Genomic DNA, 72,089 nt, shown 5'->3' on the forward strand with positions numbered 1-72,089 from the left:
TGCTTTTTATTCATTAATATTTTTGGATCCTTCTCCTTTGGGAGAGCAGCTTGGCATAGACGTTAACAGAAAAAACTACGGAATTACATTGTGTAGGTTTAAATCTCTATTCTATTGCTTACAACTTTAGCTGTTATTTAACCTCTCTGTACCTTCCAGAGAAGGCATTCAAGTATAAAGTATGGTATAAAAAATTTATGACATGTGTTCCTCCAATTCAATTTGCACAGTTCTAATTATAGGAAGTTCATTACTCAGGTAGTTTGCTTCTTTGCTGCAGAGCAGCTTGTGTTACAAAGTTCAGTATACAATATTCAGCTAAAAGTCTAGCTTCCTGTGACTTCAAAGCACTGATCCTAGAATGGCCATTTCAGCATTTGGGAATACAAACTTCCCCTGCTACATAAGCTCCAAAAAAACTTTTCTTTTGTAACTTCTGTTGCCTGCCTTCCAGTTTTGAGCCTAAGTGTTATGCCCTCCTTATCTCATAAATGTTTTGGGATTAAGAAGATGTTGAATATTAGTATATCCCAGGCATTGTACCTGTACAATGCACACATTGGAGCAGAAATCAACTCAATGCTCATATTGAACGAGCTGCCAACACCCTCTCTCTGTGCTAAAAAGTAAACTATTTAGACAGGCAGCTCATTTGGGGCTGCTTTCCCTCCCATGGATACTTTGCTGCACATACTCCCTTTCCACATCTTCTCTTTCTTAATCACTCAGTAATGTTTCTGTAATAATTAGAGATATTCCAACTCTAAAATCTCATTATTCTAAATAATACACAAATTTTATCCTCAGTCTGCTTAATAGTTCAATCAACAATTTTTTTTGTCTCTCTATATATAATTGCAAAAATAAATTATAATTGCCCCACTCCTGAAGCTTTGGCCATTCTATTTTTTATGTCTGACTCACTACAAAAATGTCTTTTGGCAGCATTCACAGAAACTTGTCAATGAGACTCACTCAACAGAATTCTAGTGTGGGCCACAACAGACTTCTTGACCAGCTAGTTCACTGCCTCTGCATAGCAGAGGGACCTCTGCTTGGGAAAAGCACAAGGACTCTGAAAGTGAGATTGTCTGGCTTCAAATCCAGCTCCAGTTTGGAAGAAATGGGGAACCTATTTAAGTTCTCTGGCCTTCATTTCTTTAGTAAAAATAGAGATAATAATACTACCTAACTCAAAGATCTGTTGGGAGGATTAAATGAATTACTACATACAAAGCCATTAAAACTTCTGGGTACATGCCAAGGGCTCAATAAATGCTGGCACCATATGAAGAAGCCACTGTCCTAGCTGTTGTTGTAAGAGAGAAAAGAAAGTTAAGACGTGACTTCCCTGCATGAAATGTGACTGCTTTTGAGGAAAAGATGAAAAATTGAGGAAAAAAAACCACAGGTAATACTTAAAGAATGTGTTAATAAGAACAGACTACTTTTGTTTTTTGGTTTTATTGTTTGTTTGTTTTTAAAGATTGTAAGGTTAATAGTCCATTTTATTCTTGTAAAGAATTTGTCACAATCTCTCAGCCAGTCTAATCTGCCACTCCTGTGTAACGCCCTGTAATCCCAAATCTGGCCAGTTCCATTCCAAGACATGTTATCTGGTCCCTGGACTCTCTTTATTTCTTTCTTTTTTTCTTTTTATTGTTGTTATTTTTTTTAAATATAATTTATTATCAAGTTAGCTAACATAGAGTGTATACAGTGTGCTCTTGGTTTCAGGGGTAGATTCCCATGATTCATCACTTACATACAACACCCAGTTCTCATCCCAACAAATGCCCTCCTCAATGCCCATCACCCATTTCCCCCTCTCTCCCCTCATCAACCCTCAGTTTGTTCTCTGTATTCAAGAGTCTCTTATAGGTTTGCTTCCCTCTCTCTTTGAAACTATTTTTTTCCCCTTCCCCCCCTCCATGGTCTTCTGTTAAGTTTCTCAAGTTCCACATATGGGTGAAAACATACGATATCTGTCTTTTTTCTGACTGATTTATTTCACTTAACATAAATGCCCTCCAGTCCCATCCACGTTGTTGCAAATGGAATGATTTTATTCTTTCTCATTGCTAAGTAGTATTCCATTGTATATATAAACCACATCTTCTTTATCCATTCTTCTGTTGGTGGACATTTGGGCTCTTTCCATGATTTGGCTAATGTTTAAAGCACTGCTATAAACATTGGGGTACATGTGCCCCTATGAATCAGCACTCGTGTATCCTTTGGATAAATTCCTAACAGTGCTATTGCTGGGTTGTAGGGTAGTTCTATTTTTAATTTTCTGAGGAAACTTCACACTGTTTTCCAGAGCAGCTGTACCAGTTTGCATTCTCAACAACAGTGCAAGAAGAGTTCCCATTTCCCCACATCCTTGCCATCATCTGTTGTTTCCTGAGTTGTTAATTTTAGCCACTCTGACTGGTGAAACTTGAAGTTATCTTCAAACTCCCCTCTTCCTAACCTTCTATATCTAATCAAATACCAAATTCTGCCATTCTTATCCCAATCATTGTTTTAAATCCCTCCCCTTCTTGACATCCTCCTTGCCATAGCATCCTGTGCTCCTCATTGTTGTCTGAAGTGTAATCCTAAAAATCATCATCACCATCATCATCATAGTCTCCTTTTTTTAAATAATAATCTCCTTTTAAAAAGCTTCTAATGACTCCTTAGAGATAAATTATTTGGTTTGGCTAACAAATTATCTGACTATCCAACTCCAACCTGCATCAGTACCATCTCTTGCCAGTCACCTTACAGCAACCTCAACACAATTACACTGAACCTCTCCCTGTGCCCTAAGGAGATCAGACCCTTGAGTGATTTTCTGCCATTATATATGTCATCCCTGTTCCCAACCATGGCAACATCTACTCATCTCTGTTAGCCTCAGCCCAGTCGACTTCTTTAAAATGAGGCTTTCCAGACCTGCCATGTGCCTAATAACACTTCCCATCTTCTCACTAAACTTGAGTCTTATTTTTTTGCATAATTAATGAAATATCATATGCAAATTACCTGGTATTAGGTTTGTCATAAAACAGGTGCAACATAAAAGGTAGCATTTATCATTATTAATGATTCCTGTTGTACAGAAACCAAATGTGAACCACCTAGATGCCCTAGACCTGACCACCCAGAGCTAGTACAATAAACAATTGTTGAAGGAAGGAGGGAAGGAAGGAAGGAAGAAGCAAGCTGGGGCATCTCACTATAAAAAATTTTAAAAATGAACATTAAATATTTTTTTCATATCTTGTATAAGGGAAGGGAGGAAATATTTATACCAAAAACTTTGGTGAATATAGTTACTACAGTTAAACATCAAAGTTAGATGTGAGCTTCCAGAAAGAAAACAATGGGGAAAGGATAAATGGTTCCCATGATCTGGTTTTTTTTAGAAAGTACACCACTTAATCAAGAGAGACAAACATTCCTGGAGGAGTTTTCTATATGAATATTACATAAGTAACACTGAAAAATATGGATATTTCCTTCTGCAGTTTAAAAAAGAAGCAAAAAATTACCCCTTTTGAATTTTCTAAATATCAATCCTCAAAAAAATAAAATCCAAGAGCAGTGACAAATTCTAGGCAGAAGCAGTTAGTGAAAGACAGGAACTTCCACAGAGTTGGAAGGAAAGGATGAGCATGGTTGGCCTGAAGGAAGGACAATCAATGTCCTGAGTGAGAGCAGGGTAGTGGATGCTGCAGGAGTGGTGTCAGAATAGGAAGGTGTCCTCATCAAGGTCCACTCCCCCCCACCACCAAGTTGGAATCATGCTAACAGCTAGATAATACATAGAGTAAGGAGGGGAGGCATTTTCAACAAAGGGCCTTAAACAATAATGAGAAGTTATATGTAAGTCAAACAGATTTGGGACTCTCTTCAGTGACCTCATTTGGTATCACAAGAACTAAAGATTAGAATGAGCTACAGGCAGCGCCTGGCTGGCTCAGTATAGCATAGGACTCTTGATCTTGGGGTTGTAAGTTCAAGCCTCATGTTGGGTGTAGAGATTACTTTAAAAAATAGAATGAGCTATAGGCATAGAAATTGGTTAAACATGTGTTTCTGGGTGGCCTCAGTGATAAGATAATCCATCTCTGTCAAAATAATACCTGGGAAAGTGGATAGGTATTATCAGGCCTGATTCACCAGATAACAGCTACCTGGCCAGCCTCATTTCTGAACACTCCCAGCCTCACCTGATGCTCCAGCAATACAGTCATCTTTCTCATCTCTATGCTTCATATGTACATTTCTTTCCTTTTGAAATGATCCTCCCTTCTCCCCTTTTAGCTCCTACTCAACTCTTCACCCTCAGCTCTGGATGTCACATTCAGGTAGCCTCTCCTCCTTCTCTCACCCCAGAGGTCTCCTGCCCCCATAACCATCTGTATATGCCTCCTTGTTTCTGTCTTTCTCATAAGCTTCTCTAGGACAGGAACCAAGACTTACTAAACTTGGTTTCCCTAACACATTGCTTGATACAGAATAGTCAACCATTAAATGCCAAAGGGAAGAAGAAAGAGAGTTTGAGAATCACCTCAGGTGATTCAGTCTCAAAGAGTTTCAGAGCGTGATAGGGCTGCTGAGAATAATAGTATGACCATGGAAGGAATAGTTATGAGAAAGAATAACAACAATGCTGGCACTTGACTTGGCAAGGTGGGTATCATTAAAACAGCTCATGAAGATGAGAGGGAAATATCAGCATTAATACTACAGATCTGAAAATCATCTGCCATGAAGCAGCAGCTGAAACACTGAGAGAAGATGAATTGTACTTTCAATTTCACCCTAGTGAGCAATTATCCTTTGACTATGATCTTCCCATCTTTTTTCCCTTCATTTGGGGACCAATACCACAGAATCAAGGTTAAAGTCAGGATTCTTAGCTTTATTTGAGTAAGGCTCAAGCCTCCTCATGTTACTCACCAATTCAGTCCCCTCTGCTCCAGGAAATTCACATACCATGCTCTGAGTCCCTGTTACAATTGCCCCCTCGGTGGTATTACTCAAGGTTCAGCAGAATCCTTAAGGGATCTTTTCCTTAACTTCAAGGTCCATCTGCCTCATCCTTGGCTAACTCCCTCAAGGCCCAAACTCAAAAGTACAAAAAGCTCCTCTAAACCTAAGAGCCCCATCCTTTGCTGCATGAGTACACGTTTTTTCTACTCAATCAGAATGCAGAACTCCTTGAGGACAAAAGGAGTTTTCTTCTTTTGTCCCCACTGACTCTAGGCAAAAACATTCAGACAATTAATATTTAGGATTGGTGGGAGGGTAATAGCTTGTTATTGAACTCCTGGGGCAGCTTCCAGATCATTGTTTCTCTGCCAATATCAATAATCTCTCCTATTCTAAAGCCCAACATTATCCACTTCTTTCTCTCCATCCTGAAAGTTTCAGGATGGTGATTGTACCTTCTCCCTTATGATTCTAGGTCTGATCACATAATTCTCTGTATATTTCTTTTTACTGAAGTATAATTACTATACAATGTTATACTAGTTTTAGGTGTAAAACATATCAATTTGACAATTCTATACATTACTAAATGCTCACCATGGTAAGTGCAGTCACCATCTGTCACCATACATTATCACAATATTATTGACTATATTCCCTATGCTGTACTTTCATTGCCATAACTTATTTATTTTATAACTGGAAGTTTGTACCTCTTAATTCTCTTTATATATTTCATCCATCCCTCCACCCATCCCCTCTGGCAATCATCAGTTTGTTGTCTGTATTTAAGAGTCTTTTTGTTTATTCATTTGTTTTGGTTTTTAGATTACACATATAAGTGACATTATATGGTATCTGCCTTTTTCTGACTTATTTCACATAGTATAATACTCATAGGCCCATCGATGTTGTAGCAAATGGCAAAATCTCATTCTTTTTTCTGTCTTAGTAATATTCCATTGTATATACATAGCACATCTTCTTTATCCATTCATCTATTGATGGACATTTGCACTGCTTACATATCTTGGCTATTGTAAATAATGCTGCAATAAACACAGGGATGCATATGTCTTTTCAAAGTAGTGTTTTTATTTTTCTTGGATAAAAACCTAGTGGTGGAATTACTGGATCATATGGTATTTCTATATTTAATTTTTTGAGGCAATTCTATACTATTTTCTACAGTGGTTGTACCAGTTTGCATTCACATCAATAGTGCATTGATGGGACTGGATGATGGGGTTCATCTCTCCCAATGAACCTGCTTATCTCTGTCAGCAGTCATTCCCACTGTAGCTCTTAGAGTTTTTTCCTTCTGCGAACAATGAGAGTGGCAGCATGAAGTTTTCAATGGTATTAAGCAGATGAAAAGAAATTATCTAGGAAAGTCCCAGCTCATAATGTGTTCTCCTTAAGGTAAACTTCTCCTTCCCTCCCTTTTCCCTCTGAGAATGAGGAACAAATGCTTCCTGAAGCAGCCATTTTAACTTTGAGTATCTTTGACTATTCTCTGTCTGGATTCTCTGTCTGAATCAAAATCTGTCTCCCAGGGCTCCTGCCTGGTGGTTCCTGCTCAGCTGCCTGGAGCATTAAGAATAGGAGTAACCCCCTTCCCCAGGGTAGCCTGTCAGCAATCTTCAGACAACTCACATAACCCTGGAGTTGTTTCTCCTCCAGACTGACCACCTTGACTCCTCTTGCTGTCTCAAACATATGATGTAGTAGCCATGTTAGTCTCCTAACATACTCCAGTGTACTACACAATACACAGTAAATTCTGCCAGAACACCAGCCTGTTCAAAATTCCCCAGACCACAATGAGGACATTTTCTGGGGTTAACAATTTTCCTTGCTCCAAACTGGTTGAAAAATAAGTCTTTACTTACAAATCAAACTCTACAAGGGAGGGAACGAAAAAAAAGAAAGAAACTAGCTCCTAGGACTGTAAGAAATAGCAATACCAAGTGAATGGGGATCTTTCTTTTTTTTTCAAGAGTCTTGAATCCTGAGGGCTTGTCTTGTTCTTTTAACTAGAAAGTTTGAGTCTTGATCCATTAATCCAGAGCTAATAAATGTCTGGTGGCAATTTGCCAGTTTGAACTCACTACTGCGAGCTTATTCATTATTAGGAAGTAGCGATCTCTGTGGGGAAATGCTTGCAAACAGGATTAACAGAGCAAGGGGAGGGCAAAGCCTTTGGTGAAAAATGTGCCCATTGCTAATCAATGGCCAACAGCTTCTTGCTGCAATGAGTTGCAAAAAGCAATCGTAACTCAGTGATCTTCACGTTTATCATTTGCCAGAGCAGGGAGTAGACTTTGTTACACTGGCTGAGTCAGGATTTGTAGAACTTTTCCACCAAAGTGCCTGATAACAGTAGCCAATAACCTCATGTCCCTAGGGGGTCCAAAAACAGAACCAAAAAGCCCAAAATGTAGTTGAAGTCTCCTGTTTACTCTTTAACATTCATGTAAATTTAGCATCTTATTCTACACTATTCCGACATTGATCTTCATATAAAAAGAATAGATTTCCCCATATCTCCATGTTATTCTCTGAGCCTGCAGCTCATGAACCATGCCCTCAAGGGGTTCATGTGCTCCAATTCAAGAGAGGAAGCTGGACCCCACTCCAAGAAAGCAACCACACACCCCCAGAAGCCTAAGCAAGATAGGCTTGGAAGTCTCATGGCCACTTCAGTGGTCAGTCCTTACCCAGACCTATAGGTTTCTTCATTCCAAAAGGAACTACACCAGAGAGGGTACCACCCTGTAAGACCTCAGTATTGAAGACAAACAGCTCCGCATTTATGTAACATGTGATGGGAGGCTACCTAACCTCCCCAAACTCGTTTACTCACTAGAGGAATAAATATAGCAGTATCTACTGCTTAGGCTGTGCTGAGGACCAAATCAGATCATGTGTATAAAGTGTTTACCACAGTAAGTGCAACAAGAATGTTTGTAATCATTATATTGGGTGGTATTACCAGACACCTAAGGGTTCCACAAAACCCTGCCTTCATGTCCTAAAGAGAACCCTGGAAGTAGATACTTAAATACCAAGAATCAAGTTTTGGTTCTGCCATTAGATAGCGATGCAGTCATAAAATGAATGATTTGAACGGACCCCAGGCTTCCTCATCTATGAAAATGGGAACGATACCTGTTAATAGGTTATTCACTGTCATTGTGAAGATTACGTGAAATGGTATCTACATGAGAGTATTTGGTAAAATTAACACAAATACAAGCTAAAATCCACTTTCCTCTTCTTCAAAGATATGCAGCTTTTCAGTGTTAACTATTTAAGAGTTTTTGGTACACAGGAGAAACAAGGAAAAGATGTGAATAAAGCTGTAATCTGAGCAATGGAGATGACTTCTGCCAACTGCTAACTTCTTCTCCCTCCAGAGCAACATACAACAATCATAATAATGACAATGTTGAGCCCACCACATGCCAAACATTATGTTAAATGCTTTATCTACAACCTCTCATTTAATCTACGTAAACTGTATACAATTATTATGCCCCGTTTACAACTAAAGAACTGAAATGGAGAGCAGATAAGAAACATGCCCAGATTGGTAAGGCTGGGATTAGAACCAAATCTTGGTAACTCCAAGCCTAAGCTTCTAACCATTATGCTCTGCTATCCCACACTTCAAAGGGGCAAAGACCTGCTTATTTACTAATCCAAAATGAAAGGAACATATTCTGGAATTTTCTCTTGAGTTCCTTTAAAATCTCTGGCTAATCCTATCTGCACTTGGCCAGCATAGGCTGAGGCTGTGATTTCAGACTTACTAACTAATGATGTCAGAGAAGGGGTAAGACAGAATTTCCATGCCTTCCCCTTTCTTCTTAGGCGCCAGCAGGTCTAAGATGCTGTCAGGTTAGAGTTACCTTGTCCAGGATCTGAATTCCAGCTCTACTGATGATCAGCTACATGACCCTAGGCAAGTTACTTCCCTAAGAGTACAATAAACTTTTATCATATGTAAAATAAATAAAAAAAATTATAGTCTCTACCTTGTAAAAATGGCCAGGAGGAATAGCTGAGGTTATATGAAGTGCCTAATACAGAGAAGGTGACTCATAAATAGTAGCTATTATTATTCATTATTATTTTTATAATGAGGCAAAACCTTTCATAAAGTAAACCAAGTTAAGTTTTTAGATGTCACATTATATGAAATTTAAAATCTTGAATACGCTTTCTGTCTTTCCAAAGCATTAAGCAAATGTGAGCAGCTGTCCAATAATTTATGTCAGTTCACACACAATGGTCTCAATCTAAAAGATTTTACATCTTCTTTCCAATCAAAACCTTCCCTGAAATGGTTAAATTCTGATAGGGAAAAGAAAACCATGTGGGTTAGCAGAGTAATCTCCTGGGAGCATTAAAATGATTCTTGAATAATTTTCAAACCTAATTGTATTTGCACTTCCCACTGTTTTAAAGCCAAATCAAAATTCATTGGCAAACAACAGAATCTTGCCAGGATCTTATGATTTATCATGTGAAATTTCATCATTCTCAGCAAGTAGCAAAGTAATATGGGTTCAAAATTCCTGATGATTTGTTTGTTCACTCTAAGAAAGAGGGACCAAGGAGAGTCAATCATTAGGACTCCTGGACTTGAAGTGGTAAGCCCCTAATAGGAAGGCATAGGAAGAACTGCCAGAAAACTCCAGAAGAAAAGAAAGGTGGTATACACTAACATTAAGTGCAGGACAATCTTTCAATTCCTGTTCCTACAGGAGGCAGTAATCATGACTGAATAAATCTTAAAAATTAAGAAAAAGGATTAAATTGAGGAAGACCTGTGAAGTGGCCCCAGAGGCTTCTAAACTGTTCTTGCCACTTCCCATACAACCTTGCCATTATTGCCAATAGCTTCTAGGCAGAGTGTGAAGGGTGGGCAAGAGGCTAGAAGGAAGATTGGAAGGGGGACTCAGATGGCTACACTGATCTCAGCAACAGATACCATACCCAGTGTTCCCACATGACTGAGACCTCAGCCTCCCCTGACAGAGAAGATTTTTCTTGACTAAATGAGACAGTCAGCCAATTTACCTAAAACAAGGACTAGTGTAGCACTTTTCAAAGACCCACAACCACTTACCAAAGCCACCTGCTCCTAGACAAGCAGTATAGGTAGAGAAGCAAAGAGCTCAGACTCCAGAGCCCAACCACTTCTCTACTGGCTTCTCTAAGACAAGTTACTTAACCTGTCTGAGCCTTAGTGTCTCCATCTGAAAAATGGAACAAAGAATAATAGTACCCACCTCACGAGGGTTATGGTGACAAATAAATAACTAGATGTTTAGAATAGAATAATGCCTGACACAGAGTAGGTGCTTAATACCTTTTATTATTCTAAACAAGCTATCCCTTTGGTATCTAATTACACAGCTTACTTACAGCTCACTAATTGTTTTTCAGGTTCTCATTAAAATCTCATGACAACCCACGGAGGTCTGGCAGATACCATTATACCCATTATATAGATGGAGAACCCATGGCGCAGAGAACTTATGTGGTTTACCCAAGGCCATGAACCTAATAATCATCAGAGGGGAGACTTGAGCTCAAGGGTTTGGGTTTCAAGTTTAGAGACTTTCCTTTTATGCAAACAGCTTAAGTAAATCACACAGCTTACTTAAAATTTTGGCTAGAAAATTACCCTAAAATGAACACTTTCATTTTAACCCTGTGCCACTTAGATATTTTAGCTGGTGATTATTCATTCCACGAATGGGCTCACATATTTACACTGTGGTCTTAACTCTCAGCTGATGGGGAACCCTGTCAAGGGGCAGGCTGTCACAAGAGTCAGATCCTGTCCATTTTCCATTTGCTTTCTTGAATTTGAAGTGCTCCATCATCATGTGGGATAGGACCAAAGCCAGTAGGCAAAAAACAGCTATGGGAAAACTGGAGTTATCACTTTTAAACAAATGACCATTCTGACCAGAACCACCACACCTGAAGATTTACACAAACCATTCCTGAACTTTCATGTGTCAACACAAGCAGCCCTGTAATAAGCTCTCTCTGCCGAATAAAATTCTCTCTGCACCACCAATTAGATTACACATGCCCAAAAGGCAGACTAATCACAACTTTTCAAGTGGCCAATGATAGTACAATCTTGCAGCTAAACAATCAGTTACTCTCAGCCAGTTGGGGAATGTTACCCGAGCAGGTTCGGATTGCTCAGATTTGCAAATACAACAGGTGAAAATAGAACTGGTAACAGCTGGTGAGTGATTATTCACAGAAACTCCTGATCTAGACAGAAGTAAGTCATATAAAAGAGAAGAACAGAAAAGGAGATGCCAAAAAAGCATTTGGTCCTCGAGTTCTCTGAAGAGGAGCAGATGGGCATAATCAATTACCTAAATAATTCAGAAGAGAGAAAAGGCTGCTTTCACCTGAATTATCCAGATAATTTTTAAAGATATAGTCTTGGTAAGAGTTTTCTTTTCATCCAGATGAACTGCTTATAATTCCCTGGTTCATCAAATAATTTACTTCTTCATGAGCAGACCTGCCATACACAACTACTATAACCATAGAGATAACTGCTCCTGGTGATGTCCTTTCTCTTATATTTGCACTTCAGGAAAGAATTGGTTTCAAGCCGAGTCCTTTTTTCTCCTTTGTGTACTGGTAAGCTTTTCCTCTGGAAATAAACTGGGCTGGCTGTCCCTTTGATCCCATTGTGCGATTCTATCTCGTTCATCAAGCTTTGGCACCTGACCTGTTACAAGGGTATAGAAAATAGTACAATTTGAGCATTTCAAAGTGCCGGTTTTCTATTTTAAAAAGGGGGATATTTGACAGCCACCTTCAGATCCACTTGCTTATCTGGGTTACGTCTTAACAAATTTTTGTGAAAGCATACCATTTATTCACCAAAATTGGAAAAAAAATGAACAATGGTGAGTTCATATCCCAGTGAATATGGCTTAAAACATCCAAATCTATAGCAAAAACTGACAGAAGGAGTATCATCATATCAGTGTTACATCAGAAAATGGCCCAGGCCTGAGCTTCCACACCCTGTCACAAAAAGGACCACAACAGCTGGGGAGAGACCTTAGTTTTATTTTCCAGAAGATTGTAGCTACTTTCCTACCAGTCCGCTGTGTGGGTAGATTAGAAACGACACAGACATTTCCCTGGCCAGAAACCTCTTGGCTCCAACTTCATCAGGGACGATTGATCAGCTTTTACTGATTACAGGAAATGGCTGTTAACTGGGTGGATAAATAACACATCTGGAGGCAGAGGTCCTAACATGATTCAGAACACCCTCCCGTCTGACTCTCCTGTATAACACAGTGGAGTACAAGTGCTTTCTTCCTGCATGAGATGCTTACCGTCCATCCTTATCTCTTCATCAGACACAGAGAGCTTGTAATTTCAGGCAACATGAAATACCAAACATCAAAAAATGGTAATTTTTGCAATAAATATTTTCATAAGACAAAGCACAATCAATGAAGCCAAGGTGTTTGTCCCTCTGTGATTTAGACTGAGATAAAATTCTACTCTCGACTAAAAATTTTTCTCTTGCTTCCAATCAAATGCAATTTTAACTCTATTGATTCTACTCATTTAAGAACACGGTAATACCTTTTCTTCATCAGTTTTAACATTTTTGAACCCTCTCTTGCAGATGCTAACCCTGAGAAGAATCTTCCTAGGTGACATCACTGTTACACTGTTACTGTTTAAACTTGCACAAAGCACTTGGAAAACAATTTGGCCTTTTGCTATACTGAGAATACACACTGCAACTCACTGTTGATAATCACACTTTTGCTTCCATTTGCTTGTGCTTCTGATTATAGCTCAATATGTTTTCATTCGGTTTGTAGAATGCCCCTTTTTAGCCTCTAGCTGCTGGATGACACCATCTGTGATTGCCAAGGAAATTAAATTAAATTAAGTTAAAATTCAATCAACAGAAGATTGTTGCTTCTATGACTTTACTAGGAACCTTGAGAGCATAAGTGTCTAAATGCCTCTCTTAATACAGAAACGGGCCAGCTCTGCTATAGCAACACTGGCCCGTGGTTTAAGACTCCCCCAGATCCAGGGGCCAGTGATTGACCCTTTCTGTCCCACCTCGCATGGACTGCAGCAGCTGGGAGACAGATTGCTCTGCTTCAGCAGTCTTTCTTGGCTTAGGGAAATCTTTGTTTCTTACCAAAAAGAAACAAAACAAAACAAAAAGAAAGCTTTAAATTTATGCAAAAAGAAAAGATTGTTAACTTGTATAATATCTTATACCCTCTACCAAAATAAATTCGACGTGGATTAAATGGTTTTATTTTACAAATAAAAATAAACTATAAAAATGATTTTTAAAGAAAAGCAATATGTTGATCTCAGAATTTCTAAGCATTAAAAACACCAAGAGAAGTATTGATTGAGTTGAATATACCAAATTTGAAAAAGTCATATCAAATAACATAAACAAAATGCAAATACAAATTAAAAAACTGGGGGAAAATGTAACATTTATGATGCAACCTTAAGAGAAATATAAACACATACATATGCAAGTGTATATATAAACTCATAAGAAAATAAGTAAAAATATTCCATTTATGGGCAAAGTACATTAATAGAAATTAACAAATGAAAGAAATACAAATAGACAACAATCCTTTCAAACTCATCTTTTTTCCAAAACCCAACACATGCACACACATACACACATTACAGAAACAATGAGAAACTCTTTATTATGTAGCAAACTAACCAAGTCTCAAAAAAATTTATGTTAATTTGGTGATGACACAGTAAAATAAGAACTTTTACATACTGCTAGCAACCTGTAACATGCCACCGTCTTCCTAGAAGTTAACTTGACAGCATGTATGGACACCTAACATATATGGAGAGAAATTTATCTCAAAGAAAAAACCACAGATAAGCATAGAATTTGTAGGGAAGGGTTTGCCGTTTCATTTATAATATAAAAAATGGAAAAATACTAACTACCAATCTGGCTACATAAATTATATTACAAACACAAAATAAAATATGCACTTTAAAGACATGTAATTTGGGGTGCTAGGTGGTTCAGTTGGTTGAGTATCCAACCCTTGATTTTGGCTCAGGTCATGATCTCAAAGTTTGTGAGATAGAGTCCTGCGTCAAGCTCTGCACGGACAATACGAAGCCTGCTTGGGATTCTCTCTCTCACCCTCTCTCTCTGTCCTTCCCCTGTTCTCTCTCTCTTTCTCTCTCTCTCTCTCAAAATAAATAAATAAATATTTTTTAAACAGAAAAAAGAATGTAATTCTATGAAGAAATTTTTACCATATGACTGAAAGCAGGATGAAAAATTATGTATGTATGTACATTTTTATATATGTGTATTTTGACTCAGGTTTTGTTTCAATATTACATAAAATGGTTAAATATTGTACATTGTATACATAATATATGCATAACTACATATGCAATTACAGAGATTGATAAAAAGAAAAAATGCTAAGAGTAATTATTACTGAATGGTGGGTACACTTGTCATTTTATTAATCCTTCCATTTCTGTGTTTTTCAAAAATTTCTAAAATAAGATAATATTACTTTATAATTTTAAAAGTAACAAATGTTACTTTTAAAAGGGGGGGCTTGCTTTTCCAGTCTCTCCCAAATGGCAGAGGTCTTGTTCTCTTGCTGTGTAGTGAGGTGTATTTCATTACCATTTCCCATAACCATGGTATAATTATCTTCTTAACCAGTTCATGACAGGAAGTGCAAAGACTCACAGTAAGGCAAAATACCAGTAAAAATTTCCCAAGAGGAAAAAACTAAGTGGTCAAGCCAGGAAATGTGGTTTGCATTATCATATGTGGCTTCCCATTCTGCCTTCCCCACCTCCCTTCTCCTCTGGGCTGCCCTTCATCCTCCACCAACACTTCACTTGAACAAGTGTATTCAGATTTGGAAAGAAGATATTCCCATCCCATTCCCTGTTCCTACTTCATCACTTAAACCTTCACTCCCCAAAACCTTAGGCTCCCACAGGTAAGCTATCAGCATAGCATTCAGAAACACACATGTTAAGAAAGACCAAGAAGAGTTAATTATTTTGAATACTGATACTTCCAAAATAGAGAACTATCATAATTATTATAACAGGTACCATTTATTGAGCACTAATAATGTACTGCCACTCTGTTAAGTATTATCTCATTTTTATATGTATTATTTCATTCTTAAAACAACCCTGTAAGTTAGGCACACATATCCCCATTTTACAGATAGGCATTTGAAGCCCAAAGAAGACAAGTAACCTGACTAGTCTACCAGTCATAATCTAAATTCAAGTCAATGCCAGTGTCTATACACTAAAACTCCACACCATATTACCTACAAATAAGATGGAAAAGCATGCATTTAAAACCAACCTGGATTCAGGCTCTGCCATTGAATTTTGGTATTTAGAGGGGAGACTTGTTTATTTTCATCTTCTCTTCCTCTTTTTCAGTATATTGTTACTGTTATGATTTGCAGCTTTATTCTCCCATCTTCCACCATCTGCTAACCAAATCTTAGTTTTAGAAATTCACATACTAGACCTCCAAAAGAAACTAAAAACTTTATGTAGTTCAGGAGGATGAGGCTTGTTATTCTTATTTTATGGATGCATCCACTAAGTCCCAAGACAAGTCTCTATTATTAATAAGTAACAGAGAAAAGCATGAAACCCAAGTATCTTGCAACATTTTCCTCACAGCTAGCAATATATGCAACATAAAGGGTTTTCACTATAAACAATGCAAGTTCTTCTTCCATTGCTGATAAACCTTATACTATTTACATACAATGTGGTCTCTACATGAATTGAACTAGCTTTATTTTGGAAATCCAATATTCTTTCTGCAGTCTCATTTTTTCCATGACTTACCACTCTATGATAATAGCTATATTCCAGGTGTAGTCATGAGTTCTTTATGTATATAAATTTATTTAATGCTCCAAATATCCTATGAGAGAGGCACTATTATTATACCCACTTCACAGACAAGGAAACTGGGGCCAGGGTTTAAATAACCTGCCAAAGTGTCAGACCTGGGATTTGAATCCACTACACTGGTCTCTCTACAGAAAGAAAAAAAAGTGCATGGAAACTTGGAAATTGTACCTTATATAATGGCCAGAGCTATTATTTTAGTACTATTTACAACACTATTGCTTAAAGATGCAGAAAATCTGGAACAAGTCCAAGGACACATAATGAAAATTACTAATATTTGAAAAATGGAACATAGGTTAAGAGAAGTGGAACTTTTTAAACCTTATAAAGAGAAGACTGAAGGGAAAGTTAATATCTCTTCAAAAGAATGAATGATTATTATAGAGAGAATGGTAATTACAGTTATTCCCACTCCATAGAGAAGAATGTAAGAGAAAACCAGCTTAAATCGCAGAAGGAGGAAATTAAACCAACTATAAGGAAGAACTTCCATTAGTTAGTATTTTCTCAATTATGAAGGTCAATTTAACCAGACTTCCTTTAAACTGCCAGTTCAAGCATTCCCTCTAATGAGGTCAAGAATTCCTTTTCAAATCTCCAATGATTAAATGGTACTCAGGACAAAATTAGTTTCAGGTGTTTTATTTCATTTCCCAAATCTTTGACAATCAGATACCCATACCAGGTTATGTTGAAATCCACAAATGTGAACATATGATTAGTCAGACTATATGATTCCCTGAATTATCTGCTTAGAAAGCGCTCACATAAATCAACAACCCAGGATAGATATGGCATCACTTTCTTGAGATCGCGGTGGACAGAAGCAGATACCCATTTGTCTGGGCACTTGATAGAGCCAAGCCCAGAAGCAAGGAGGTGAGCTGCATTGACCTCTTGTGGTTCCTTCCTACAGGATGATTCTATAACCTCCTACATTTAGTCATCCATCCCAATAAAGCTTCATTGTTAGAACCCACGGTTTCTTCACAATGAAAAGAATAAAGTAAAGAAATGGTATAGGTACGAACTGTTGATGGGTCAGACAAATTGGACTTAGAGCTAACTTTAAAGGATCTTATTATGTCTCTAGTTCAGATATCCTCAGTGTGATCCTTAAACTACCTTGCATTAGAATAGCTCTAGAACTAATTTGCCAAGAATTAATCAGAATCTTTAGAGGAAGTTCCCAAGAATCTGCCTTTTAAGCACTTTGCCCACACATTTTTAAAAATGTACACTAAGCTCTAAGAACCAATGAGATTCATGTCTAACACCTTCATCTCACAAGTGAGGAAACAAACCTAAAGAAACTAATGTTTGCACCCCTAGTTACTAGAAAAATAAGGAATGGAATCAGATATTCCTAATAAGCTAATGAATTTCTTATCTACCTGGGAGCATTAAAAATAGATTTTTAGAAAATACCTTGTATAATATACACTTGGTATAAAAGCAATGATCAAACAAGTTTTGTCTCTCTAAATAATTCTATTCTTTGCCATGGAGAAAAGTACCAGTGGCCTATGTCTCAGTTAAGTTGTCTGGCACTGCAAATAACTGAATCTCATCTCCAAGTTACTTTAACTATGAAGAAATACATTAGCTCATCCTAGAAGCAGTCCAGAGGTGAAGCACACTTCAGGGGTCAATTGATCCAATGGTTCAACCCGATCATCTGAGACTCCATTTCATCATCTCTCCACTTTGCCATCCAGATCATTAGGCTAACCTATCAATTCTCTCTTAGGGGAACAACTTCTTTCTGTGAGTCCCAAGAAAGATTTTCCTTGACTTTCTTTGGCTCAAGTAAGTGTAAGATTATCCATTCCTCAACCAATTACTAGCAATGAAACTAAAAACACAGTAATTGGCTCTAATGATCAGCTGGTATGGAATGGAGGTAGGAGAGTCAAGCACAGTTTCCAAACAGCCTGACAATACAAATGGCTAGAGAAACTTTCACACCATCCCCAACAAGGGTCAATCCCCAAACAGAAGTCACTCAGGGGTCTTGCTTTTACCAAATACTTTCCCCACACCTAACATTAATGCAGCTATTTTCCATTTTCAGGATGTGCTAAACAATTTCATCTTGGGACAAGACCTTTCTGGCCCATACCCACAACCTACATTCATGACCATTGACTCAATGCTGTAGGGAGAGAAAGGCATGTTTTCTCATCTATATATAACAGGGTCCCAAGTATATTTAAATATATTCATGTGCAAAGAAAAATGTAATTTCTTTGTTTTCACATTTGAACTAATCTTCCTCTCAAGCCCACAGCACCCAGGACAGAAGAGGTAAGAGGGGTTAAATCTGGCCCAATCTAGTAAACTCAAAAGGACCATTATGGTTTGAGCAGGTATTTTAGATAACCATGTCACCTTGTGTGGTTTAAAGACACAATATTTCACATTTCCTCTTATTCTTCTTCAAAATGGTATCTGGATATACAGAAAGACCTAACTGCAGAGAGAAGACAGCAACTTTCAGTCCACGTGGCATCCCCCCACCACCCACCTTGAGCGTCTTTCACACAAGGGCCTCTCAAGAACATACCGACTCCTCCACTCTCCCTCTGACCCACTCATTCTCTTGATGATCCTTCTGGATCCAGGAGCAGTGGGCTTCCTCCTCTTTCTTCCCATTGGAACAGAACTCCCCCATGTTCTGCTCTCCTCCTCCAGAGGTAGCATTTAAATTATACACTCCTGCCCTAACCATAATAATGGTGGAGTGTAGGAGGAAGAAATATGAAAAAAGATTATAAAAAGGAGTTGTTTCAGAATTATTATACCTATTACACTGAAAATGTGCAAAACATTTAGGATATCCTTCTGGGTAAACCTACTTCACTAACTCGTAAGGATGTGAGGAAGAGAGAGCAGGGCCAAATATAGCTAACTATAAAATCATAAAACAAAACCTATCAGGCCCATGAAATATCAAAGCTGAAAAAATATGTCCATACCCCAGAGACTGAGGTTTAAGTGCAAATGGGTAAAGTATCCATGAAATAAAGAAAAGAGACAGGTTTCCAGTAATCCTGACTATGTCTAGACAGGCGACATCTAAAAGCCATATTGGCCAGAAATGTTTTTGCCATCAATCTGCATGGCAATGGGGCCCAGAAGTATCAGTGACACCAGTGCCACTAACATATAAGCAACAGAAAGACATAAGACAGCCAAAAGCACAGCTGGAGAGATCTTTCTACCCCAATTATACATAGGACTTCAGTGTCATCATAGTCCATTTTTTTACCTAATACTTTTTCCTGAAAATTTATAAACTAAAATGTAACACAAGGGGCTTGATAAAATGTTATTCAGTTGCACTGAATAGTAATTTATACTTGAGACTTAATCATTGGCCTTCAAAATGACCATATTGTTCTTTTTTTTTTTTTTTTGGTCTAATATAATTACATGTTTACATTTGAACCTATACCCAAATCCTATGCTTCTCTTACATAACAGAGGCATGTAGTTTGCTATAAGGAAAACCATGTCTTTTAAAAATCATGCAATTTGTTAAAGAAAAACCCAAAGACCATTTTAAAACACAGACTGAAAAAATTAAGACTTTAGCTTGAGTTTTCAAAACATTGTAAATACTTCTGCTAAACCAGCTTCAATGTTAGAAGTCAATGCTAATTAGCCAGAGTCAATGTTAATTAAAAATGCACTAAAATGGAGGGAAAAGATAAAGAAGATAGAGAAGTAGAGGAAGGAATGACTAGTTACAGTGTCAACACTGCCTCCATAAGCAAATGGAAAGATACATGAAATGAGGTTTTATTAGATTAAGATGTAAGCGTTCATCTTTTCTTCTTATGTTTCTACCTTAAAATAGGAGACTTTGTGACTGAAAGATTTTTGGAAACCCAATTTGGAGAAAGATGTCTTCAGCTAAAGCATACTTAGTAGTAAGATATTCATGCTGAGAAATTAAATCTGCCAAGGCAGCAAAGAGGAGGTGATGTCTACGCTAGAATTTGAAGGATGAATGAGATTTCTCCAGGTAGAGAAGACAGAGGGGAATGGAGATAAAAACATCTCAAGAAGAGAGAATGGCAAATACAAGACAAAGATGTGAGCAATCAGTGGTGTATCCATATACTATGCCACTGATGGAAAGAAGAAGGAGATGAGGGGGAGCCTTAAAAATAGGAGTGGGCCCCCAAATGTGAAGTATTCCAGAGAAGGTGACCTACCACAAGGATAGAATATTCCCCAGAGCATCTGGCGATGTGGAAGTCACCAACAAGCTTGGTCTGAACAGTATCAGCAGCCAAAGTCAAGTTGCAGTGGGCTTAGTAAACAGGATGTTGCAGCATAAAAGAATGAGCTATAATGGAGGGAAGAAAAAGATTGTCTAAAAATCCATAAGCATCACACAATAAAGAAAAATTTTGTCCTGGTTTTTCCTAGAATGGGAGAACTTGATCACAGTTCAGTCTAAGAGAAGAAGAAAAGAGAAAGAAGCTGAAGATACAGAAAAAAAGAAAGATTGCTGATAGAGTAGGGTTCCAGATGAGATGGGTGGAACAGGAAAGATAATGTCTCCTTTGGGTCTAGAGAATGGATATAGAGATAAATAAGTTTGCAGACAGGGAGGAGACAAGAAATTAAAGAGTTCCCAATTAATCTCAAACTTCTCGTAAGTAGAAACCAAGACCATCTATTTATATTTAAACACCATTATGTTCCATACATGATTTAAGGTAGCTAAATAGGGCCGTCCATCTACTAACAGAGACAGGCCTTGGAGAGGGGACAGAGCTGTTGAGGGAAATGGAAGCACTAACCAGAAAAGAAAGAATGATAAGTGGCAGGGGATCTTGAAGCCCAAAGGATACTAGAAGCAATGAATTTGTACAGACACAAATATGCATAGTTTATAACAAACTGAGAAGTTTGAGGAGTGCCTACTGTTGGAGTGACAGAGAGTAGGAAGGATAGGAAGTTGCCACCATAGAGAAGGGTCATGGAGCTTGAGATCTCAGGTATTGCATAGTCTGCATGATAGCAAGGTGTTGATGTAGATGAGAATTACTGATGTGGAGTGGTGATGAAGGCCACTGGCATTGAGATCAAAGAAATGGAAAGAGGGTGCTAAATGCATTGCCTATATGAATGAAAGAATCCACTTAGGTGTTGAGAGAAGTTGGAGAGGAGAAAAGACTGAATAAGGGGCGGATCAAATGGGGAGGAGGTTACATTAACAGAGCATGGAGAAGACAGAGCAAGCTCGGTGAGAGCTTCACAACAGGGAGAATAATTCATGAATTAAGAGAACAGTATCAAAGAAGGTGTGGGGAAGGAGGGATGCTGTGAACAGGGAGAAGTACACTCATCTGGAGGGCTACAAGGCAAGAGATGTCTATACATGAGAAACCAGCCATGGTTGGAGCCACAAAATAGGAACGCTGTGAGAAGGGTCTGAAGTACAGAGACATAGTGGAAAAGATGAAGAGTAAGATCTTGGGTGAGGATAGGAGTAGGGGAGTGAATGCCCCAGAGAAATATGGAGGGAAAAAAGATTGAGGGAAAATTAGTAATAGGGGGCCAGCATATCTAAGATGTCCAAGACTTTGTACTTGAACTTAATTAACTGGTCTCCAGTTTTCCAGTACCTGGGTAACACTGTTAGGGCCCAGAAAAGGCCAAGGGCCAGAGGGGTGTAGGGCCCAGTTCTGCAGAAGTTTCCTCTCCAGTCCTGTGCAGAAACTGCCCAGTGTCCCCTCGTAATAATACCCGAACCAGTGGCCTGGGCATCCCAACTGCTGTGTCAAATTTTATTAAGGTTAGCTGTTACCAGTATGTATCATACAACTTTCTTCCCCTTATTTAACTCTGACATGTTGGTAAATTTTCTGCCGAGTTGTAGTTTATCTTCCTCAGCTTTAGTGTAGACTTTATAAAACTGTGATTGGCTTTACTGACCAATTTAGTTAGGTTATAATCTGGCTAGTAGTTCTTCTGTTTTGTAATATGGAAAGAAAATAAATTTTTGATGCCAATTTCCATTCTTCCACTGTCTGCTTATGGTCAAGTGACCTAGATAAAGTGGGCCACTAATATTCACATCCTATGTGCAATGGCATCTAGGTATTTGGTTCACAATTAAATAGAGTTACTAGAACTGGTACTACAAGTATTTATCATCTTAACTTCCCTGCCTGTACCGATGTAAGTTTTAACTGTTTTTGCCACTGCGAACCAAATGTTTTCCATGGGTTTTCTTTCATTGCTTTATGGTTAACCATCTCAATTACAGTAAGACCAGATATTTATAGACTTCCTTGTTCTCTTTATTAATTTAATCTTTAATCCTTTAAGCCTATCTGTTACAATTGTCATAGTAACCCAAAGAATATGTAATCTCCTCCAACTCTGTCAAATGTCTAGATGAAAATTTTCACCACAGTTGCATTTATTTACATCTGTTTTCCCTAGCATATCTTCTGCCAAACACACATTCTGAGAAAACAAATCAAGAGAAAGCTTTGTCTTTCACATTTCCCACATAACACAACTTTAATGGGTTTTTCTATCTGCTTGTTTGAAACTATAGCCATTGCTACCAGCAGAGGTGGGTCTATGTACATAAAATTTATATTCATGGTGGTAGATGAAGAGTTAAAGAACCAGCCAGCAATTGTGGATAGAAAGAAAGAACCAGGACCCTAAAAGGCCCTGTCTCCATTCTTCTTATCCTCTATGTTCTTCATCAATACAGATTCATCTTGATGGAAAGTAGGGTTTCTCAACTACTGTTCTATTGATATTTGGAGCTGGACCATTTTTGTTGGTGGGGGTGGGTGATGTCCTGTGGACTGTAGGATGTTTAGCAGTATCAATGCCCTCTACCCAGTGTTCTCTACTGGGGTGGTGCCTGAATCACCACTCCCCATGCCTTCTTTGAGTTGTGATAACCAAAAAAGTTCTCCAAATATTGTCAAATGTCCCCCGAGAGACGAAATTGCCTCCAGTCGAAAGCCACTGATTTAAGAGACCATCCTCCCTCCACTACTACCCCTACTCCAATGAAAAACTGTGAGGAAAGAAAACAGAAAGAAGGAAATAAAAAAGAAAAAAAGGAGAGAGAAGGAGGGAAAAAAGGAAACAGCAAGTGGGGAAGGAGATAGGGGAAGAGAGAGGCAAAGAAAAGGATGAAGAGAGATAAAACAAAATATAAAAATAGAGAAAATAAAAAACAAAAAGGGAGATGGTTAGTAGAAATGTATTTGTCTACCTTCCTCTAGGCCTCATCCTAGTTTCAAAGATGAAAATTTACAGCAAAATCCTTAACTCCATCCCCTCCAAAAAAGACTTGGGTTAATGAATTTACATACAAAAAGGATTTTAAAAGAGAAAATATGAATCAGATTTTGATAGGTTCATCCATTGGAAATCAACCAATCCCACTAAGAATATTCACTCCAAAGAGCTAGCTTGTAATCGTTGGCAGAAGGCTAGAAGTACAGAGGCTTTACTCATCTAAATCAACTATTTGTCATTTGTATGTTTGTTTAGCTTTGTTTCCATGTTACTATTTTAATATTCAGTGCTACATATTAAAAGTTTGGAACTTAGTGCTTTGTTCTTAAATGAGGTAAAAGTGGGAGGCCATGATCAGAGAGTTCATGTAAACAGTATTTGGAAGTGCTGGACAATGACTACGGACAGCTATCAGTGAATCCCTTATGGAATTTAGATAAGTAGAGATGAATACTAACAAAGAAGTCCAAACTTTCTATCTGTGGCTTCAGCAAGTTCATTAATTAGCAGTATATATATAGTTTTTTTAATAGGAATGTCATTCCTATGTTTTAATAAAATTGAGCATCTCCTAAAATATTTAAGAATATATAAACTCAGTCAATTCAGGAATGTATCTGATGGCAAACATGTAGAAATTATAAAATAAAATAACCTTATTTGAAAGAAAGAAGTGATTTAAACTAGCCATAAATAACCATAATGTAATTTAACTGAATTGTCACTAGACAACTCTCCATATACTATTAGCCTGTTAGCCCACAGATACAAATGGGATCACATTAATGATAATGCCCCTATGTCACTGGCTCTTGTTCCCAATGCATCATGAGGAACCCACCTCCTCGAAAGTGCCTCCTAAACTTGACTGGAATTCCTGGGATTCTCCTAAAATAGGTACAATCAGTTGACCTGTTATCCTAGTCAGGATACTGCCTCTTCTGCTGGCAATAGCTGATGCCTATGAGGACGAAAGAGTGTCCATGTTCTGAGGCTAAGGAGAGAGAATATCACTCCTCCATATATTATATTCTCTTGGAGAATTAAAAACATGGGTGTTGGGGTTTCAAACAGGCCTCTCAAATTTCACCTTTGTCTTCTCCAGTAGGGCCCTGGTCTGAGAACAATCCAGGCTGAAGGACTGTAACAGTCACCACACAGTTTGCCCCATCAATGGCCACTACTTAATCAATTGCCACATGCTTGGCTCTCTTTTAACTTGAGATAAGCTCCCTCTCTAATGGCTGTTGAGGTCCTCATGCAAACAGACCTTAGTTTCCCTTCCCTACCAGCCTGCCAGCTATGTGCAAGGGCCAATTCAAAAGCCTCAAAGAGTTTTGCTTTGTATCACAAAGGCTTTGGTGGACTGGCCTGAACATGTTCCTTCTCAGAAAATCAGCCTGTGCTAAATGGGTAGTAGATCATGTAGCCTCTTTTCCCAATCATAACATAGTTGATTGGACCAAGGGTGAACCCTTGACCTGAAGAGGGGACTTCCCAGGGCTTGTTAGCAACCTGTGCCTCGGAACAGAAAGGTCATCTGGACCAATTGAATTGTTATTCTAGAAATAATTAGTGACAGAACAGAAACAAAATGCAATGGACTTATGTTATTGGTGATAATCCATAGACTTCTGCTGCCCTTGTCTTATACTCTTGGAGGCCTGGGCATTCAATGAAGCCTCTTGATATCATTAAAATCAAACTTTCCTCAAGTTTGGGCCAGGAAGATAGGATTTGTGTTCCTTTATACAAAATTCTAATTAAAACAACTATAGAGAGTTGCAATACCAAAGCGTTTAATTTTGGTCTCTAGTTAGTCCTACCTGATTCATCTAGAGATGAGTAATATATACTCTGAACACAGGAGAGGCTACTATATTACATGTCTTCAGGGAAGAAGTGGAAACAACTGTAAGTCATCCAGGGTTATAATGTCTGGCAGAGAGCCTCCAAATCCAGGAACACAAGGGACAGACAGAAGTAAAGCACATAGGGAGCTCAAATCCTGACTATCTTTGTTTTTCTTTGACATATTCCAATAAAGTCCAGGCTGCACTGCTATCCCTGGAAAGACAATGAAGTGTTATTCTGTACCAAGCCAATCTGTGAATGTCATTAAATTCTAAAACTTTGATCAAACTTTCAGGGGGCAAAAAGTCTGAGGGATGATGCAACAGACCACTCTCATTTGTGGCTGCCAATGATTTTATTAATCTGTCTCACCATTTTGGTAATTTTCTGTATTATGGATTATGCTTTTCCCAAAGAGAATCCAAAAAACTTCCATTTCAAGAATGCTTTGCATGTGACTAACTTCAAAAAAGCAGACCCACCTTGTGAGATTTGGAAAAGCCAGGTAAATTCTGTGAGGCCACAAGCCTCTCCTGGAAAGCATGGTTATGAAGATGTTAAGTTCATCTTCAGCAGCCACAGTGGAGCTCTGCTGTTCCAGGTGGTGGCTTCATGAATGTTAGTGTACTTTCTATTGGCACATTCCTGTGGAGTGATTGAGCATTCCTCCTGGCTACTCACTTCTGCTGTGTGGCAACCAAGTTTGGTTCTCTCACTGCCCCCCAAATCTGTAAGCTGTCTGATACCCTGTAACCAATCCTTCTCTGCTTAATCTAACTTGAGTGAGCTCTGTGAATGGCATTTGAACCCTGTCTGTCTGAAAGCCAGTGAGGAAAGCCTCTTCAACACCAGCAGAGACAGCTGCTCTAGCAGGGCTGAGCAGGACGAGTGATACAGACAAAAAGCAAATATGTCCGTAATGACCCTCAAGGTCCCAAATGGGTAGTCTATGAGTGGAAATAGAGAAAAACCTTTTCAATGAAATGCAATAAGTTTGTCATACGACAGACACTTACAGGATCTCATCCTTCCCTCCTCCCTCCCCAAGCACTTATTTTGCCGTTTTCATGTTCACTGGCTACTCCACTAGATTCTGTGTCCCTCCACTAGATTCTGAAATCCTTAAAAAATGGAAACTGTGTTTATCTTTCTGCCACTCATATCAGTGCCTGAGCACCATGCTTTGACTCAGCAAGTGCTCTAGCCATCCTTAGTGGGTGTGTTATGGTTGTTGGTTGCAAGAAGTTACTGTTCCTCCTTTCGCGGACAATGGAACAGACAGAAAAAAGCTTCCCTAGATTATTTTTACTTCAAGATAGGCCTTAAAAAATCTGTGTATGAGATGAGGTTGAGTGGATCCCGCCAGCCAGAGTCTTACTGACAGTTAGCACTGGCCCTGGTGGTTCTCCAATTTGTATTTATATCTACACACGCCTCTTCCATCAAAATATGCCATATGCAACTAAAAGATATTGAATCAAATATTAATGCCCAAGATGCCCACGCATTTTTGTAATGCCTTCAACCTTCCTTACAAAGGATTTTAATGCACTCTTGTAATTTTACTTCAGCACAGTGCAATCAGCAAACATCAATTTCTCTCTGGGACCACAAAGACTTGTTAACTGCAGTTCTACTATGCACGCCCTATTAAGGGAGAGAGCTGCTGTGTCAGACTCTCAGAAATTATCTCATCTCTGCAGATCCTGGCATGAAGAAAACAATGGAACATGAGACAGAAGTTAATTTGTCAGCTCCCAGTGGCTTGTTTTTAAGGGGTGATTCCAAAGCATTCTGTCTTAAGTGCCCACACCTCTTTCTCTGCCTGTTAAATTCCTACCCATCCTGTGAGACTAAGGTTGGATGGTACCTCCACAAATTTTAATCACCAACCTGAACTGTTTCCAGTGTACTTTACTTCTATTTCACTTATCCAAAACTCCTTTGTGTACTGTCGTTTATGTCTTATATCACCTTAAGGTAAGCAGCTTGAAGGTAAGGACTAGATATTTTCTATCTTTGCATCCAAGTACAATGCAAGTCAGGAAATATTTGTAGACTAGATAAATGGTAAAATTTGTCATTTCTACTACCAGAGTTAAGATGAAGGGGTCCTGACAGTTTAGAAAAAATAGAGCTGAAATAAGCTTTTGTAGGCTACTTTAGAAACAAATCAGTTTTTAAAAACATTGTTTCATAGACAAAAAAAAAAAAAATCAGATTCTCCTAAAAAAAAAAAAAGTAAGGCCTTTTCTGCCTTTTTTAAATGACAAAATAATCAGATTCCTTGTTGTTCAAAAGCACATCTTATGTCCAGGCAGAGGGAAAACACAGCAGGCTGTTGGCCGGGGCTATTTCCCTTTTCCCCTTGATCTAACTAGCCCACTCTTCATTGCCTTTCACTTCTTCCTGAAGAACAATTCACTCTCAGCAAATGAGTCCTCCCTATGTAGCAAGTAGCTCTATGGTGCTGCCAAATATCAGTTCTGAGCACCCAGACATGGTCAACAAGTGTGAACATTTAATACATACGTACTCACTAAATGATGCTCTGATAGTGACCACTTCTGCTCAATGCAAAAAACTGACCCAGCACTCCATCAGGGTTATTAGAAAAGATTTTCATGGCAATTTAAGATTGGGGTTTTTAGTTCCAGATCTATAAACCATCAGCATTTTCTCCTGGGTTCTCTGCCTACAATGCTAGCAGGAGGAAAGTGCTATCTTAGATCAACTTTCCCCAGAGTGTTTTGGGTTAACGGGTAAAGTGTAGAATGTACATCCCATGGTCAAATAGGTTTGGAAAACACTTAGTTTAACAAAATTAGACAAATTAATTTACTCTGGAACTTTAAAGAGCCTTTAACATGAGAGCATGCACTGTGAATCTCAGGATTTCTCTAGGGTCTCATGTTTTGAACATAGATTTTGGGAAATATTGCTTTATAATCTTACTGCCCAGGTCTTTCCTACTAAACTATGAAATATGAAGAAAGCAAAAGTGAGTGATGCTGATGTCCTTTTAATGTTTTTGTCCTATATATAATAGCATAAAATATAATGAATTTCTCATTACAAACACAGAAGAAACTCTCCAATAGCTTAAAAAAAAAAAAAAAGACAACCCTAGGCACCTCAATAATCTGACCACTATCAACTTTTGTTCAAGTTTAACCTACCTTTCTCTCCAAATCTGTTTAAGTAATAATAATTATTATAGCTCTCCTCCAGAGAGTTTTTAATATGTTGCAGGAGCTACGCTAAATGCAGTTCTTCATTTAATCCTCAAACCTGACAATGTGGGAATTATGACTGAGAAAACTAAGAGAATTTAAATAATTCAGCCAGGTAAGTGGCAGAACCAGGATTTCAGCCCAGGTCTCCAGACCCTAGGGTCCATGCCATAGCCACTGGGGGGCACCTCCTCATTGCTATGACTCTCTAGATGTAAGTGCTGCTCTCTGAGGCTCTCACTCCTTGGCTGCCTCTGTATTCATATGAACACTTTACCAACCAAAGCCTTCCAAGAGGCTAGATTCTGATTCCTTCTTTGACTACCTTTGACTTCTTTGACTAATGAGAGGGAAAGATGCTAACTGGCTAATTAATTATTCACTTCCCTCAAGGTCACTGTCTTTTGCTATTTTCATAGACTTGGTTCAAACATGTAGGAATCAGAGATTTCTCTCATGCTCTTCCAAAGAAAGACATTCTGGAATTTAATCACCGGTTTTAACTTTGTGTCTCCTATATTGTCTCTCACAGACAGCAGAGAGGAGAAAAATTGCAGAAACAAAGTAACATGTTTCTGAGGTCAGATTCTCCACTTGCACTCTCTTGAGTTTGGGTTTCTTTCCCTCTCCATCCTGACAAGCATTAGTACCTGATACAGGTTCATGTTCAATAGTTGTTCAAGTGCTTTAGATTCAGCATTTTACCTCCTGCTTTCACTAACTCTGTTTGTCATTTTTTTTTTCCTGAACATTCTAAAGAGCATTTGAACAAAGAGGACAATATTTCCCTTCAGACACCTGGGCCTTTCCTCACTGCTATGTTTGCAGGTTTTTCTTTAATCAACAAGGTCATGGGACAGCCATGTCATCATCTAATTTTGCATGTGAGGAAATGAGGCACAAAGGACGCACAGGGGCTGTGGTAATGATGATTCCTCAGGTTTTCAAGCAAGAGAAGTAAGAAATCAAATGTCCACAGCGATGTCAGATCGGCCTCTTTTGTGTCCTCAAGGTAGAGTCTCATTTTCAACTCCTAGCTGGATTTTACAACTGCCTAAACCCCATTAAAGGATTATAGTCAGGACTTTGATGCAAACACTGAAACATTCTGAAAAACAAAGTGAATTTAAGTCAGTGTTGAATGACAGCTTTAGGTACGTGAGCGAATAGCACAAACTTTAAGGAGTGAATTAGTTTACATGTCTTTGGGATTAAACCACTTCTTGAGTTACGCTTGTTCCTCTCTCCTGATTCTAGCATCTTGGTTCCACTAAGTCTTCCTTGGAGAATTCCAGACATGTTAGCCTTCTATGCACCAGAGAGTAATGACATGGGCTTCAGCTCATGGATTCTCACATTTCTGTCTGTCCAATAACTTCAGGATCAAATACCTTGAGAGCTGAGTGCATGAGGCAGTGGTAAGACAAACACCTCTGAAGGACAAGACAAAAGACCTAAATGTGGATGGTATTTGCTCTTTATCATAGGCAACATAGTCAAGAGAAAATAGCATACACTTAGGAACAAAGTAGACCTAGTTACTTTCAACCCAACTCTACCACATACTAGCTCTATAACCATGAGTAACTTATTTAATCTTCCTGAGCCTCAGATTCTTCACCTGTATAATTGCAGTTAGTATGCACCTAAAAGAGTTTTAAATATAAAATTAAAATGTATATAAAATTCCAATCATGCTGCCTGGCACATGAAAGATATTCAATAAACACTCACTTTCTCCCCTTCAGCTTCTTGATTAGAGTAACTAGATAATAATATTTTATCTCAAGGGAACTTCTGAGAAAATATTATGGGACCATCTAAGACATAGTAAATATTCAACAATGATAAAAATAATACTAGCAGCTACTATCACCATCATTACCTGTTTTTTTTTATTAAAATGTCTTCAAGGCACAACAAACTAATGACCTGATTCAACTTGTCCATGACACATGTGTCCCCCCACATGTCTTTCTGCCTACCGGAGGGAATGGGCAGGTAAGTGAGGGCGCCACAGTTATCTCAACATCACTAATTCTCAGGAGAGTTTCCTTGCTAGAATCTGTTCAACTCCCAGCCTAGTTTCTATTCAGGCAAACTGGAAAATCAGGGTGAAGAATTTTTAAGCCTCATATCTTAACACAAAAGACTAGAGTGTTTGCTTTGCTTTATTTCTAGAGTTCATTAAGGATAGGAACCTTGATCTAGACATGGAGGTTGTGACCCATCGCCCCCACCCATATTTCCATAGAGTAGTTTGATCTTCTGGGGTTTGCACAACCAAAGGCTCCAAGGTCATGTGGCTTCTCTTAGGTCTCAAGTCACTGTGGTTGATTTAATTCATCTGCTACACATAAGTGAGTTAATCTAGTCCCTGTCTCACTCCATTCACATGTGTACTAATAGATAAAAATTCATTTACAATGTTAATTTTAAAAGTAATGCCATCTTTTTCTGGTATTTTATTTGAAGTTAGCACAACAAATGCATTTGTGTAGCCTAGTCATACTATGTTTCTTTGTAGATTTAGGCTAAACTGTCACAAAAGAGTAAAATATCTTAAACATCTGTTCACCTGAAAAATCTACCATGTTACCCATAGATTCTATCATTGTTAGACAATTACTGTCTGTACTAATGCCACTGTGCATTTTTCTGTATGTTCTCTCTGCAACAGAACTACATGCAGGACTCTTTTCTGGAGCTAAGATGAAAATGTAGCATTATTTTATCCAAGATTTTAAATGCCTGGAGATATTGATCCAGCCTGCTAGCCTGCTCAGAAGGATGCCCCACTTGCTGCATTGTGCTTAGAGACAATCTAATAAAAGCGTGCTGAATAATAAACAATGGGAGCCCACCAATTCTAAAAATTTAGATTGACAGGAATAATCCCCTCCCTGGAAAAGACAGACCAGCGGGCGCTTCCCATAAACCCATTACTGCCCACTCACCCATAAGCCTATAGAAGATGTTGGATTATTGGAACTCTAAGCTTTAAGAGAAATTGCTTTCCTAAATTTGACCTTCCATACTAAATATAAAATATGGACCATCTGTAATGAAGGGATTGCAGCCCAAACAGCCATCATCTCTCTAAGGCAAAGGTTAGAAGGTTGATGCACATTGGTTCCAAAGGGATGGGGATGCAGATGACCTTTTGCCTTGAAAATGGTCACTTGGAGCTGTAATGTGAGAGCAAGGGGTCAGGTATTAGCCAGTAAAGAGTCTCTGAAGCTTCTGCCTTGTTAGTTTTACAAAGGGAAAGTCACAAAAACAATATGAGAAAACAGCATCAATTCTCATAGACATAAGAATATAATACAGAGACAACATGAAACTGGATATACTTCACATAGGGAATATGTTTCAAGGCCTTTCAAAATAAATAAGTAACTGTAGATAAAAGAGGATTTAGAAAAGAAAATATCTTCTCTTTACTTGTGACACACTTCTGACCATTTGATTGGCATGTCATTGTTGCTACTTGCCCCATACCTCCAGGCAAGGTAGTTTCTACCAGACTGATTCTTTTAAATAAAAAATACTTTATAAAAATAATTTATGGAGGCGCCTGGGTGGCTCAGTCAGTTAAGTGTCCAACTTCGGCTCAGGTCATAGCCTTGTGGTTCATGGGTTCGAGCCCTGCATGGGGCTCTGTACTTCTGATTCTGTGTGTGTGTCTCTCTCTCTGCCCCTCCCCTGCTCACTCTCTGTCTCTCAAAGGTGAATAAATGTTAAAAAAAATTTTTTTAAATAATAATTTATGGAGTTCAGTGAAATTCCCACTGTCCATGTCCTGAGTTTTGTTTAATTCTGATCAAAATACTCTGGCAGCAATAAGGATGGCCCCAAAATGTTGGATGCTTTATCAGCAATGGTTTTTAGGGAGAAACAAAAAAGGCTGCAAATCAAAGATTGTATCAGAGAACAGAGTATTCATTCAAGAGAGGGTAACATTAAGCAGGGAACTGAATGGCACAGGTGGAAGTCTCACACACCAGACTGACGGGAAGATCCAATGTGGTGCACAATGATCAGGAAGATGGTTCTAATAAATGCATAACAACACATACATACCCATTGGTCTCATGGAGGCAATCAGCAAGTTTTCCCAGTTATGGTTTCAAAATACAAGTGAGGGGAAATGGAGGTTCCCTGACTAGATTTTGCCAGGATTGGTATTTTGGGAAGGCAAGAATGACCTGGTAAATCATGAAAAACAATTGAATGTCCTACTGTTCTCTTTTATCTCAAAGTCTTTCCCACTCATCTCTCTCCCTCAAGCCATCTCCTCCAGGCCAGTCTTTAGCAGCACCATTCTCAATGTATGGTAAATACATAGAAAATTAAATTTCAAAGAAAGAAGAAACAATTAATAGCTGTTGCAGTTAGTAGTATCTTCATCAGCTCAGTATGAGAAAGAAAAATGACAGAGTAATATTGCCAGTAGCAATTCCTAAGTCATGTGATTTTTTTTTTTTTTGGACAGATCAATGTTGGTTGCCAAGCAACACACACACACACACACACACACACACACACACACACACACACACAGAAAGAGAGGGGGCGGGAAGAAAAGGAAAAGAGAGGAAAGCAGTGTTATGTTTTGATAAACCTCTTTTTTTGTTTAGAAAATTCATGGATTTCATACCAATATTATCATTATAAATTTTTCAAGCCCTATGTTACTTTAAAGGAGGGTCAGCTTCATTAACTGAAAATAACTTTTCTGAAAAATGGGCAACATGCAAAATATACTTGGTAAATAAACAGTGAACTTGAGGAACAAGAACTGAAAATTCATAGTTGTCATCTTGGAATGTTTTATTAATGACATGTGGGTGTTTATTAATGAGTTTATTGCCTTTGTGTCACACTTATGTCACCATCAAATATTAATGTTTTCTATATTATAATAATATATATTGATATAACTGAAATTTGCTTCCCAGTAGGTGTCACCATGAATAATACTTTTGAAATACTAAAATCAATAATAAGAATATTAGGTAGGCATTATAGTATGTCATTGAAATGAATTCCACTTAAACGCTGCATGTAAAATAAACTAAATATACCAAGGTATAATTTTAAATGTATGAATATCTAAGTTATAGATATGGATCTTAGAATAGGCAAGAATATGTTATCTGAAATAATAGAATAAAAAAAAATAAATGAAGGAAAAAAGGTCCTATGGATTCTGTGATTTAAAGTCAGGATTCTGTTCATTTTTAGAATTAATAAGCATCGATTTCTTCCAATGTGACAGGAGATCATGTAGACAAGAGATGGGCTAAGTGGTTCAAATAAACCCTAAATTCATTTACCCTTGGATAAGATGGCTGCTGTTCCTCCCTCCATTCACTCCTTTCACAATTGTAAGGTCTTGTTCAGGAGCCATTTTTTTCACTCCACATTGCATAGGATTGGACAGTGTCTGTGTTAGCAAGAGGCCTTCCCAGTGAATACCAAGGCAGCAATGCTTGCCGGCTCCTGGACTCTGAATGGAGGCGACTGTCAGGGCAGCTGGAAGCCTGGCTGTGCTATCTGGAGATCAATAGAGGACTTCAGCCTAGTGCTTTACAGAACTACTAATCAAGATACAGGGACACAGGCTTCCTTAACCAAGGAAGAAAAACTATGAGTATTCAACAGAGACACAAATCCATCTAGATTCTGGTTAACTGTCAAAACACTCTGTCATTATGTTGACTTCTCTCATAGGCAAGACTGGCAAAATAAAAAGCATGCTCCCCTTCTCACCTCTAGCTTTATACACCATTGGGCTGCCCACAAAGGTCCCCGCCTAGTATGTCCTGCAGAAACTTTTTTGAGTTGCTTACACTTGTGCTAATTTGAGGCAATTCCTTCTGGGCCACACTATCTCATCTGATGAAGTCAAAGTGAATCACAGTGTAATGGCCTCACATGCACTCTTCCTGAATCATATTCTACAATTCTAGAATCGCTGCTCTCTTAACCTAGAACATCAATAGTAGTAATTCTGGGCCCCACTGTTCCTCAGTAGGACTGAAGCTTGAGTACCTTTCAAGTCCTATATCACAGGCGGTTGTCTTTTTCACTAAGAACAAAGGAGGGTTAACCACACAGTGTTGTGACAAGTAGCATTCCTAGCACTTTATATATATTACTCTTCTAATCTTTATAACATCTCTACAAGTTTGGTCATATCTTTATCTCCATTTCATAGATGGAGAACCTATTCAGGGTTCTTCAGCCCATTAGTTTGGGGCAACATAGTGAACCCCAAAATGACTGCTTCTAAACCTACACTCTCAATCACTACTGTGCAGCCCCCTCTTATAGATTCAAGTCTTAAAGGGCTGAAGGTTGATATGTAAGGACAATTTCTAGTAGGAGGACAACTGTGAGGTTGCCCCAATATGGACACTCCTGTAGTGACCCTTTTTTTTTTTTTAATTTGAGGACTACCTAGTTCAGAGATTATTGATTTACACAACCTGAAGAATATCTCTCACTCTGTAAATGACACAAAAATAATTATTTGGGGAAGTCTAAAACAGTATTTAGGGGCAATTCTATAAATATAAATGTGGGAAGAAGAGCGACCAAACTACACATAACATAGACACAGGAAGCCTTGTGCTGAACTTTAAGTGTTCCAGCCATACAAGCTATAGGCAGTATCTCATCTTGGCTGGCTGGCTGGCTGGTGACAGGGTCCCTGAGGCCATCAGGACTTACTTATAGGACACAAAATGCCAGTTCTAACTGCAGGAAAGAGCTGAAATGCCATTGGCATCGTTCTTCCTGTTTTCCATGACCTTGACCTAGGGTCTGTCTCCCTCAGCCTCCCACTTGATACTGGTCCCCATCCTAACTCTCCCTGTTAACTCTATTAAGAAACTATACTATCTCTTCAAAGACCATCTCCCAGAGCCAGGTCTTGGTCCTGTCACCATCTAAGCAAGCTCTAGCCTCTTGATTTTTTTTTTTTTATTTTTTATCCGAATCCTCTAGGAACCCTCCTCAGAAGTCTCAGAGGTCTTTGGAGTCCTTGGTCATCCTGGCCAGCTTGCCCTCAAGGTCTATACTAGGCATCATCACTCTTTAGGAGCTGTGGATTATGCCCATGTTTTCCATACGAAAGACTAATTTTTGAATACAGTTTTTAAAAGACTGTATTCAGGGGAACAGAATGTTTATCTCATACATTTCTCCTATGGAAGTGGTTATTAAATTTCAACGAGCACTGGAATCATTTGAAGCACTTGTTAGAATTACAGACCCACCTCATCTCCACCCCCTTCTAGAAAACTCTGCTTCGAAATTATAGGGCCCAGGGATTTGTATTGCTTAAAAGATAGTCCATCCACCATACTTGCAGAAAGTCTGCTTTGTGTTTTTTTTTTCCAGTTTCCACTTTAGCACTGGCCCCTAACTAAGTCTGTTCCTCGTCCCAGAATACACTGCAAAGACAAAGCAAAACAAATGTTTAACTCTTACTTGTGCTTGACACATTACCTACTTCAAGTGCCTTGAGGAAACTAAGGCCAGAGAAAGCAAGTGATTTGCTCAAGCTTTCAAAGTTAGTGGTGGATCTCAGACTAGAACACATATCTCTCATGTTCTAGTTCTTACCTCTACTATATACTACCTTCCCTCTCTGAGTTATTTTGAATAAGACAATAGGTGTTAGGAATAGTTAAATCTGTGTATTTGCATGTAAAAAGACAGATTAGGTTGTACTGAAAAATTAGAAAATTCTATAAAAGGCTGAGTAGATTTTTACATGATTCAAAGAATCACAGCTTTTTTTAGAAAATATAACACAGAAGTAATTAAAGGTGTGTGTTTGGTGGCCTGACAATGCCATCTTGATATTTAATCTTATTTTACCTTGTGTAAGAGGTCATTAAAAAACAACTCCATCTGTGCCTTGCTTTCCTTATCTGCCATCAACCCAGATAAATGTGGTAAAAACAATTAAAGATTATAATCAGCATGCAAAAAAATTCAAAATGCAAACATACTCTCATCTTTAGCAAATGAAAATGAAAGGTATTCAGAGAGGTAAATTGAAGTGATTCTTTCCAATACAAAAAGATTTATCACAGTGCCTTGAAGAAGCTCCCCTAAAATATCTCTAACATAATTTATCTTACAGAAATATTTCTTGAGAAGAACTATCCCCAAAATTATGCTTTACATTATGGCAAATTGGAAAACAAAAGCATTCGTCTTGGCAATTTAAGCAATAAGAAAGGCACAGAGTAACTTATGTCCTCATATAACATCAAATGGCCAGATGAAAACTACAAAAATTCAGTCATGTATCCAATTAGTTGGTATATGCTATACCATTATCTAATATTTTAGAAGAATTCAAGAATTCACTTATTTCATTCCGATTGAATTAGAAATAATCACTAAGTATTTTCTGTTTGTAACAAACCACAGTGCTAGAAAATTTGATATTTGGCAGAGTCAGTAATTGAAGGTCAACAGGAACCAAACATTTTTAACTTTGGTGAGTAGATGGGGAAAGGGGAAAATGGAAGTCCAATTATTTTTATATAGAAACTAATGCAGTACCAGACTCAGAAAAACATAATCATCACTTAGGAATTATGTGATGAGAACTATATCTAACTACTAAAGAAAAAGAGATCCATGGGGCACTTGGGTGGCTCCGTCTTTTAAGCAACTGACTTTGGCTCAGGTCATAATCTCAGGGTTCGTGAGTTTAAACCCAGCATCGGGCTCTGTGCTGACAGCTCAGAGCCTGGAGCCTACTCTGGATTCTGTGTCTCCCCTGCTCACACGCTCACTCACTCGCGCTCTCTCTCTCTCTCTCTCAAAATAAACATTAAAAAAAAAAAGAAATACTCAGAAAAAAAGAAAACAAAAGAAAAAAGAGACCCATGCATTACAAAATAAAAATAAAGACCCTTCTGGTTAACACTGCTCTGCAGACAAGATGCAGAAAGGTCTACCCAGAAGATTAGTATCTCCCTAGATCTCAAAGCTATCTTCAGCTGTTGCTCAACAAGCTCCTCCACAGCCTCCTTGTTCTAATTCTTTCTCCATCACCTCCCTCGGTCATCCCCCTCCCCATTCACACATTTATCATTCAGCCCCTGTAGGTATCTTAAAGTTGGGGAGAAGTACCAGCTTTTTATGGGAAGATTGGGAATCCCTGTGTACAGCAATGCTCCCAGTTAAAAACAAAATAGATTTTGTTATTAAAAAGACAATTGGAATTATAAAGTTGCTTCATTAATGTTATAAATCATGACAATTATATTTGCAGGGATATTTATTTTCCTGTTTCTTGCCCCTAAAAACAAAAGAAGTTTTAAGGAAATTAAGATTTATTTTGGCAAGACATATGAAATTTATTTCATTACTCAGTGCACTAAATTCTCTCTAAATAAATCCCATACTGATCTGACTTTCACCATGAAAATCTGTACACTGAACTCCTAGTTTATTATGCCTACTTGAAAAGGGTAATTTAATAAGGCATCAGTACAAATACTTAATTGTGCAATGGCTATCGACAATGCCTTTAAACAGTTGCATATTTGCCAGATTTAGCTAATGGAAGTAGAATTGCCACTTAATGTCTCAGCTTGCACTGGTGGAAAATAAATTGTATCTGACATTCCATTGGCTTTTAAAGGACATACTTAGATAATATTTACAGTCAAATTGATATATTGTTGCATTTATGTTTTCTTGGGTTAAAAAAAAAAGGATCAAATGGGTTCTAAAGGATAATATTTCTTTGTATCTGCTCAGTTTGGAATGCTTTTGCACACGCATGCCTCATTTAGTGGGTGTCTAACCAAAGTCTAGATATCTGAATGAAGAGTGGACATTTCAATCAGGCAAACAGTTACTTTAACTATAGCTCCAAGACCCAGATGTGTGCAAGATGGAGTTGGTCAGTTCACCTTTTATGGAGGTCATGTAGACAGAATTTGCTTCATTAAACCAGTTGATACATTAAGTATTACAGTATCTTATTCAGTTTTTGTAACTAGAAGTAAAAGCCAGAAGATCTAATATTTCAACGTTCTTCACTTGCCCAGCACTATGAAATTAAAAAACAGGCAAGTCTTAATATTGACGGACACCGTTTCCCTTGAGAGGCAGTAACTGGAAATAAGCACAAGGAGCTGCATCAGGTACACTGTGACATTTCATTTCCTGATCAGGGTGCCATTTACATTGATATGTTTACTCATATACCTACCTAAAAACTGCTGCCAAGATATAGAACATGACCATCATCTTGGAAAGTTACTTGTGCCCCTTACCAGTCAATACCTGATCCTACCCACTCCCAGAGGCAATCGTTGTTCTGATTGTTTTGCACCATAAGATTAGTTTTAACTGTTTTAGAACTCCCATAAATTAAATCACACAGTAGTTACTCTTTTATATAAGACTTCTTTCATTCAGTATGCTTTTGAGATTCATCCATATTACACATATCAATAGTTTATTCTTTTTTTTGTTGAGTAGTATTCCATTGTATGCACATACCATGTTTTGTTTATCCATTCTGTAATTAATGGACATGTGGGTCATTTCCAGTTTTGGGCTATTATGAATAAAATGTCTATGAACATTCTTCTACCAGTTTTTTAGTAAACATATTTTCATTTCTCTTAGATAAATACCTAAGGGTGGAATTGCTGGGCCAAAGGGTAGGTATAGAGTATTATTACCTTGATTTTGGTATGATATATGATAGATTTTCATATATCCTGTTATAAAAACAAAGAAATTAGGGATTCTGACATTGTAGTTAGGAAAACATATCTGAAAAAACATCTTTTCTCAAAAAGCTAATCAGAATCACAACTAGAAAAGGGATCTTTAATGATATGCCATGGGCCCTAGAACCATGTCCTCAGCCCTACTGTAATCAATATTTTTATGAGTAACATGAATGAAGACATTTTAGATATTTTCAACAAGTATTCATATTAGATATACTCAACAAATCCATAACAGGCTGAAAGGAACGGTCATTTCCATCAGTGTAGTATTCCCGGCATATGACATGGACTTTCTCCCATAAGCCTTTGTACACTCTTTATATATACTCTGATTTAAATATCCTTTCTGAGAGCCAAGGTAATTATTTAAGCGCAACTTGAACCATCACCTTGGCATGGAAAAAATTTTCAATGTCTGATTCATATTTAGAATTGCAAAAGATATATCAAAGTTGCTAATAATCCCTCTGGTTTCTGCCTCAAGTCACATCTAGACTATTGCCTCCCATATGGGACAAGTTAACCTAGGAGAAACATTAGCAAGCCATTGTTAATCGGGAGGAGAAAGAGGACACTGGAAATAAAGAGGACACTGGAAAAATAAAATAAGAGGAAACTAAGAAACCTAGGATATCCATCCCTCCAATTCCAGCAGCATACCAGGGAACCCAAATCTTGTTCCACTTGAGAAGAATCTTTGCAGACACATTACCCTTGGAATCCTTAAGTCCTGCCCTTGTCCTTCCAGCCTTCCTCCATTCACCTTGGAATATACAACTATGATACAAGAAACAAACCCTGAATAGGAGCAGGGGAGAAATGAAGAGAACATTAAATGACTGTGTGAATTTATTGCGCTCATAAGAAAATTTTGTGATCAATTAAATGTGTGTAAACTTTTGTTTGCTTGATTTGGGAAAAAAATAATTGTAGTTAAATGTTCTTTATATTTTAATTATGTAATAGACAAATAAATTAATATTTATGAAAACAATTTTAAGCATTTTTAATTGTATGAAGAGGCATCCAAATGCAAGGGGAAAATTGGAGAAGACACTGTAAGACCCTTCCCTGGAAATAATATACACCATGCAGAATAAAATCTGAGGTTTTTTTAGTAAATTCCCTTCATCAGTCCTGACACATAGAGTACCGTGATTTTTTACAAACCATTCATTATTGTGCTCCCAGGCCAAGAGCTGAGTGAAAAGAGAAAAGTTGGTCTTGCTCTGAACCCTTATAACCTCAAATTTTGGTTTTGCACTAACACTGAAGAATTGAATCTGTTTTTATTTCAACCTTATATTTGGGATCATACTTCTCTACAAGCCCAGCCAGCCTTTGCCAAGGCTTTGATGAAGAAATGGAATCTAGATCTTTCTCCATACTGTTTGCAGACAGGGACATTTTCCACTCCTTTCACCCTCTCATATAACAAAACAACAAAGGGGAAGATATGAAATATAAAGGGTCGAAGTCTGATCCTTTAAGGTAATTGTAAGAATATGTAACATGCATACCGAGAAGTAGGTATGTTACTCTCATAGGTTCACGTTCTACATCCCTAATTAAGCAATAAAATTTCACATTAAAAAAAAGAAAACTAATCACACTAGAGTTAAAAGGCCATCTCAACAAAAACTTTGATAAGGCATTTCAAGCTTAACAATATTCAAATAAAGCCTCTAGAATTGGTTAGCCCAACTATTCCAAGTAATATGGTAATGAAACTAATGCCTTAGATTCAAATATTATATCTACTCACAGTCTTCAGAACATTCTGGGACCCCACACAGCTCACCTAACTGACCAGCCTTCTTATCTAAAACATGACACTCAAGATCAAGGAATATCAAGGAAAATGTAACAAAGTCAATTACTATTCCTGACAAATCAACTCAGCATCCACTTAGCTTGATGGAGAATCTAGAGCATTAGATTCTCATACACAGTTTTATTGAGTGATATACAAAAATTGGCAGAATAGCCCATAGTCTATATTCATTTATTCAATCATTTGTTCATTCATTCTACAAATACTTTTTGAGTCCTAACAGTATGCCAAATATGCTGTGTTTTAGACCCTGACAATATATTTTCTAGTCAGTTGGGGCAAATCTCTGAGCAGCTCATTGGATGCTCTTTACTGCTTATCCAATTTTATTTTGGTGACAAGTGTTAGATAAACAGACTCTCTTTTTTTGCAACATAATATACTCAAATATTCAGAAAATCAGAAATACCTAGAGTTCTAAGAGTATACAGGTCTGAAATTGATAAGCCATTGAGAACCAAGGTAGCTCTGAGGATCAGCCATTCTTTTGGTTTTTTGAGGAGAACATGGTCCTCTGCTTCTTCATTCCCCTCTCTCCGTTGGCACAATTCCTCTCCATATTCATAGTTCTCGCTCCTCCACAACTCTGGTGTGTGACCACTGTAATACATTATATAATATCAACTTTGCTAGGAACTATGTTTCTCAGAACCCCTTTCCTGTGTGAGTGCAAGTTAGAGTTGGTCAAAGGAGGGACAAGCATAAGATTTGGAAAGAAGAAGTTAAGTAGAAGCCAATACCTTTGGAGATCCATCATAGTCAGACATTGGGCAGAGGTGCCTGGTGGGATCCAGCATGTTTTCAATCTCTCTTGCAACACATCTAATTCATCTTCCCAAATACTGGTCCTACTTACCAACAGAAGTCCCATTACCAGGAATTTGGCTGAGGATCCACAGCTTCCCCAGAGTGACTTCTCCACAAACTTCCCCTGCACAGCCTCTCCTATGGCCAGATATGCGTATTCTCTCTAATTTCTCTGTAAACTCTGGCTGTTTCTCTGACTCTCCAACTTCCCTTTCCAGACTTCAATTTCCCAGTTCCTCTCATACTCATGTAAGGTCCAACTCCTATTTCAATAGTATTTGTGGTAGCTCTGCCTCAATACCCGTGTTTTCTAAATCACATTTCCAAGATCAAGAACTTTAGTAGTCCAACTCATTTGTCTCATGAGTTTCTGATTCAGTAAATTTATGGGAAAGTTTTGCTATTTGTATTTTTGAAACTCTGCATACATAATTCTGTCATGCAATCCTGCTGGAAACCACTAATTTAAAAGTCACAATAAAGAAAATTAAAAGTTAAACCAAGGGGATTTCACAATTTAACATATGTCTTCAGTGGCTTAGAATATCTGCAAAGTAAAAATCAAAAACAAAAATGAAAACAACAAAAAGAAACTGCACAGCCAGGCTGCAAACCTACATTGTGACTTTATAAATTCCAACAATAATAATAATCATGTCCAAGCCCCTTTAAGCATTCAGGTTATAAAACAGAAATCAGGCACCAGGAAATTAGAGTGGGCAAATTCAGATCCAGGCAGCAAAGGAAAAAGCCAAGCCAGGGTAAGACAGGTATGTTTTGAGAAGGGCAATTCAAAGTCATTGAAAAAAAGAGATAACACAAACTGCTCTTAATTTCTTTTCCCCAAGACTGCCCTAATGTCAAGACTCACTGAAGACAAATTAAGACAGCTTTTAGTCCTCAAGAACAAGGAGGAGGAATGGAGAACATTCCTGGCCACTGTGACCAAATTGGAAGGACATTCCTCAGAAATGAAAGAAAACTACCTAAAATGATCTTGGCTTTTTATAACGAGCAAATTATCAGGCAAATTTACACAAAGGAGTCTGCATTTTCAGAACTCTTGTTTGTACAGTCATTCTAAGCCTATAAGTGTATATCTTTCAATTTAAAAAAATTTTTGTAGGGGTGCCTGGGTGACTCAGTCAGGTAAGCATCTAACTCTTGATTTCGGCTCAGGTCATGACCTCATGGCTCATGAGTCTGAGCCCCACATCAGGCTCTCCACTGATAGTGTGGAACCTGCTTGGGATTCTCTCTCTCTCTCTCTCTCTCTCTCCCTCCCTGTCTCCCCCCAACTCGTGTTGTCTCTATGTCTCTGAAAATAAATAAATAAGCTTTTAAAAAATTTAAAAATTTAAAAAAATAAAATTTTTTTGTAGAAAAAATACAGATGAATGGAAAATGTATCTTGCCTTCCTGCTCCTTATCTAGGCTAAAAAAATATCAGTATCTTTTATCCAAGAAAAGATGCCACACACAAATTCACTTCATGGCAGGTAACCACAGTGAGTATTTAATTTATTCCTGTGGAGTAAACATATAGCAAATTTTACTAATATCAGGTGCTATCACCAAAGTATGCAATAGCTTAGCAGACTTGACTTTGGCTAAATTCATTATTTTACACAATACAAGCAACTGATAAGTGAAGATAAAAAATGGATTGCTTAAATATCTCTGGGAAACTTTCATATTACATTATTGCTTCTAAATAGGCAGGCAGAATAAATTGTGTCTTTAGTATGCTAAATGGCATTTTTAAAATTCAATAATACTCCAGAAGAATCAAAAGTGCCAAGTGTTTACATAATTGAGCTGAACAAGTGCTATTAAATCAGTGGCAAAGGTTACTGTTTTCAACAGGAGATAGTTTGAATAAACAGTAAAACTATTTCAAATTCCCATGGATTCTCCACCAATAGTTAAACTTCTATTCCCATAACTAAGAAATGCCTGAGGGGATGATAACAATTTTCTTTCCCTCCTTCTGTTTTGTTAAAAACTAATAATAAAAAAAAAATCACAAGGAGTAATGAAAATCTACAGAATGGGGCCCATGTACACACTGTAAGACAGAGTTTATAAGGATCTTCTTATTCCAATCGGGGATTGTTCAAAGTGGTGGATTCTGTTGTAAATCATATTGGAAAGAGGCAAGTTTAGAGCAACAAAATTTCATACTAATTCAGAAGATTACAACAGGAAATGAACAAATCAGAAAAATCTGATATCAGTGAAGGAAGGATAAAAGGAACAGAGGAAAAAATACATATTTTTTAGGCCAAATTTAAGCTATTAAAAAAATACGGGAGAACAATTATTCTGGGGCATCCATTATTGTGGGTAATAAACACAATCGAGGTCATTTAAATCAATCATTTTTCAAACTGAATTTCTTTTAATCAGCTAACTATACTAAATATCCTGATTACAAATTCACAGGGTGGCTGATTTAGGACAGCCTTTTGGGATCATTTACTCCATTCTTTTCAATTTAGAAGATGAAACTATAATCCAGGAAGGAGAAATGGTTTCCCCAAGGTTGCCCAAATACTGACTGCCAGAGCTGAATCTAGTACCCAGACCTCCAGACTAATGTTCTTTATACTACACTCCAGCTCCTCTTCCACAAAGAAAAACAACTAACGGTTTCTGAGGACATATTATGCAGCAACAACTACTCCAAGGCTTTCCAGAGATGCACACACTTTTTTTTAATGTTTATTTATTTTTGAGAGAGAGAGAGACAGAGTGTGAGAGGGGGAGGGGCAGAGAGAGAGGAGGAGACACAGAATCTGAAGCAGGCTCCAGGCTCCAAGCTGTCAGCACAGAGCCCAATGTGGGGCTCAAACCCATGCACCGTGAGATTATGACCTAAACCGAAGTTGGACACTTAAACAACTGAGCCACCCAGGTGTCCCTGGAGATCCACACACTTAATCCTCACAATAATAAGACTTAGGATCTGTTATTGTCCCCCTTTTTACAAATGGAGAGACTGAGGCTTTGGTTAAATAATTTACCCAAATATACCTAGCTATTGTGGCAGAACTAAAATAAATATTGCTTGTATACTCTAAAAATAAATTGTAAACCCTAAATTATGAGTTCTATACAGTTGAGCAATACTAACAATATTGCTGACCTTGAGGGTTATTGAAAAATTAGCTTAATTTCCAAAAGAGGCTGTCAGTTAAACGTGATGTCTAATGTGTTGTCCATAATCGTCAACTCACAGGAGTAATCAACCCAAGAAGTGTACCTACCATTTGCATGAGTTAGAACCTCCTCTGACCTATAAATAAGATGTAGCTCCTTCTCAAAGAGCTCAAGATCTAAAAATAGAAATTTCACTTTATAAATACCAAATGCGGTATGAAGCAACTTGGAAAGGATCTCATAACAGACATATAACCAAATCCTGAGGATTAAATAAAAAGGATAACAATCCTTTCAAAACCTTAAAAGTTATCTTGTTTCATTTTGTATGTGTATTTTTAAGCAATGACCTTTTAAAAAATGATACCTGCTTATTATTTTTCAAAAAATCAAGCCATATTGAAAAATATTTTAAAATTTAAAAATCTTCTAAAATCTCACCACTAGGAAATATCTATTTACCTTGAATGAAAGTTATTACCATTAATATTTAAACAGATAGATAAATATATGCATAAACTATGCTTGATTTTAATTAAAGAAAAATTACATGAAATGAAATTGAGGAAATTGTTGGACTTTGGATAAATGTTTCTTTATTACCTTCTAAAGAACCTTCTACAGGTTAGGGGTTTAGAGCCATAAGTTTGTTTGTTTTTCTAACCACATTTCAACTTTTCATAGTAATTATTAACTTCTTGCTGTGAAAGGTCAGAAAATAACCTAACTTTCTCCATCTGTCCAACTCTCTGATTTGTGCTCATTATAATTTTCCACTGTCCATGGTTTATAACATTGACATCCTATTCAGTAATCACAGTTTTCAGAGTTGTTTAATCTTGGTTCCAAACTTTAAACAGATTCAAAACTCGTTTCTCAGTTTTACCATCATTTTGTCACTTCTAAGGTTTTGGATGCACTTATTTGATAGGATTTTATCAAGGAGTAGGGTTATTTTTTTATTTAATTTTTTTAACGTTTACTTATTTTTTGACAGAGAGAGGCAGAGTGCGAGCAGGGGAAGGGCAGACAGAGACGGAGAGACAGAATCCGAAGCAAGCTCCAGGCTCTGAGCTGTCAGCACAGAGCCCAACACGGGGCTCGAACTCACAAACCGCAAGACCATGACATGGGCTGAAGTTCGATGCTTAACCAACTGAGCCACGCAGGTCCCCCATGGAGAAGGGTTATTTTAAACCAAAGAGTCTATCAAAGTTGGATTTCTGTAATCTGTCCCTTCCTCTTACAGAAGCAGTCACTTCCCAGGGTAGTTCCAAAGTCTACCGCCTCCCAGACCAGAACCACATGTCACATTCTCTATCCATCTACCTATAGTAAAGCAATCTATTTTTTTTAATTGAGGTACATTTTAAATATCATAAAATTCATTCCCTTCAGCTGGAGAATTCAATGATTTTTAGTAACTCTTGAGTGAAGCAACTATCACCATAAATCAGTTTTAGAACATTTCCATCCCACTAATAAAATCCCTCATGCCTGGGGTGCCTGGGTGGCTCTGTTGGTTAAGTGTCCACTTTCTGTCAGGTCATGATCTCACGGTTCGTGAGTTCAAGCGGAACTCGTGAGATCAGGGCAGAGCCTGCTTGGGATTCTCTCTCCCTCTCTCTGTCCCTCCCCCACTCTCACTTTCTCTGTCTCTCAAAATAAATAAATAAACTTTAAAAAAATCCCTCATGCCCATTTACGGCTAATTCTCATTACCACCCCCAGACCCAAACAACCACTAATCTATTTTCTGTCTCTACACATTTGCATTTTCTGAGCATTTCATCTAAATAGAAACATAGAATACATGGTCTCTTGCATCTGACTTCTTTCACTTACCATAATAATTTCGATTTTAATCCACGATATAGCATTTATCATTAGTTTATTCTTTTTATTGATAAATAGTATTACATTGTATGGGTATTCAACATTTTGTTTATCCATTCAACATGTGGTGAAAATTTAGGTTGTTTTCAATGTTGGGTTCTTATCTAATAATGCTGCTATGAACATTTTTGTTCAAGTCTTTATGTGGACATATGTTTTCATTTCTCCTGAGGATATACCTCAGACTAGGACTGCTGGGCCATATGGTAGTTTTACATTTAACTTTTTAAGAAAATGCCAAACTGTTATTATGGTGTCTGCACCATTTTACATTCCCATTAAGGGTTTATGAGGGTTCCTATTTCTCTACATCTTCACCAATATTTGTTATTCTCTTCTTATTTACGATAGGCATTCTAGTGGGTGTGAATCATTTCCCTAATGAGTAATGATAAGCACATCTTTTCATGTACTTATTACGCATTTATACATCTTCTTTAGTGAAATGGCTGTTCATACCTTTTGCCTATATTTTTAAGTTTTTTAATTCCAGTTAGATAACATACAGGATTTTCTTAGTTTCAGATGTTCAATATAATGATTCAGCACTTCAATACATCACCCAGTGTTCATCACAAGTACACTCTTTAATCCCCATCATCTATATAACCTGTCCCACTCCTACCACCCCTCTAGTAACCAGCAGTTTGTTCTCTATAATTAAGACACTATTTCTTGATTTGTCACTGTCTCTCTTTTTTTCCCCCTTTGCTCATTTGTTTCTTAAGTTATACATATGAGTAAAATCATCTGGTATTTGTCTTTCTCTGACTGACTTACTTTGCTTAGCATAATACTCTCTAGCTCTATCCATGTCATTGCAAATGGCAAGATTTCATTCTTTTTTTAATGCTTAGTAATAGTCCAATATATATATCTCACATGTTCTTTATCCATTCATCAATCAATGAATAGACCCTTGGGTTGTTTCCCTATCTTGGCTACTGTAAATAATGCTGCTATAAACATAGGGGTGCATATATGCCTTTGAATTAGTGTTTTTCTATTCTTTGGGTAAATACCCAGGAGTACAATTGCTGGGTCATAGGATGGTTATATTTCTAATTTTTTGAGGGACTCCCATACTGTTTTCCACAGTGGCTGCACCAGTTTGCATTCCCACCAATGGTGCAAGAATGCAGTGTGCCTTTCTCCACATCCTTGTCAACACCCATTGTTTCCTGGATAGCTGCTGATTTTAGCCACTCTGACAGGTGTGAGGTGATATCTCATTGTAGTTTTGATTTGCATTTCCCTGATGGTAAGTGGTAGTGAGCATCTTTTCATGTATCTGTTGGCCATCTGTATGTCTTCTTTAGAGAAATGTCTGTTCATGTCCTCTACCCATTTTTAATTGGGTTATTTATTTTTAAATGTTGAGTTGTATAAGATCTTTATAGATTTTGGATACTAACATTTTATTGGATATGTCATTTGTAAATATCTTTTCCCATTCCATAGGTTGCCTTTTAGTTTAGCTGATTGCTTCCTTCACCATGCAGAAGTTTTTTGGGGGTTTTTTTGGGTTTGTTTTTTTTTAATTTTGATGTAGTCCCAATAGTCTATTTTTGCTTCTGTTTTTCTTGAGGAGAGATATCTACAAAGAAGTTGCTATGGCCTATGTTAAAGATGTTACTGCCTGTGTTCCCTTCTAGGATTTTTATAGTTTCAGGTCTTTAATTATGCCTTAATCCACTTTGAGTTTATTTTTGTGTATAGTGTAAGAAAGTGGTCTAGTTTCATTCTTTTGCATGTAGCTGTCCAGTTTTCCCAATAACATTTGTTGAAGAGACTTTTTCCCATTGGATATTCTTTCTTGCTTTGTTGAGGATTAACTGACCTTATAGTTGTGGGTTTATTTCTGGGATACCTATTGTGTTCCACTGATCTATGTGTCTTTTTTTGTGCCATCACCATACTGTTTTTATTACTACAGCTTTGTAATATAATTTGAAGTCTGGAGTTGTGATGCCTCTAGCTTTGCTTTCCTTTTTCAAGATTGCTTTGGTTATTTGGGATCTTTTGTGGCTCCATACAAATTTTAGGATTGTTTGTTCTAGTTCTGTGAAAGAGGCTGTTGATATTTTGATAGAGACTGCATTAAATGTGCAGATTGCTTTGGGTACTATAAACATTTTAACAATATTTCTTCTTCTAATCCGTGAGCATAGAATGTCTTTCCATTTCTTTGTTTCATCTTCAATTTCATCCATCAGTGTATTACACTTTTCAGAGTACAGGTCTTTCACCTCTTTGGTCAGGTTTATTTCTAGGTATCTTATTATTTTTGGTGCAATTGTAAATGGGATTGTTTTCTTAATTTCCTTTCTTCTGCTTCATTATTGGTATATAGAAATGCAATAGATTTATGTACGTTGATTTTGCATCCTGAGACTTCACTGAATTTGTTTATAAGTTCTTGCAGTTATTTGGTGGAGTCTTTTTTGGTTTTGTCTATATAGTATCATGTCATCTGCAGATACTGGAAGTTTTACTTCTTCCCTAACAATGTGGATGCCTTTCATTTCTTTTTGTTGTCTGATGGTTGTGGCTAGGACTTGCAGCACTGTGTTGAATAAAAGTGGTGAGAATGGACATCCTTGTCTTGTTCCTGATCTCAGTTTTTCACCCTTGAGGATGATGGGCTTTTCATAGATAGCCTTTATTATGTTAAGATATATTCCCTCTAAACCTACTTTGTTGAGGGTCTTTATCATGAAAGATGTTAGACCCATCTGCTCCAGTTGCTACTCCAGCTTTCTTTTGATAACCATTTGCATAACAGATATTTCTCCTTCCCCTCACTTTCAATCTGCAGGTGTCTTAAAGTCTAAAATGGGTCTCTTCTAGGAGAAACTGGGTAGCTCAGTCAGTTAAGCGTCTGACTTTGGCTCAGGTCATGATCTCACAGTTTGTGGTTTTGAGCCCCACATTGGGCTCTGTGCTGATAGCTCAGAGCCTGGAGCCTGCTTCAGATTCTGTGTCTCCCTTTCTCTCTGCCTCTTCCCCTGCTCACTCTCTCTCTCTCTGTCTCAGAAATAAACAGTAAAAAAAATTTTTTTTAGTGAGTCTTTTCTATGCAGCATAGAGAGGGGTCTTATTTTTTTAATCCATTCTGTTACCCATTGTCCTTTGATTGGAGGGTTTAGTCCATTTACACTCAAAGTAATTATTGATATATATGTATTTATTGCCATTTTATTATTTGTTTTGTGGCTATTTCTGAAGATTTCCTATGATCCTTTCTTGTCTTTTTCTCTTTTATGGTTTGATTTTCTTTAGTGATATATTTAATTTCTTTCCCTTTATTCTTTGCATATTTATTAGTGTTTTTTATATATGGTTACCATTAGGTTTGTATATAACCTCTTCTGTATATAGCAGTCTATATTAAGTGAATGGCCATTTAAGTTGGAACCCATTCTTTACTCCTCTCCTCCCCATGTTTTCAGTGTATGATGTAATATTTAACATCCTTCTATTTTGTGAGTTCCTTGACTGATTTTTTACAGAAATATTCATTGTCAATGCTTTTGTGTTTCATACCCTCATACTGTCACTTTTGGTCTCTGCTTTCCACTCAAAGAATTCCCTTTATTTTTTGTTTTGTTTTGTTTTGTTTTTACTTTTTTTTTTCAATATATGAAGTTTATTGTCAAATTGGTTTCCATACAACACCCAGTGCTCATCCCAAAAGGTGCCCTCCTCAATACCCATCACCCACCCTCCCCTCCCTCCCAAAAGAATTCCCTTTATAATGTTTCTTGCAGGGCTGGCTAATGGTCATGAGCTCCTTTAGTTTTTGTTTGGGAAACTCTTTATCTCTCCTGCTGTTCTGAATGATAGCCTTGCTGGATAGAGTATTCTTGGCTGCAGATTTTTCCCATTCAGCACTTTGAATATATCATGCCACTCCTTTCTGGCTTGGAACATTTCTGCTGAAAAATCCCTTGATAGCCTTATGGATTTTCCCTTGTATGTTACTATCCCACTATCTGTCTTGCTGCTTTAAAATTCTTCTCTTTATAGCTTTTTTTTTTTTTTTTTTGAAATTTAATTACAATATGTCTTGGTGTGAGTCTGCTTTTGTTGATTTTGTTGGGGGTTCTCTGTGCCTCCTGGATCTGGATATCTGTTTCTTTCCCCAAATTAGGGAAGTTTTTAGCTATTGTTTTGTCAAATAAATTCTCCTCCCCCTTTTCTCTATCTTCTTCTGGGACTCCTATAATGCAAATGTTGCTATATTTGCTAGAGTCACAGAGTTCCCTAAGTCTATTCTTGTTTTTCATTAGTTCTTTTTTCTTTGTTCAGCTGGATTACTTTCCATTACTCTGTCTTCTGGGGCATTAATTCATGCCTCTGCTTCTTCCAGCCTGCTGTTCATTCCATCAAGTGTGTTTCTCATTTCGTTTATTGAGACCTCTATCTCTGCGATGTTATTCCTCATCTCTGTGTTAAGGATCTCACACATGTCTTCCACTCTTTTCTCAAGTCCAGTGAGTACCCTTATGAACACTGTTTTAAATACTCCATCAGGCATGTCATTTAAATCTGTTTCTCTTATATCTCTGGCCATGGTCTTGTCCTGTATTTTCATTTGAGATAAATTCCTCTGTCTTCTCATTTAGTCTAAGTCTCTGTGCTTGTTTTCCTGTGTTAGGGATGGCACCTAGGTCTCCTATTCTTGGGGGTAATGGACTTTTAGTGCCCTAATGTGTGGTGTCCCCTGTTCCCTGGGGCCTGGTGCTTCCAGGAATGTCTCCAATGTGTGCTGTGTGTACTCTGTTTTGTCTTGGCCCCTTTATCCTTCAGGCCAGTCGTCCACAGAGGTTCTCTTTGCTTCTGGTAGGCAGTGTTTGGTCCCTAGCCTGAATGTGGCTTATTTTAACTAGGTGTGCTCTGGTCTGCCTGTGAAATGAGACCTGTTACCACCTCCACCAGAACTGAGGCTCTGCAAAACTCCCAAGTTGGGAGACATGGTGTGAGCATGGGTTTGGGCCAGTCTTCTAGGGGAGGAATCCCACCATGGGACTGAGGCAAGTGAGACTGAGGCAAGTGAGACTGGGAAGGGCAGTTCCACTGAAGTATGTCAGTGGGGGGAAGGCTTGTTATAAGCAAGTTACATAGTGACTGTCAATGTTGCACTGGTTCCCACAGGTAGCTCTGTGCTTCTGCAGGGCCAGGGGAGAGAAATGGCACCAGTTAGTTCCTTTGTTACCATTGGAGTCTCTCCATGAATGCTGCATCCCTAGGACAAGCTCCAAGATAAGCAAAAAACCTCCCTACTGTGTGCCCCAGGTGCTCTTTAGATTGATGTTTCCATGTTGTATGTCCACAGGTTGCTTGTCTACCTTTTCTCCAAGAGTAGCTCAGTGCCTTTGGGGCTCTATCCCAGCCAAGCCTGCTGAACTTTAAAACTCAAGGCTTTAAGCCCCACTGGTTGACAGAACTCACAAAATTCAGCCCCTCTCTGTTTCCAAGCCAGTTGCAATGGAGATTGTTTTCTCCATGCACTACCCTTGTGTGCTTGTTCATCTCTTGCTTTTCTCCACAATCACAGCTCTCTCCCCATCACAGTGTCCACAATCCATTTCTCTCCAAAACCACATCTCCATGCTTCCTACCTTCTTCAATGTAGCCTCCTCTCTACCTTCAGTTGTGGAATTTGTTCTGCCAGTCTTCAGGTCAATTCCTGGGGTATTTAGAATAGTTTGATAGTTATCTAGTTATATACATGAGACAAAGTGAGCCGAGGGCCCTACTCTGCCACCATCTTCCAACCTCTGAGTCTCTTTTGTCCATTTTTGTTTGGGTAGTTTGTCTTCTTACTATTGAGTTCTAAGAGCTCTTTGTAAATTCTGTATATAAGTCCTACATTAGATATGTGTTTTGTAAATATTTTCCCTCACCTATTGTTTGTCCTTTCGTTTTTTAATGTTGTCTTTTGGAAACAAATATTTCTAATTTAGTGAGGCCCACTTTATCAATGTTTTCTTTCATGAGCAATGTTTTTGGAGTCATATCTAAGAAATCTTTGCTTACTTCAAGTTCTCAAAGACTGTATTCTATGTTTTCTTCTAAACATTTCATTTTCAGCTTTTATTTTTGAGTCTATAACCCATTTTGAGTTAATTTTTGTGTATGGTATAAGCTGAGGGTCTAAATCCAACTTTTCATATACAGATGTTCCATTATCCCAGCACCTGACTACCTTTTCTCCAATGAATTACCTTGGCACTTTTATAAGAAAATATTGACTATAAAGATTTGTTTCTAGAATCACAGTCTGCTCCCTGGATCAATATCTATCCTTAACCTAGTACCACACTGCCTTGATTACTATAGCTTTGTAATAAGTTTTGAAAGGGGGAAGTTAATGCTCTACAAATTCATCCTTCTTTTTCATGTTTGTTTGAGCTATTCTAGATATCCTGTATTTCCATATAAATTTTAGAAATCTGCTCATATATAGGGATAAAAGAGATTGCTGTTAAGGCACTCAAACCACCAAAAGTCTGTTATACCCTTCTTCTATCACAATGAGGCCTTATCTGCTCTGTAGTCTTCTCAGAACACAGAAGAGCTACATTAAGGTCATTTTTGCTTGTGATTATTCCAACAATCAGAAAACTTCACAATCAAAAATTAACATGTATATTTTCACATAAAGACAAATATAATCTCTGAGAGAGCACCCACTGCAGTAGAATATACAGAAAGCATTTAGCAGAAGCCTCAATACAGAGTAAAGAACTCTGTAAATGACAGTTACAGTTGCTACTTTTGGTAGGTAGATCTATCCACTACACTCGTACTTGCCATCCTCAATTTTTATACTATATATCTGCTTTAGAGCTACGCTGTCTAGTAGAGTAGCCACTAGCCACATGCGGGTATTTAAATTTAAATAAACTTGAGGCGCCTGGGTGGCTAAGTTGGTTAAGCATCCAACTTCGGCTCAGGTCATGATCACACCATTTGTGAATGCAAGGCCCTGCATCGGGCTTTGTGTTGACAGCTCAGAGCCTGGAGCCTGCTTTGAAATCTGTGTGTCCCCTTCTCACTTTCTGTGCCTCCCCCATTCATGCTCTCTCTCTCTCTCTCTCTCTTTCTCAAAAATAAACATTAAAACTTTTTGAATTTAAATAAACTAAAGTGAAATACCATTAAAAAGTCAATTCCCAAGTCATAGTAGCTACATTTTAAGTGTTCAATCATCAGACATGTTGATAGTTATGCTGTCAAACAGTGCAGAAATCATTTATCTCAGAAAGCTCTACTGGGAGCTTTGGGAGAATTATTTCTGGTGTTTCCACAAATTTTTATTAACATGAATAAAACTTATGTGAACAGTGCCAAATTTTAGAGATTTCACTAATTAAGATATATTTTTGTATATCACATCTTCCCTGATCTTGATTTTTTTTTTTTTATCTCATTCAGTTCAAGTGCTTCTTTATGGGATGGTATCAAAAAAGGTTGCAAGGTCCCCATACATCTGAGAAGAGGAGTGTCTGAAATGTCTTTCCATGGCCTTCACATGTGAATGAGAGTGTGGCTGGACACAGAATTCTGTGATTAATGTCTTTTTCACTCAAAACTTAGGAGACATTCCCATTTCTTTGGGAAAATCCAATAGCAGACTTTCTTCATTAGATAGCCTGTTTTTAATATCTAGGTTCTTACAGAAATATTTTCTTTCCTTTAAATTAAAAAACTTTTTCAGGATATATATCATTTTATATATATATATATATATATGTATATGCATATATCTCATATATATCTCATAATATATATCTCATAATATATATATCTCATAATATACATATATATCTCACACATATATATCATGATATATATCACACATATATATATTTATGATATATATATATCATATATATCATATATATCTATCATAGATATGATATGATATGATATGATATGATATATGATATATGATATATGATATATGATATATGATATATATATGCCATGAATTTTGCCTGGTATTTGGGAAATACACTTAATCCAAACATATATCTTCTTTCAGCACCGATAAATTTTCTTCGATTATTTTTCATTGCATTTCCTCCCTCTGTTCTGTTCCACTTTTCTAGAATCCTTATTACACATACATAGAAACTTCGCAATTCATTCTTCATGTGTTGATTCTTTGTTCCTATTTAATTATATCCTTTCATCAAATTCTTGGAAATTTTCTTGGGCTTATCCTTATCTTCACTGATTATGTATTTTGTTTTTACTATAACCAATCTGCAATTCACATCTCCCTTTGTATTTTCATTTGGTCATTTATGGTTTTTTTAATTACTATCTTAAAGTAATCTTCTCTATTACTTTTGAAAATATCATTGTTAAATTTCACTGATAATACAAAATATAGATTTTCCTAAGTTTTCTCTTATTTTTTTTTCTGTACCCTCTGTTTATTGAAGGAATAATTGCTCTGTTCCTAACCATGTATTGGCTTAGAAGTTTAAAATGGGCTCATATCTCTGTTCTGTTACTTACTTACGTTCTTTAACCTCAATAGGAACTCTGTTTACTTAAATTTTATGTATGTATAATTCTCAGATTTTAGGGCTGTTGTAAGGATTAAAAGAGGCAATTTATGTCAACGGCTTGGCACAGAGTGTGTAATAAGTTAGCTATTTATTACTGGCTCTTTTCATGTATATAATAATTACCTCAATTTGTTCATTTCTAAAACATAAGAATATATGCTTGTCTTGGGAGTTGAAATGGAATCTGACAGAGATGCTGCTGACTTCTATGTGCATGTTTCAGGCCCAGATGAAGAAAATAGGAAAATTTAGAAAGCTTGCAATTTTACTTTGCTAGGCCAGTAGTCCATTTGTTAGTAGAAAGGAGACAGAGAGCTATACTCCACCACTAGCTCAAAGAGTCTTCTCTGTGTTGTCGAGGCAACTTGAATGTGGTTAAAACAGGGCCCACTCTCCACTGGTATGTCCACCTTCATAGGGGCCCTCAGGAAGTACCTCTGCTTGCTTCCCAGCACAGCAGTGCCAAGTAGACTGAATGTACATTGTCCAGTCCAAAGGATCTCCACTATGTTTGAACAGAACAGCATGTTTTTCCCCAAGATACTCTTAAAATCAAGATCCCTAACAACTGTTTCAAGGCCTGCCTTCACCTGCAGCCCTTGCTACTCTCAGATATATATTCCAGTGGCATCTACTGAAGGGTTCCTTCCAGTTGTTTTCCAGGTCAATTACAGATTAATTATCTTTCCTCTCAATCCAGTAATACCAGTACTGCTTGAAAAAAACTCCTTAAAGTTTCCAACCTCTCCCTTACTTTCAATGTTAGTATTGCACACACACCATCATTTTTAGATTCCCTCAACCATTTCCACGGAAACTGAGATTTGGAGGAGTTAAATAACAGACTCTTATCTCCATCTTAAATAGTGTATTATTTAATTATAATTTTACAGAAGTGGTATGTGGAAAAGGAGACAAATAATGGCATTGATATTGATCTTGTTTATAGACAGCCAAAAAAATGTTGATTGTGGCTATGTCATTATGTAGCATTGCCTTTGCTTCAATTGAAAATAAAGGTCCAAATCTGCTTGGGGCAAATCATTTCCCTAAAGCAAGCTATGCATTCACAGAGTCATGGTTGGCTAAAATCCAGAACAGTATAGGCTAACTCCAATTTTGATCCTTTTTTCAGGCTATATGCTTGTGTCTAAAAGCAAGTTGTTGAAATGAACTGGTCAGCACCAGTGGGAACCAAAGCGGCTTTCTTCGAAGCCGAGCTAGGCTTCCCAGCAGTATGTTCCAGTAAACTGTACAGTTTGAACTGATCTGTTCTGTCATAAAGCAAGAGATTTCCAGCTGATCTGTTTGCTGATCTGGTGAATTATTCTCATGTAAACAATAGAAACACCATAGAGAGTTACTACTGTAGCTATCCCCTTATAAACACAACTTGCTTGCCACTACTGAGTACGCTCAGCCCGGACTGCATAAATCTTTTATTAGAGAATTAAAGAAGTAGGCATGAGAAGGGAAGACAAGAGGGAGACTTTACAAAGTGACTGAGCCTGAAAAATAAAAAGGCACAAAGAGCAGGTCAGAGATGGAAGACTAGGATGGGGATAAAACATAGGGGCAGCAGCCACAGAGATCAGACATGCCCTTGAAGAACCCCTTTTATTCCTGATCAATCCTTCCAGTACTTTCTCTGCAGGGCAAATTCATTGCTCTCCATAGAAGCCCAGAGAGTCCTGGAGTTCATTTTAAAGCTAGTAAAAGTAAGCTGATTGCTGCTAGGACATCCCTTTTAAGTGGCTGAAAACTAACCATCCCATTGCTAAGACAGGTGACCCCACTCCATCAACTATATGCCTGCCTTCTCAAAGTATTTCAGTACAGGTCACAAAGCCAGCAACAACAGAGTAGAAGATGACTCAGGACAGGAACAGGGCAGGGGGATCCTCTCACCCTATGTGGCCCTTATCTCAGCCTCAGCTCAAATGAGATTTTCTGTTGTGGGATCATGAAAGAAGACAGAAAAACCTATGATAAAGCTCTTTGCTGGAGCCCAGGTCGTCACTCAGGCATCAGCTCAGTTTCTATAGATACTTAAGAAAGGAGCACAGGATTCAGAGTCAGAGCTCCCTGATCCAAGGCCATTCTCTGCCATTTTTGAGATATGTGTGGCATCCAGGGAGCTACTCAGGCCATAAATAACCCACAAAGCCCGCTGGTATTAAAGGTGTTGTGAGAGAGAGAGTGATGATTCATGCCCTTATCACTCTGTTTCAAAATTCCACTTGAAAGATGTGTATAACTGTCCAGTAAAAGTGCAGCATAACTGGGTGAAAATCTTGGATTTCAATGTGACTAGTTGTTATAACTGAACTTGGTTAACCAGGCAAAGAAATGTATTCTGGCCATAATACTAAGAAATACACCACTGGACTTACAAGAAATATTTTCCATGGACAGTGGAGTCTTTATCATAAGTGAGTTAAACTCAAATTATATGAGTTAGGAAGAGAGAGAAATCATTATTTAAATGGTGCCATTCTGCTTGAAAACATACTCCTATTAGGAATGAGATGGGAAATGTAAACCCATTCACTGTTCCATCAGTTAACTAAGGGACAACACACACACACACACACACACACACACACACACACACACACACACACACTGTCCTTTCCTTGTGTGTGGATGATTTTAGGGCCATTCATTTAGGGATAATTTTGGCCACTCACAATTTTCATTTAATATGCAGACTTTACACCTAAACTCATTATAATAAAGGTTTGAGCAATTGGAAAAGTGGTTCAGCATACCTTATTGCAAGGTATCTCAGATTTTAATGAGCCTGCTAATAAGCACCTTGTTAAATGCAGGTTCTGCTTCATTGAGTCTGGCATGGGGCCCGAGATTCTGCATTTCTAAAATCTCCCAGACAATGTCAATGCTGCTGGACCACAGACCACACTTTGAGTGCAAGGGCTTATAATATGGATTTTGATATACAACATTCAATATTCAGCAAATATTTACTAAGCATCTACTACATGCCAAGCACTATGCTATTTGCTGATGATGGAAAGATGAAAGATACTATTCATCTCTCTCAGTAGATTCAGTCTAGTTTGATGTAAGTACTAACACTGCCTGAAATGGAAATCTGCCCCCAAAAAAGTGTGCTTTAAAATAGCCCTTTAGGGCACTTGTACCCCAATGTTCATAGCAGCACTCTCAACAATAGCCAAATTATGGAAAGAGCCTAAATGTCCAACAACTGATGAATGGATAAAGAAATTGTGGTTTATATACACAATGGAGTACTACAGGGCAATGAGAAAGAATGAAATAGGGCCCTTTGTAGCAATGTGGATGGAACTGGAGAGTGTGATGCTAAATGAAATAAGCCATACAGAGAAAGACAGATACCATATGTTTTCACTCTTATGTGGATCCTGAGAAACTTAACAGAAACCCATGGGGGAGGGGAAGGAAAAAAAAAAAAAGAGGTTAGAGTGGGAGAGAGCCAAAGCATAAGAGACTGTTAAAAACTGAGAACAAACTAAGGGTTGATGGGGGGTGGGAGGGAGGGGAGGGTGGGTGATGGGTATTGAGGAGGGCACCTTTTGGGATGAGCACTGGGTGTTGTATGGAAACCAATTTGACAATAAATTTCATATATTGAAAAAAATAAAAATAAAAAAATAAAAATAAAATAGCCCTTTACTCTAACATAAATATAGTGCCTTACCACTTACAAAACATCTTTTAAAAAATTTTGTCCCTTTTAATACTTAAAACACCTTTTCTTTCAAACCTTTTCCTCAGTTGTAACATGTTACAGATTATTTTTTATGTTGGCATAGCTACCTACATACTCCTAGCGATAAAAAGGATTTCCTCAGTACCTTATTTAATGGATTGTTGACTATTAAAAATGGATTAAATGAAATCTATTCAGTCAAGCATCTATTGCATATGCACATGTGTGTGATCTAGTAAATAAAATGAGTTTTTATTTTTTCATAGCCTATGTAGAGTAGCAGGAAGCCCAGGAGGATACATCTCTTTTTCTAGTACAGGGTCCTCTGCAGACTAGCTGTGTAACCACATGCAAGTTAGTTAACCTCTAAGGACCTCAATTTCCTCATCTTTAAGGAAAGAGCTGGACCAGGCGACCTCTGAGGTCCTTCCCAGCTCTACAATCTTATGATTCTATGACCCACCCACCTTGAATTTGCTATAATCTGTGTTTTAGATCCCAAAGACAGATCTTTTCAACAACATCAGCACACTGCAGCTCCCCTCAAGGCTTAGCTACACTAGTTCACAGAGCAAAGCTTTGAAATTCCCAAATACTGTAAGCTCTGGCCTGCCAGATCCTCATGGAACTGCTACTTCACAATTCAAGCAGTCAGCTATTGACTCACAGCAATCTATATCTGCATTAAAATGGGGAGTTTTGGATTAATGTGGAGCTGAAAGCCCGACTGAGGCTCTTTGCTGCCAGCCTGTCTCTGTAATTGCAGCATGGATTTCACCAACCACAAAGGGCAAAATGAATGTGATCATCCCCAGTAGTCAATAGCCCATCGATTTTTTCTTTTGACTCTATGATTCGCACAAATATTGAAGCTCATTTTTTAAGCAAGGAGGCTTATTAATCTACATTCTTCAGAACTAGTGGCCCCTTCCATGAGGTGAATTCTGAAAGTTACTTAATATGCAAGACATGAGTAGATTAGTCACATTAATTTTTTAATTTTTTCCCATATACATGCATACACACACGCATGTCCTCACTCTTATTTAAAATTGGCATTCCACATAGCACTGGAACTTTGTGCTTATTATCATGCCATTGTGTGTCTGATGTGTAGGAATGATCAAGAAGGAAATGTTGGCAAAGCTCATTCTGGTCCGTGGTTGCTGCCTTTTGGGGGGGGTAGGGGGATAGGTTTTGTTTTTTCATTCACCCTTAAGGTTATAAACAGAATGTGTACAACAACACCTGTGGTTCCTAAAATGGAACAATGATTCAGGGCCATTTCTTCCCCAAATGGAGGCTATTAATCTGCAGTAGCAAATACATGTTAAGGGAGAGAAACAAAAACAGTTCCTACAGAGTTCAATTGTGGTTTCCTCAAACCATACTAGTTATTTTAATTTCTTGCGATGCATTTTCCATTTTATGCTGCTTCTGGTTGTTATATTCTCTGGTATTTCTTTTGTCTATTGCCTCCTTCATTTTGCTGGAAATTCAAACTCTGAATGGTTTGAAACCACATGTGTCAGATTTGGTTTTGTGTGGTTTATTACAAAATGTAGTGGTTTTCTCTCTTCCAATAGTTCTAGCTTTTGAAAATAACCAATAATGATAAAAATTGAAAATTTTCCAAATTTGGTTCCTATTCTCAACCAATATTAGATTAACTGTTTTGGTTTACTTCAGGTGAAGAGGATTTGGGGATAACATGTAGGGATAAAAGACGATGAGAATCTTGACCATGAGATTTGGCCACAAAGCCAGGCTTGTGGTGATCAGAACTTGTTTAGGGAACTTGAAGTTCGTTCAGGATCCAATATGCCTCTAGTGACCAATGTGTCTTGCCATCAGGAGTTTACTGATCACAGCCCACTGGTCTACCACGTAGTGACTCTGCTTGACTCTATAGTCACTCAACTTTCACTTCAGCTTCTGAATATTTAACTCTTTCTCCATGTCTCAAGGACAAATAATACCTTAAGTCACAAGATCTAATTGTTCAACCACATCCACTGGCAATGGCTTTTTTGCCATGACTTTTTCAGGCTATTTTGCAGGACTCTTACTGGCCATTAGTCAAGTCTATAGTTGGGCTATTCTTAAATTAAGCACTCATTATTTTTAAACCATTTTATTGAGGTGTTATTGACATATAAAAACCTGTATATATGTAATGTATGCAACTTGGTAAGTTTGGAGATACATATACATCCATGAAACCATTACTACAATCCATGACATAAACATACCCATCACTTGCAAAGGTGTTCTCTTGCTCTCTTTACTATTACTGTTGTTGTTGTTGTTGTTGTTGTTATTATTATTATGTAATAAGAACAACATGAAATCTACTCCCTAAACAAATTTTTAAGTATATAATACAGTATTATTAATTATAGACACTATAATATCAGTATCTTTAGAACTTTTTAATCTTGTATAACTGAAACTTTGTACCATTGACCAGTGTCTCCCATTGTCCCCTTCTCAAACCCCCTGGAAACCACCATTCTACCCTTCACTTCTCTCAATTTGACTATTTTAGATGTCTCTTATAGGCAGCACCATGTAGTATTTGTCCTTCTGTGTCTGGCCTATCTCACTTAGCTTCCATGTTCATCCATGTTGTCACAAATGTTAAGCATCCATTCTTGATCCAATAAATAATAGTCTGTATCCACATGGTGACTTATGAGGAAGAGGGTTTTAGAAAGAACCTTTTAAAAGGGAAATACAGGCAAGGCAGCATATTGAGGCTTGTCCCACCCATCATGCCCACAGCCTCTGCTAAATTCAAACCCACACCATCACCACAAATCTTTGCAATAATTTCCTTACTAGGATCCCAGTGCCTAAAGTCTATCCCATATAATTCATTCTTAATAGTGGTAATACCCTTAGGAAAGTCTCTAACTTCTCTAACTTCCTTATCTATCTCATCTATTAAATGGGTATAATAGTTGAAAGGACTTGAAGAAAGAATGCATGTAAAGTAGTTAGTTATTTTTATCACTGTCCTATGAATGTTCTATCCTGATTCTAAAGATTACATTTGTTTATAAGCATCTCTCTCCCACAAGAATGTGGGAGATACCTGACCTTGAGGTCAGGGATTGAGTCTTATTCATCTCTTTAACTCTAGTCCCTGGCACAATGTGTATCCACTCATTATACACATAGAATGAATGGAAGCACCATTGACATTCCAGAGAATTCCACAGCCAGCCTAATATGAAAAGATGAAATCCATGTTCCTTTACAAATCAATTTTTCTTAATTTTCTTTATAACAAAATGAATTTTTGCCCCTTCATGTAAAACAACTTGAACTGGGAAGATTGGTTATGTATCCCTCTGTGCTAGGGAAATGGAATAAGACACTTTATAAAGAGAGTACTCAGCCAATGGAGGTGTCTCATATCCCCTAACATTGAAGAATTTTATTTTAAAAGGAAGAGACTAAGGCCCAGACAGTTGACATGATTCACATGAATTTAGTCTACAGGGTTGTCCTAAGAATAAACTCGAAAACAATAAACAAACTTGAAAAGTCACGTGTGTGAACTCCCAAGGATGTACTTTATCCATGACTGGGGCACATCCCTGCTTCCAAGATGGCATGCATCCAATACAGAGTGACCACTTACTCAAAAAATTGTATAGGGGCCTGAAGAACATTCTCTGGACAAACATAATTCCACTGTATTCACATCCAGTGCAGTAAAAATACACATTTTCCCCTCTCAGAAAAACTAAGTCTGGAGTCAAGGCAGGTTTCCTCCTTATAGGAGAAAGAAAACCTAAATTTGAGCTGTGGCTCACTTGCCTTCTTTGGATATTAGCTTCTGCAGCTGCAAAATGCAAATGCAAAAATGCATAGTCACTGGTTTTTAAACTAGGCTTCCCTTAGGTTCCACAAGCATGTCATAAGGTCCACCTCAGGAGTAAGAGTAAGGGGGCCCAGTCCCTTGCCTTTCCCAACCATTTTTAACACTTGTTCCTTTCTCAAAGTTGGACATTTAAAAATTTCTAAGTCACTTTCAATCAAATATATCTCTATTTATTCAGAAATGTTTTAATTATGTTACTCTTATCTATGGCTAAAATTTAATTTTTTAACAGGAATAGGGCAAAAGAATAATTCCAATGTTTATAACCACTGAATCATATAAAGATAATTTTACTGCACCTAAGAAAAATGTTAAACCTGAATACAAAGTTATAAGAATTCTCAAACTTCACAAACTGACCTATACCCCTGAAGATTCCTAAATATGGATAATAATGTTTAAAAGTATGTATAACATCACAATATTAACCACATGATGTACAAAAATTTGTCAATATATAAAACTCCAAAGAACTGAAAATTTTAGGAATTTTTGGCCATGTGGTCAATTTTGACCAACTTGTTACTTTGTCCAATGTGTTTTCAACTAATTTATTTTTACCAAATTGTCTGCTTCTGGAAATCCAGAGACTTGACTTCTAGCCCTAGAGAAAAACTTACATGGAAGTAATGGGAGTTGAACCAGGACTCAAAGCTTCCTTCTCCCTTATAATTCTCACCCCATCACTAAGAAGCCAACAAGACAGTCAGATTTCACTGGTGGGCCACCTTAATTCATTCACTTACTCATTCATGGACTTGAGTGGACTAGCTTTCTCAGTGTAGAGATGAAGAAGGAAAGGTCTTTGCTCTATAAACAGACAGGTACATATGTTATTAAAATATCCTAGGATAAGTGCTAGTAGAGATATATTCTATCAGGGACTAAGGGTTAAGGAAATAATATGACATTAAGGAGAGGGTTGAAAAAAAAATCTCAAAGGAGACAACCATGTAAGACTTGGAGGTTCACAAAGATAGGGAATGCCCCAGTGGAATCAAGTGAGGAGGGAAGTTATAGCTGCAGAAAAACAAAAACAAAAACAAAAACAAAAACAAGGACCTAAAAGAAATTCCAGGCAGACAGACAACCTGTTCAGAGTCATGAAAGGGTATGGTGTTTCCAGGGAACGTCAAATAATTCAGAAAGACAGTAGCACTGGTTCCCACTGAAAGAGGAGGGATGAGTAGGATCAGGTAGTAAGGTGAAAATGTAGTCACCAGCCAGGAAAATGCAAAGCATTCCTGACAGGGTCATGAAAGAGACTTTATGAGAAGAAAACATGGAGAGAGGGGAGGAAGTGGAATGTGGAATTATATTCCACAGAAGAGACAGGAACACCAGGGAAATTCTTTAAAGATGGATGATTGTATATATCAAAGTAAAAGATGTCACTGTAAAATGCAGAGGAATAAAAATCCAAACACAAGTAGGTCACTCTTGAATCAGAGTTATGAATGACAGAAAAAAGGGCTTGGAATGAAGGAAAGGGCAGGGAAATGTCATGTCAGCGAATAGAGATCGTGAACTCCCTCCAGAAGAAGACAGAGCTCAGAGTGGGTAACAAAATAACTCAAACTCTAAAATAAACTGACTATACTCAGGGTGCTTTGCCAGCTGCTATCTTAGACCTAATCAAGTGCTCTTCGACCTGTGCCAGGAAACATCATAATCCTAGAAAGGAGAAGTCAGCCAAAAGCTGAAGATGCCTAGCTAAGGAAGGGGATTAAAGGGGAAACAAAGAAGGGAGTCTTTCTTTAGTATCCTAGAACAGAAAAAATAATCACAGATACTAGAAAAACTACACCTTATATTTCCCACTCAATCCCTTACTAATCCAGCAAAAGGTCAAGAAACTTTAACTGCCAAGGATGAGAATACCATTAAAAAAGTCAAAACATGACTCAAAAAGGAAACCCCTCTGGGTGTCTTATCAGAGAAACTGGTCACTCACAGGTATCAATTCAGAAATTGCATAAAGATTCACTTCCCTGGCCATCTTACAGCTGTCACTCCCATATTACACCTACATACTGCCACCCCAAAAGAAAAGCATTGCTGATACCTGCAATTTCCATAATTATCACTCCACCTATTTGCCTGAACTCAACAGGGACTTTTTCACCAGTTAAAATGTGAACATCCTGGAGGAAGGTGGCCAAAAGGTACAAACTTCCAGTGATAAGATAAATAAGTACTAGGGATATAATGTACAATATGATGACTACAGTTAACACCACTGTATGACATATTGGAATGGTGTTAAAAGAGTAAATCCTGAGTTGTTATCACAATGAGGTTGTTTTTCTTTTCTTTTTATTGTATCCATAAGAGATGAGAGATGTTAACTAAACCTATAGTGGTAACCATTTCACAATATATGTAAATCAAACCATCATCTTATGCACCTTAAACTTATACAGGGATGTATTTCCATTATGTCTCGATAAAACTGGAAAAAAAAATTTAATGTGAATATCTTGAAGGAGGAAGGAGTACATAAGGAATTTTATCTATCAGTGTACCTTGTTAGAAATAAGGTATCTTCTTATTTCTTAGGATAAGCAAAGATGGATAACAAGGAGGTTACAAGAGCACGCTCCTCAATGCACATAACTGTTTCCCTGCACAGGGGGGATACACACTTCTGTTCCATTGAGAAAGAGTTACTCCAAGGATGGCTAGTGACACCATCATGACTCTACCTTGAGGTGCCTTGGTCCTGTCTCTGTGGCAAGGATGACTAAGTACCCCGATCTAAGCCAAACCTCAAGGTAGGGAGCCCTGATACACACAAGACATTAGGCTAGGCAGTGCTGGTGAGATAAAGAAGGTAGGTCACTGAGCTCTTAGAAAGCATAGAATCTAGCTGTGAAGACATGAATATCTTAGGGAAATCCACCAGGCCAGGCAGTCAATGTTAAGTGAGGGATGATAACTTGAGCTCTAGGATCAGGGAAAAGAGCGGTCATTTCCATCAAGGATTATGTCCTATATCTCAAAAGTAGGACAGCCTCAGCTTTAGGATTTGTGGCCCTTGTTCAAAACTTGGGACTGAGTAGATACACAGTTAGACAGATAGATGGATAGGTGGATATGAGAGAGACAAAGGGAAATCCAGAGAGAAGGCATATAAGGAAAGACCAGCAAATATTCCTTATCTTCTCTAAGAAGCAATGATTTTCAAGTGTTCTTCCATCTCCTGTGACAACTGTGGAATCACTAGTGTAATTTGGGAGCTTTTCAATGAAAGTTTATTGTGGGATCTTTATAATAGTTCCCTTTTATTCATACTTCCTCTTTCATTCGGAGGACTGAGCTAATTATGTGTCTTTTGCTCAGGTAAATACTCATTTGCTCTAGAATAGGGGACTATATGACAGAGGAGGATTCCCCACATCATTAGCAGTAGTATTGAATTTTGCCACGGATGAGGTTATGGGATGGTGTAGATTAGAGAAAGCTCCCAACTGGGAGACAGCAGACTTGGTTTATAGTTTCTAAACATTGTTCTGCCTCCACCTCAGTCATCTCAAATGTTTCTCTAGATTCTATTCTAGGGTTGTAGTCAATGGCCCATTTGTGATGATATAGCTAGACTCTGTTTATTGAGCATTTACTATAGGCTGAGTGAACGAGGTAAAGACTTAACATACATTATTTCATTTAAGTCTTATATAGACATCATATGGTCAGATTAGGATAGGTCAGATATGATAAGGTAGTGATGTCCAAGCTCACAAAGCCAATAAGGGGCAAAGATAGAATTTAGACCCTGAATTGTCTACTTCTGGGGTCCTTGTACTTGAGCACTAACTACATGCCTGTCTAGACAGCTGACCAGCTCAGGGGTTGGAATGAAGCTAAGGGAAAAGCTACATGTAGAAAATCCTGCAGCTGTGCCTAGCCCAGGATTCCAAATCTGACCTGCACTAATGATAAGATACACAGGCAATTTAAAGCCCTACAGCCTTTTGTACAAAAATAAATTATAAAAAGAAGATAATTGGTTTTTTAGAAAAAAAGAAAATGGGTGGACACAACAGCAATTCAAGTTATCTCCCTTTCAAGAGTTTTCTCTGATGTACATCAAATAGTTCTTTACAGAAGCCTAAGTAAATGAATAGATGAGTGAATTAATGAGTAAATAAATGATCCTGGGGCAGTGTGATGGGGAAGAAGTAAAGAAACATCACAAGTAGCAATAATACCACAAATTAAGTGGCTATGTTAGACAGCAGAAGCAATTGGTTTTTATTAATGGTTTCAACGCTGTCTCACATTTGTGCTCAAAGTAATCTGGTCCCACCCCACCTTTCTGGTTTTCTCTATTCCTAAAACAGAGGATAAGCTTTCCTTCCACTCCAGCCAAATAAACTCCTATCTTTATACCGTATTTTCTCTATATTTTTGCTTTATCCATATATTTTCCTTAATGAGCTTGTTTTTTTCTCATCTCCAATCAAAAACCATATCTACCCTCCAAAATCTAGCTGAAGTTCTATTCCTTCCTTTTCACACCAAGTACAGGGCAGTGGGGTTTCCAGGAGCCTGGCTGTGGTTATAGCAGTTGATAGATACCTTTAACAGGAATTGCTCCCAGATGTACGTGAAGAGTTTTCTGTTCATTTTTGATGCTGGGGCAAATGAGAGACACCCATGTCTCACCAACTCGTGAGGACTGTAAAACACTATTGCATGTCCTTAATGAGATGTTGGTGTACTGGTCTCAGGCTGAGCATGATCCAAGAGAGAGGATGAACACACACACCATTAATGATAAAAACAGATCTTCCCTTCTGCCGAAATGAACTCACTTAACCCTCTACGTCTTATAAGTCTTGCTCCAAAAACCTTTCATTCACTCCAAGATGTTTATGCTTGATGGCCAATGCTTAAGCTGGCTCCCCTGTCTGCAATGTCCTTGTTTTATCTCCCTGTTACTTCTCCTTCCTTTCTCTAGATAACTCCTCTCTTTATTAAGACACACCACTTGGACATCACCCCCTCCAGGAGACTATGCATGATCATCGTTCAGGATTATGTGTGATTCCCATGGGCTCCCATAATTTACTATGTACATTTCTATCACTGCTCTCCCCATGTTAATCTTAATTTATTTTTAAGTGTCTACCCCCCCCCCCAATAACTGCCAGCTCCTATTCAAAGGCTATGTCTCATTCATCATTATACCTTTGGCAGCCAGGAGAGCATACAGTGGGATTTCATAATTTTGCTGAATATAAATGAATAAATAAATGAGCAAACTGGAGAGCCCCCTACCAGGCCAGAAGATGAAGCCTCTATTCTAAGGTGGAGCTTAAGAGTAATGACAGTTATTCTCTAAAGACAAGCCCTTCTCTTATACTAACAAGAAGTCTAGTATAAAGACTCCAAAACAAACACTAGGAGGATGGAACACTGCAGAGGAAACTGTCAGGAGACCCGCATTTGGGAGCTGTCCAGGTTACTGGTCGGGTTGGTCTGTCTCCGTTCCTAACCCAGAAGGGGTCTCTGCCCAGACCATGTCTGCTCTGCCACCTCAGCCTGACTTAAGCTTTGGCCTCTGACAGTACCCCCACCTCTGTATCAAGTGCTTCTGCTCACTTGACCTTCCTGGCATTGGCCATTCTGCAGTTCCTGCTCTGATTTAACTAGCTTGTACTCACTGGCTCCAGGCTAACTCCCTGCCTCGAGTTTTGCCTGACATGACCACCAATACCTGCTATATCCCCTGCTACTTCCTGATCCAAGAGCAAGTTCTCTAGTAAGTTTCCTACCAGGCCTCTGTCTGTGGACAGCAGGGCCACAGTCTCAGACTGAACAAATGAATACATGGACAAGTGAGCAGCAGCCTCTCTGTATAGGGCACTCTCATGCTGTATTAGGCAGAGTGTGACATTGGTGGCTTTTGTGATGTGCTATCTTCCATACTCCATTCTGCAGAAGTCACAAAGTGGACAGAGAATAGAAGGGAGCTCAGCACTCCTGAACCACGAGGGCAAAGGTACTAGGAATCCAGCTGTTGCAGTCCAGGTAGGACCTCTTGCCTCTCATTAGTTATGAGTGACTCTAGGGTGTATCTTGTATATAGAATAAGTATTAAATTGCATCTGGTATCATAGCTAAATATAGATAACAATGAACTAGCAATGAAAAGAAAAAAAAGTTAAAAGTTTGGTTGAACGATACTATTTTATATCTCTTAACAGGAATTGCCAACCACTTAAACTAAATGACTCTCTACAGATTAAGGATTTTGAAAATTCTAATTCATGTTAGTTTAAATGTTTCAGGCTTTACCTAATGACAATCCTAAACACCATTCACATGTTGCTTATAGTTTATTGCTGATGTAATATAGTTTTTTACATATAATTTTTGAATAATGGACTATGCCCTATCCTACTACACTGAAGTTTTCCAAGTGCCATTCTTAACCACCATGTTGCTTTTATTGGTAGTTTCCTACTGATGCAGACTTCTCAGGTCTGAATCTGCCCTATCATTACCTCATATCACGTGGTTTGGGTCTAGAGCAGTGAAGACAGCACCGCTCCTCTCTCACCCACTGGAGGTGAAGCTCCACATGTGCTGGACCAGTGAATCCCCAGGATACGAAACCCCTTCAAAAGGAGAATGAAAGACCACCTGCATTTCTCAGGCTCCTTGCTCTCACCAAGCCCTTAGATCCAGCCATGACAAAAGTCCCTCACAGAAAATCTTTCTCAGCTCTACCGTCTTCTCTCCCACTGCAAGCATACTTTGAACTAGAGCATTAGGCTTTCTCAGAAAAGTACTGCTGCCATCCTTGAAGCTCTTAGCGTATAAATACCATTCCTTTTTTCTATATCATGAATAAACCCCAACACACACACGCACACACAAACACACACACAGCACGTGTGTGTGTTTGTGTGTGCGTGTGTGTGCGTGTGTGAGTGTGTGTATAAGTCATCTAGGAGCAACTACTGGTTTGTAGGTCAGAGAAGACAGGAGAACCCTAAGTCCTTAGCCTAAGGTTCTAATAGCCTGGTAATTGTGTACTCGGTGGCCAGCAAAATTTGCAGGTTTCTCCCCTTCTCAGTTCAGCTTTCGAAGTGTGACAACCACCGAGTTCAAAGGACACCCCGGCCTCAGAGGAATTAAGGGGTACCGTTAGGAAGCTGATGACCTCGGCAGCTGTCAGAGCTGAAAATTGGCTGCCTTGTGCCTCTTGGTCAGCCCCCTTCACATCTGTGAAAGAAACCGGTCACGCTTGAATCACTCTTCTTTTGTCTTCGTGGATTTTAATCTCTCCTCCAAGCCTAGGGGTGTTTATCAGGATATCAGAGTAAGGGAAGGAAAATATGATCTGTATCCCCTTTCCCACACATCTCACTCCCATATTCTACTATTAAACATGTCAGCCAAGGCTGAACACTGGAATCAGGTATTTTCTATGCCTAGATTCTGTCACTCTCAAAACATCGACTGACCAATAAAAAGTTGTTGCGGCTGCTAACCAAGAATATTTCTAATCCAAAGTTGAGAGCAAAAAAGCCTATTTGAAAGAAAATTTTTGCTCACTGGATGATTCTGAGCATCCTCTTTTCTTCCCCTGCTTTCTACAACCCCAGGACCCTGGTTGTCTCATGAAAACTACCCAGTGCTCCCTTCCAAATGTCCCAGGCCACTGCTGAGCATTTTCCCACTGCATCCACTCTGCTTCCAGTTCCTAGAGCCATTTTCCTTCAGCTCTTGAGCAGCTTCAGAAAACTCACCTCCACCACAAGCTTTTCCAGGTAGATTAGAAAACAGACTGGGCTCCCACAAGCCTGGCAAAGGAGAAGGAGCCCAGGACTCAAAGGTGGATTCAGGAGTTGTCTCTGCCACAATCTGTGCCTCCTCCACAAGAGCCTCAGATTCCACTCCCTGCAAAATGAGAAGTTTGAACCCCAAAGACCTTTCTAACCCTAAAGCCTCATGCTCGACAGCTCCATTCTGCATGTGTTTCCCATGGACTAGTCTATAAATTCGAAAAATCTCTACCTAGTGTTTATACCTAGTACGCATATCTTTCGCCTCAATTTAAGTGTTTTATTTCTGAACTTTCAAAATGCTATTGTGAATTTTTTTTTACCTAAATAAGAATATGAGTACAGCAGTTGCTTTTACTTGCATCTACATGACATCCAGATGAATTCTGAACATTTTAGCCAAATATTCTGTGTCTATAAGGCTAAGCATGTGAAATTACATAAGTTTATATGTATATTTTATAATGGGGAGGCAAAACATTCAGAACATGACTCATCTGGACGTTTTGCCAACAGGGAGGCACACTGATTGAACTTTGAACATCTGCCCACCACAGCATTTGCTGCTACTGAAATAACTTTCGATGGCAAATATTCTTGATTATGATGAATTGTTCCTTTGCCCTCTGAGAGGTCTGTTTTGAAAACCCATCAAGACCCTACTGAAATATAAAACTTAATGCGTCTATCATTTTGTCTTCCAGACCCTGAAACTGAAATTTTTCAAGCTTTATTCTGTGATGTAAGCACATCTTTAAAATTGTCATTTTTTCCATAAATGCAAAATTTATCTTTGCATGACGAAAATCAACAAGGTAATGATTAACTGAGGTAAGGTAAGAAAGCAAACTGAATACCAAGCACAAAATGTTTAAAGGAGATGTCTGTTTTTAGATATTTAAAATTATATTTCTGATTTTTCTTTGTTATCTTTTCTCATCGACAGAGATTTTAAGCAAATATCTTTAAACAAAGCTACACACTAAATCAGCTACCATGCTTGCTTTCAGAAATCAGAATCTACAACTCAGTTTTTAAAAATACCCTTGGCTTTTCCTACCATTCTGCCTTATATTCCTGTAGATAGGAAAAACCTTGGCAAGCATCCTGAAATCGCCAGGGGGTAGGCAGCAAAATGTGCTTCTGACCACTGAAATACTCTCATTGTTCACACACTAGCCACACAACAGAGAGAGTGACCTCTTTCTAACACTGACAAGT

This window comes from Panthera pardus, unplaced genomic scaffold, assembly GCF_024362965.1.
Source record: "Panthera pardus isolate Hobbes unplaced genomic scaffold, ASM2436296v1 HiC_scaffold_24, whole genome shotgun sequence".
In the NCBI taxonomy this organism is placed as follows: Eukaryota; Metazoa; Chordata; class Mammalia; order Carnivora; family Felidae; genus Panthera; species Panthera pardus.